Below are 72,089 nucleotides of genomic sequence, written 5' to 3'. Positions count from 1 at the left end.
GCGACTTTGGAGAAAGAATGGGTAAAGTTTCGCGTGAAAATTTTGGTCCAACTTGACGGAAGAATATCTCTTAGTATATGAAGTGTTGTAAGGTGTTTCAAAAGCCAAAAATGAAGTTCGTCGAGTCTAGTTTACAGCGCAACAAACCGCTCGTCGATAGGACATCGGAGTAGAGAATTATGGACGTTACGAGTTCGGCTGACAAAGTAGAAACGCGTGCTACAGTACTGCTACAGTACCGACCTGCTACAGTCGCCCCACCCGAATTTGAACCTTATAAAAGGGGCAAAACCCCATTTTTTGCACCAAAAATCAGATTGGGAGCTCAGCAACATATAGGGGTATTTATGTCATAAAGAAAGTGTGGAATTCGAGTGATTTTGATTAGTCGAGGCTCGGGTAGCGCATAATCGTAATTCTAGTATTATTGTGCGGTGGATTTTGACGTGGATATTGAAGATATTGCTATTTCAACAAGAATAAGGTATGAATCTCTCTTTATTAATATTACTTTTGGTTTATTCACGAAAATAGAGTGATTAAATGGTCGTATAATAAAGTTGTTGGTTGTGGAAATTGGAAAAACGTCGTAAGGGATATTTTATGGTACATATTGGTGTTGGAGATGATGTTATTAATGTTGATATTGTTATTGTTGTTGTTGGTTGCTGAACTGAGATTTCGGGCTAGGCATATAAATAGAGGAGATGCTACCGAAATTTGGGTAGATTCTAGAAACATTTACTTGAAAGTTTAGCACAAGTATACTACGATGAGTCTAACGATAGTTTGAATCCTCTTAAATGTAGACTTGCAAGCTCGGACGAATAAGTGTAGATAAATGGAGGCTGATCAGGTATGTTAAGGCTCGTTCCTTTCTTTCAAAGGCATGAATATTCATATGTTATGATTCCATAAATGTTTCCATAACCTCCTTATTTTCAAAAGCTAGAAGTTCATGATTCTTAAAGCTTCTCATGATGTTAAAGATGAGAATGATTCTATGATGATTATAAAGATGATGATGATTTTATGTTTAAAAGTTCCAAGCTTATGATTTCAATGTGAATATGAGAATGTTGAGCTATTTCATGATTTTCTCGATTTTATTCATTGTTGTTGATCTCACCTTATAATAATTGTTCCTTCAAGGTGAGAAAGAGCCATGATGATTATTCCATAATATAACCGGAGGTTACCGACCTTACGTCACTCTGATAGAGTCATATCGTTCTTGGGCTCTCATGCATGCTACTCATGTTATAATGTATTTATATATATATATATATATATATATATATATACATAACCGAGTCCCTTACTAAAGGGCCGGGTACGGTATATATTTACACAATCGAGTCCCTTATTAAAGGGTCAGGTACGGTATATATTTACATAACCGAGTCCCTTACTAAAGGATCAGGTACGGTATATATTTACATAACCGAGTCCCTTACAAAAGGGCCTGGTACGGTATATATTTACATAACCGAGTCCCATAATGGGCCGGGTACGGTATACAGAGTATATATATGCATGACTCACCACATAAGGTACAGATGCATTGGTATCCCTTGATTATCATACTTATCTCCTGTCATCTTTTCACTCAGTGATGATCTTCATTACTGTACTTCATGCTTTACATATTCAGTACATTTTCCGTACTGACCCCCTTTCTTCGGGGCTGCGTTTCATGCCCGCAGGTACAGACACTCAGTGTGATGATCCTCCCGCCTAAGACTTCTGCTCAGCTGCTTGGAGAGCTCCATTGTTCTGGAGCTTGAGTCGTTTTGGTACATATCCTTTGATATAGACTTATGCATATCTAGGGGTACGGCTGGGCCCTGACCCGTCATATGTCACTGTTATATTCTTAGAGGTCTGTAGACATGTGTGGGCTGTATATATGTTTTGGTTAACTATATTGACGTAGTTCATTTTGGATACTCTTGTATATAGTGGCAGCCTTGTCGGCTTGCATATTTTGCTATGTTTTGGTTAACTGTGACTCCTCAGGAGATAGGTTCATTTTGATATATGACATTATGAGTCTACAACATCCTGTTACAAATTTTCATATTATCCTTAGTTTCAGTCTGATTATATCTAGCAGGTTCGTATACGAGTGTCCAGCTCGGGCACTAGTCATGGCCCATCGGTTTGGGTCGTGACAGTACTATAGCCTATTGTGAGTCCTTCTCATCTAAGCTTAGTGCCCAGATTGACTAGGCAGCTATGCTTGCGTGCTATAGCAAGTTGCCTGGCCTAATTGTGTGTGAGGAATTAATCATAACAAGTCGATCGATTCATAATGAAAAGACAGGTGTTTGTCGATCAGTAGACTATACAAGTAGTCAATCAAAATAGTGCGACCCATATTAAGCTATTTGTGGGATTTAGATAATAGTCAACATAAGAGAAGCAACATAAGTAATACATAGTAGCAATGAATTTCTATATTTTTCGAGAAGTTAATATGAGTATAATAAAATGAAATAAGTGGCGTTAGATCAGACAGGGGTGCAAATCATGTGACCTGCATCCAATTGTCGACAAAACATTTTTTTGTTACAATTCTTTTCTATCGACTGACCCCAGGAATTAAGCTCACTTGATAAAGGTTGAGGGCTTCCTGACGTAGGTAACAAATTCGAGCCTTATGTTAAGTGAACTAAGCTTAATATTTAGGGATAATTGTTGACACCTAATTTTGGCTCGACATGCTTAAAATTAACGTTTCGAGTGGTCTTGATCCGTTAAAGAGCACAAAATAGCTTTTTTTTTTTTACACGTTTTTGCATTTTTTGACAAATTTATTGATGATTATCCTTACTTTAGGAATTTTATCAATTTATTGTCATTTTTTAAGAATCATTATTTTTTGCATATGTACAGCTTAATACTACCATTTTGTGCAATTAATAATTGTCTCTTTATTTCATAGCAGTACATTTTTATATCTTATACATTAATATTTGTATTTTATACTTACATTATTATTTGTACATGTATTAATTAACTATATTTTAGTACAGTCCGTCAGTGCAGAGAAAACCGGAGCAATTAATTTTTAAACGCAGAGCAAAAATTCGATCAAGTCAAGGTCTCGTCACCTTTTAAAAAGTTGACATTTGAGGTGATGGGTTGGGTTCTTCATCCATTGGTTAATACATCTTTGCACATTAGTTAAAAGAGGTAAAGGGGACAAGGGGGTGCATTCTTTTATTTTTTGGACAATAATAGGGGCTATTTTATATATTTGCAGGTTTATAACCGTCTTGCATTTAGCATTGCTACTCCATTCCGCTACTACCATTGTTGGATTGTTTTTGTGACTTTTATGATGACCTCTTGTTGCCAGAGAAGGTCCATCTTGCTCGCTGTTGTGCTACTGGTTGTGTACTTGTTTTGTCTTCTCCGACGAGCGTCTTACTGATTTACTTACAATTTATTTTTTATATAAATGTATATTCATGTGATACTTTGTGAACCGGTTTTCTCTATAGTTGCTGCTACTTGTTTTATTCCTTGCTGTTGGTGTGATGTCTTGGCCTATTTTTCCTTTGTACGTTATGTTAACTAATTAAATGTTTATTTTGAGCACGAAAAATGCTACTTGGGTGGCTAACAATAGTGTGATTGATCTTTCTTGGTCAATTTGATATGATTGCGCTACTCGAAATTGTTGTTTGCACTTGCATCATTTTTATCATTTTGTTAAACTAATTTGGGCAAATACTACACCCAATGGCCGATGAAGAAATTTCCGTCGATTTTCAAGGCCTCCCACGTACAAAAGACGGGTTTTATTTTAAGTTTATTTATCATTTCTTTAATTCATTAAATAGTTATTTATTCTCTTACAAACATTTTTACCAAGTGCTTATATAGGTACGGGGAAATACATCTCGAAGACGACACTCGGAAGGAATCCGAAGACTTCATCGAATCCTTGTTTGTATTTACTTTCGCGTGTTATTTAAAATTGTACAAAACATAAACTTGGAGTAGTGAAAACTTCACTTTAATGTTGGGCGGGAATATTTAATTACTTGTCGCTTATATGTTTAATTTAAAGTTCGTTATTCGCTTTAGGCAAGACTTAGGCCGTCTACACTTTCATAAATTGATTAGATTGACTCGATAAATACTTTGCTAATTAAATTCAGACTTTTGGCATTTAGGCAAAAAATACTAGTCCATCCTTTATTTTATATTCTTTACACACTGTTAATACAATGTACATTTTATATTGTTTCGTGTACACTAATACTTATTTTAGTTAAGTTAATTGATGCTAGGTAAATATTTAGTCATCCATTTACAAATATTTTATTATTTAAAGGCATTACATATTTTCACTCATTTTTTTATCCACAATTCCTTATACTTATTTTTTTGCAATTCTTTTATTCTTTACTCTTTTGATAGGATATTCATTAAACAAACACTTTTTTACGAAACGGTAGAAACAAGTCAAATCGACTTCACTTTTTTCTGAATTCTTTTGTTATATAAGATCTCTACATCAATGAATATTTTTAAAAACCTTTTTACATTCTTTATGCATTGATATATCTAGTTATACAATTTTTTATACATTTTTTATTTGATATACACTCTTTTCTATTTGAAATATATTCTTTATATGTTTCATATACTTACATTCTTTTATATACATAAACACACATTCTTTATATACTTGATATACCTATTTTACATATTCTCATATTTTTAAACGTCTTTTATATAGTTATATACATTCTTTACACTAACAGATATACACTCTTTATACCAACAGATACACTTTTATACTTACGAGGTACATTCTCTTTACACTCCTTTGTACATTTCTATCGATATACATTCTTTATAAAATACTTTATACTTGATATACATACATTTTTATACACTGCATATACTTAGCATATTATCACCTAATGTAGCTTTTTCATGAAATCACAACATTTTGAAAACAGGTAATAATTATGATAAACAGATAGATAATCCCCCTCTAGTGTTCAGTTAAACTAAGTTTAAGGACTGTCTTTGGGCAGGCTCCGAGGGATGCTTAATACCTTCCCCTTGGGGTAAATAAAACCCTTATCTAGAATCTCATAGGTTTCGTGGACTAAAAATGGAGTAGACATGCAAATACATACAAGTTTCCTATTTTTCCTTAAAAATAAGGTGGCGACTAACTTTTTTAAACCAGTTAGAATAACCGGGAAGTTGCAAACTATATTGGACCCGCTCAAAATAGGGCGTAACAATAATTTCATAGATCTCCCCTCAAATTTTGCCTTGGAATACTAACATCCTTGTGATTTAAAATATTACGCCTATTTTCCTTATTTTGATTTATTTATAACAAATATTTTTATTTATTTATTTACTATTAATACAAAAAATTACAATATGCCATATATATCCTTAGTAATAACTAGTGGTGATGGTGGTGTTGATGATTAACGGCAGGGCCGTCTCAACAAGATTTGGGGCCTCAGACCAAACTTCATAGAAATGCCCTAATTTTTTTAATTTTTTTTTTATTTTAAAAAGGAAAGATCGTCATATATATTTTTATTTAAAGTCTACTTTTCTAGTTTTTTTAGATGAGAACTCATTAATTACTGTTTTATAATATATTTTGTTCTGACAATTATTTTTCAATTGATAGTATAGATAATCCATTCAATCTCTCTTGAGATATTGTTGATCTTAAATAAGAATATCAACAATGAAAAATTTTCAATGAAATATAAGATAAAGTTAGAACAATAAAACCTGGTTCAAGAATTTGATAAGTTGATATAATGGTATCAAAATAGTGTTGTGTTGCTTTAATAGAATGATTGTTTGTTGCAATGCTTGATAATTTAAAGAAGACGCCAAAAAGTAAATCTTGATCTTTTGTAACCACTATGTTTTGCGGCAATAGTAATGTTTTGAGAATTTTCAATAGTAATAAGTGTGCAAGAATAATGAAGAAAGAAGGAAATAAGTAAATATGGGCAATAAAATACTTACCTAAATAAATAAGGATACTACAAATCAGCAATTACCTAGAAAAACTCTTTTATTCCCCCAATTATGTTGCCAACAACATTACCTATTCCTCCAAGGGAAGAAGTTACTATTTTTACTTTTCCCCAAAAAATATTCCCAAATAATGTGGACCCCACTCCCCATAATAAAAGGAAGAAATAACCTACTTCCCCCTCCCCCCTATCTCTTCAAACTTCCAATTCAACGTACACTTTTTTTTAAATAGTAAATATATATATACAGGGTCTTAAAAAAAAGTGGTCCCCCCAAAAAGGTGGGGCCCTAGGCTATTGCCTTACCTGCCTACCCTTTCAGCCGGCCCTGATTAATGGTGTTCGTTGTGAGTGCAGACTTGAGGTGGTAGTGTTGGCGATGGTGGTCGTTGTGGGTATGTAGTAGCTAGTGGTAATGTGGCTGACAATAGTTGTTAATAATGGTGGTAGTTGGTGGCGGCGGGTGATAGTGGTGGACAATAGCGATAGCTAATGATATTGATAATGATTGGTAGCGGTGATTGGAAATATATAATGGTATGGTTAAGGGGATTGGCGGTTGTTGTGGTAATAGTAGTTGATAGTGATGATTGTAAAGGTTGGATAGTGATGGTGACGACTGATTGTGGTGATTGACAGTCGTGGTGATTGTGGTTGAGGACGGTGGTGATGGGTAGTGGATGGTGGTAGTTGATAATAGTATGTGGTGACGGCGGTTAACGGTAAAAGTGAATGGAGTAGTGGTGCAATGTCGTTTTTACATAGATCCTTGAACTGATTAGCATCTTAAAGATATTAAGACATTATTATATATCTTAATCATTCAAATTCATTAAATAATTTTAAAATTAAAAAAATAAATATACTTGATGGATGAAATCTAAATAATTAAGATTCAGACCTAAAAACAATTACAAACACTTTTAATGAGTGAAATCAAGAGAGAATAATTAAGTTTCAAACTTTACAAATAAATGAGGCCATACTTCATGGCGAACTCACACAAATACCACTCATTCTATAAGTCTAGGTGATGCAAATGGGTGAATCACCAACCTCCACAACTTACTCTCTTCATTTTTCATTTAGTATAAAAACATACATGCAAAATGGATGAGTTTTTTTTTTTTTTTTTAAATTTCCCACCCGGTGTTCGGTATCTGCATTGGAATTTGACTAAATCTGAATTCGCACCGAGAAGTGCTACATTGGAGGTAAAGCGCTCAATAACAAAGGCTACTCCGTACCCAGAGAGACTCGAACACGAAAGCTCTGGTCAAGGATGAATGAGTATTTACAACTCCACCACAACCCTTATTGGTAAAATGAATGAGTCTGAACAGTACATTATGCTATCTACTATAGAAAGTTTGATAACTCGAAACTAACCAGATTCAACTCAATTTTTTCTTTAGAGATCAATCCATTTGCAAGTTAATTAGATGGAGGTCCACAATCTACAATTTTATTTGTCTTTTGAAATTTCTCATGCTTTCCTCTTAAATTAATTTGGTTCTGATTTTAGATTTTTGAAAACAATGTGTATTAAGATGTTGAATCAGACGAGTAGATTTTACAAAAAGAAATAATATATCCAGAAAGATAATATAGTGAAGCAATAAAAATCATCATTTATCACAAAATATGCACTTGATGATAAAGAAAATTTTAAATTTGATTTGATTAAAAAAAAGATGGTTTAAAGAAAGAAATAGATATTTTGAGACTAAACATGCCTATAAGTAATTTATTTTTGCTATCCTAATTTAAGCTTTATTTAGTCTGTTTTCCTAGTTAAACTTACGATCATTGGCCAACCAATTACTTGTGTTTTATCTTTTATAACTGAAAGTAGTCTTAAATACTACATATATATTGTGAATTCTGATGGATGTCCATCAATTTACTTGGCCATTAAGTCTTTTGGTCATCACGTGGCTTGGCCACTAAGGGATGGACAATTTACTTGGCCATTAAGTCTTTTGGCCATCACGTGGCTTGGCCACTAAGGGAACGTGGCCTCCAAGCCTTTCCCTGATTGGCTTGGCCCCCAAGCTGTTCTCTTTTCCCTTCTATAAATAGGAGGCTCATTTATACATTTGGATATCAGTTTAAAATGTCGAATAATATATCAGTCTCTCTCTATATACTTGTTTTGGTGTACAGTTTTTATTTCATAACACGTTATCAACACGAGACTCTGTTATCTCGAGCAAATACTTTAAAAGCCTCGAAGGTAATGACTTTCTTTTTCCCTTTACTAATGACAAATCTTACTAAACGTGAATTTGTAGCCTTAGATATATCCGGCAATAGCTATATGCCTTGGATTCTTGATGCCGAGATTCACCTTAATGCGATGGGTCTGACAGACACCATCAAAGATAAAAATGAGGCATCAAACCAAGACCGTGCCAAGGCAATGATATTCCTCCGCCATCATCTTGATAAGAATTTGAAAATGGAATATCTCACGGTCAAAGATCCTCTTACGCTGTGGAATGATCTGAGAGATAGATATGATCACCTGAAGATGGTCATACTACCACAAGCAAATTATGATTGGCTCCATTTAAGGCTACAAGATTTTAAATCTATTAAGGCATATAATTCTGCAATGTTTAAAATTATTTCTCAGTTAAAATTATGTGGTCAAAATGTTACTGAACATGATATGCTGGAGAAAACATTCTCCACTTTTCCCGCCTAGAGTATGCTCCTGCAGCAGCAGTACCGAGAATTGAGGTTCAACAAATATTGTGAACTCATTGCACATCTTTTAGTTGCTGAACAACATAACGAATTATTAATGAAAAATCATGAAAGTCGACCTATTGGTACTGCTCCATTCCCTGAAGTGAATGAGGCAAGCTTTCACAGTTTTAGGCGTGGAAGAGGTTGTGGCCCCAGTTGTGGTCATGGCCGTGGTCGAGGAAGGAATTTTAATCATGATTCTCGTATTGCACCAAATAATACCCTTCATCACCAACAGTGTAAAAGGAGGGAGGAAAAGCATGAAGCTGTGCAAAAGAAAAATTCAGAAAATAAATGCTTCTGATGTGGAGGGAAGGGGCATTGGTCACGTACCTGTCGTATGCCAAAGCACCTAGTTGAGTTGTATCAAGCCTCCCTCAAAAAGGCCGAAAAGAATTTCATTTCTGAAGATAATGTTGAACTCATGCATCTAGATGTGGCAGATTTCTTTGAACACCCTGAAGGGAAAATAGATCATCTGATCGGTGATGGATCTGTAATAACTTAGATATTTCATACATGTCGTTTGCATTAGCTAATGTGGTTATGTTTCCATAGCTATGTAAATGAGGTGTGTGTAATGCTTTGTTTAATAGAAATATATGTAATAAAGCGTGTGTAATGTTTTATCTAATCATAATATCTGCTTAGATGTTTACTTTGTCTATTCTTTCGTTTTAAAGAATATATGGAAAATCCTCAAATATTATTTGGATAAGTGACCAATCATGAAGATATTTGTGTGATTGATAGTGGGACAATGCATGCCATATTCAAATATGAGAAATACTTTTCTCACTTGCTTAAGAAAAAGGGAAATGTTAGTACAATTTCTGGAAATTCGAAATTAATTGAAGGCTCCGGAAGAGCTACTATATTTCTACCTAAGGGGACGAAACTTGTTATAGAAGATGCATTATTCTCTTCTAGATCCCCAAGAAACTTGTTGAGTTTCAAAGATATACGCCGTAATGGGTATCACGTCGAGACATTAAATGAAACAAATGATGAATATCTTATTATTACAAAGCATGTCTCCGGCCGGAAATATGTTTTGGAAAAATTACCAACTTTGTCTTCTGGCCTGTACTATGCAGAAAACTAAGTACAATTGAAGCGCACTCAATCATAAACCAGAAGTTTAACGATTTAGGAACTTTTGTGCTTTGGCATGACCGAATGGGTCATCCTGGATCAATAATGATGAGACGAATTATTGAAAATTCAAATGGGCATCCACTTAAGAACCTGAAGATTCTTGAAAGTAGTGAATTTTCATGTGTCGCTTGTCATCAGGGAAAATTGATAACCAGGCCATCACTAATGAAAGTTGACGTTGAATCCCCTGCTTTTCTAGAGCGTATACATGGGGATATATGTGGACCTATTCACCCATCTTGTGGGTCATTCAGATATTTTATGGTTCTAATAGATGCGTCTTCGAGATGGTCTCATGTGTGCCTCATATCGTCTCGCAACCTGGCGTTTGCGAAATTATTGGCACAAATAATACGCTTAAGGGCACAGTTCCCAGATTATCCTATTAAGGCTATACGTCTTGATAATGCTGGATAATTTACATCCCAAACTTTTGATGATTATTGTTTATCAGTTGGAATAAAGGTTGAACATCCTGTAGCTCATGTTCATACCCAAAATGGCCTTGCTGAGTCATTTATTAAGCGTTTACAATTGATAGCAAGACCATTACTTATAAAAACACGGTTGCCTACTACCGTTTGGGGTCATGCTATCGTACAATCCCTTATTCGCCTCAGACCGACTCATTATAATAAATACTCCCCGTCACAATTAGTATTTGGTCATGAACCAAATATTGCTCATCTCTGAATCTTTGGTTGTGTTGTATATGTGCCAGTAGCACCACCACAACGCACTAAGATAGGACCCCAAAGAAGGTTAGGAATATATGTTGGGTTTAAATCACCCTCTATTATTCTCTACCTTGAACCATTAACGAGAGATTTATTCACTGCACGATTTGCAGATTGTCGATTTGATGAAACAAATTTCCCACAATTAGGGGGAGAGAGAAAAGAAGAAACCAAAAGAGAAATTGCGTGGAAAGTTTCATCACTATCTCATTTTGATCCACGTACCCCTATATGTGAATGGGAGATCCAGAAGATCATCCACTTGCAGAAAATAGCAAATCAAATGCCAGACGGATTTACTGATTTGAAAAGAATAACTAAGTCGCATATCCCTACAGAGAATGTGCCTATTCGAATTGATGTTCCAAAGGGACAATCTACTAGTGTCATAGCCTCTAAATCTCATCCACGCCTGAAGCGTGGTAGGCCATTGGGCTCCAAGGATAAAAATCCTAGAAAAAGAAATACAAACAATGATCAGAATGACACTATGAAAGGATCTCATGAAGAGATTCAAGATCTGATTAATCCTGATGTTCCTGAAGAAATCAGCAAACCCGAGACTCCAGTGAGTAAAGAACTGTCATTAAGTTTTACTGGTGATGAGGTAAATTTGAATCGTTCGAAAATTATGGTGAATAGTATTTTTGCATATAATGTTGCACTAAATATTATGAAAGGCAGTGAGGATCAGGAACCTCAATCTGTTGAAAAATGTCAACGAAGATATGATTGGCCAAAATGGCAAGAAGCAGTTCAATCAGAATTGAATTCACTTGCTAAGCGTGAGGTTTTTGGACCTGTAGTCCAAACGCCTAATGGTGTAAAACCAGTTGGCCACAAATGGGTCTTTGTACGGAAAAGAAATAAGAGAAATGAAATATTTTTCTTTCATTGAGGCTTTTTCCCACAGGGTTTTTCCTAATAAGGTTTTAACGAGGCACATCATCTAATTAATGGACATCCAAGGAGGAGTATTGTGAATTCTGATGGATGTCCATCAATTTACTTGGCCATTAAGTCTTTTGGCCATCACGTGGCTTGGCCTCTAAGGGATGGACAATTTACTTGGCCATTAAGTCTTTTGGCCATCACGTGGCTTGGCCACTAAGGGAACGTGGCCTCCAAGCCTTTCCCTGATTGGCTTGACCACCAAGTTGTTCTCTTTTCCCTTCTATAAATACGAGGCTCATTTATACATTTGGATATCAGTTAAAAAAGTTGAATAATATATCAGTCTCTCTCTATATACTTGTTTTGGTGTATAGTTTTTATTTCATAACAATATAGTACTTGTTTGGCATGTTACCCAAGAAACAAATATACTTTGTTTCGTGTTATTATGTCATACACTAACAATTATAGCAAATAGGATTTGGCATGTCAATGAAGCTGAGCCTTTCATCTTCAGATGTATTTAAGTTATTTGCATTAATAATGTAAATATTTTCTACACATGTAGTTTAACTTGTAAAAGCAACATTATTATTATTATCTTTATCGGGTTATTAATTAATATTTATCATAAATATTTACCTCTAATTATCTTATATGACTTGATTCAAGGTTATCGGGTGTAATTTCCTACAAATTTTTGCACGGATTAGCCTTCATATGGAATGGTCTTTAATATTTGTCCCTCAAATCTATGGTCTTTAATTTCCCCCCCAGCTGCTTATATACTGAAAATATTCAAATATGCTTCGCTCGGCATAAGTTCTGTAACATTTTTATCTTCGGAAACCGAACTTTTGCCTTGCTCAGCACAAGTTTAATAGGAATTAAGTGATAATGTCCAAATCCACTCCTCAAGTGAGAAAGTGTACACAGTCATATGCGATATAATTTACCCAACAATAAGTCAGGGTCGAATTCCACAGAGAACAATATTAAGGCGATTAAGAAAGTTAAGGATTTATCACCAACTAAGCTAAGTTAACACTTTTTTTCAATATTGATTTTTGATTTAAAATTAACAAAGATTAAACTAACCTAGAAAGCAAGTAAAATGATCAATGACTACCAACATGGATACAAGGGAAATTACTCTCAAGTAACGATCCAACGTTTACGATTTTACAACTAAGGGAGAGTTTACGTTTATAGATAATGGTTTCTAAAATCTCATTTAAAGTCTTCCAACCAAATCAATGAATTTCATTCTAAACTTTTCCAAGTTTAGAGTGTGATATTAAGCACTACCAATTGAATCTCAAGTTAACTTTCATATTCCTAGTTCAAGTTATTAAATGGGATTTAAAGCCCCAAATCCAGGTTAATTAATCTTTTTTAACCTCAATTTTCCTTTTTCGAGCTCAAATCGAAGTAAATGGGCGAGTCCTAGGATTAGCTAATCCCTTAAGAAGCATTAAAGAACAAGATTAATTAAAGAAATAAAGACCCACTTCATTAGAAATAAAAATAGTTCATTCAATACATAAGAAAAATAAGAGATTTAATTCAATAATAAATATCCTCATATGCAAGATTCAAGTAATGAAATGGAGTAACACACACTTAGATATTCAATACATAACAAGAATTGAAGAAAGGATTAAGAGTTTTCTCATTAAAGCAGTTCAATCTTCTTTTACAAAGTGTTAGTTGATGAACACTGCCTCTCCAAGCTTGAAAAATATGGCCAAAGATGATAATAATTTCTCAAAGTCTTGCTTTTGTAGTTCCCAACTTTTTCAAGTCCAAGAATGACAAAATAAGCCCTAGATTTCAGATATTGCAGATCTGTCTTTTTTTGCATATTTTTATTCACTTTTCTCATTTCTTAAATTTGGCCTCTTTTTGACTTGTTTTTCACTTGGTTTCTTCCCGATCATTTCTCAATCACGTAAAAACTGTAAAATGGAAATAAACAACATTAAATGCACTATTTTATCAATCAAACAAGTCAAAAGTTTAAGATTAAAGAAGAGATAAGTTTGAAAAATACCAACTTATCATTAAGTTATACGACATAGGCTGTGTAGTATTTTTCAGATTATGTCGAGTGTTGAAAGTCTTGCCTTTTCTGATATAACTTGTGTAGATGTGATGGTACATATGCCAAAGCTAAACACTAACTATGTCGAGCGAAATCTAAACTTATGCCTTTTTTCAGATTATGTTGAATGTTGAAAGTTTTACCTTGTCTGGCATAACTTGTGGGATGTTATGATATACATGATGAAGCTAAAACGATAATTATGCTGGTCGAAATTTAATTTATATCGCGCCAAAAGTGCTGAATGACAAAAATTAAAGACCACAAATTTGAGGGGCAGCAATTAAAGACCACCCCGCATAAGGACATTTGTGCGAATAACCCAATTTCCTGCTCATGTTTATAGTCCAAAGTTCAAGAGATGATCCTAAGCCCGGTAAGTTCATGGGTCAACTTATTTACATGAACAAATTACACTGAAGACAAAGAGTGTGTTTGCTATGGAGGAAAACATATTTTGGAAAATGTTTTCAATTTTTTCATGTTTGGTTGGTCACAATGTCTTGGAAAACATTTTCTCTAGGAAAACAAGTTCCTTGAAAATGAGGAAAATGACTTCCTTAATGGAACTAGGGAAAACAAGTTCCACAAGTAACATTGCAAGTTCATTGTCTCCTCCTCACCCACCCATGTAACACTTCGTACCTTTGGGCTAAGGTATGACCCTTATGATGGGAACATAATAGAACCAAGATGAGATATAGGAAGTGTTTCGAAAATCAATCAAGGTATAAGAAGAGTTTAGCCAAAGTATAGTCGGAAGCTACTCTACGGGCCATGTTTTCAAGTGAGTTGCACAAGGCCTCACTTAAAGCTAGTATTCAGAAAAATCTATAAGGAATTTGAGAAAACTAAAAAAAAAATGAAAGTTGTAGACCTTTGAAATACCTTTCTAAAGATATGGTGCAGCTTAAACGGAGCTCTATGCTAATAGTTATGTCTCTTTTACTATCGCTGGTCAGAGCAAAATTTTCAGATTTTGGGTGACGTTTTAAGCCTTCTCCTACTCGAATTGGAACTCCTTATTTTATTATTTTATGAAGTAAAAACGTCTCTAACACTATTCTAAACCCTAAGAGACTATTTATTCTCTCTTTACCTCCATCCCTAAAAAACCTATGCACTCTAATCCTTCAAGAACCGCAAGAAACTCATTCTTGCAATCAAGAAAAATGAAGAACCCGTCAAGAGTTTGGTTTGGCGATATAGTTTCCTAAGGTTTCCTCTAAAGTAAATATTTTAATCAAGAACTTTTGTATTCTACAAGATTACATCATTTCTAAACACTTGAATAAATTCATCTACCCCTGCACCCTATAAAATCAAGAGTCATGAAGAGTTAGTATTTTATGTAGACTTTCACTGTGATCAGTCATATTCAATTGGTGTTTCCTGGTAATCTAACCGTTGGATCGAGCCCAAATTTACCTGAGTATTCACAACATATAAGTCTATAATCTGAACGGTGGAGATTTGATTTGGAGGTCCGGAGCATTGCCCTTTGAGCTATGAACAGTAGCCATGAAAATTAGTAATCCTTCCCTAATGATTCAAAGCTAGAGTTTGGGTATTCTTCGTCAGAGAAGCAAGATACTTCGTTGGATTAGAGCATTTACAAGTGTAGGGTTTCTATCCACTTGTGGGAATATCATTGTTCTTCCCCACGCCAAGTTCTTCCATGATTATACAAAAGTTTACCAAAATTAGGGTTTTAAACATGTTCATGATAACCCTAAGTATATGTACCATGATACACTATGTTCGTATGATTAATTCGTTATTGTGTTCTTAATATTCCATTCTGGTTATTGAGAATCTGTTCGTAATCCATGAAAATCCAAACTTTGCATTCCATGAGTTCTTAAATGAAAAATCCAAACTTTACATTCCATGAGTTCTTAAATGCAAGATATGGATTATTACGCTTATTTTCATGAAATGCTGCATGCTTCCATGTTTTCATAAAAGTTATAATATATATCTATATTCATGTTATATTACACTCACGAATCATGTTTATAAGTCGTGTTATGAAAACCATGGGTTGCTAAGCCAACTATATCCATGTTCATGTTTTGGAAGTAGTACAAATTACCGAAAAGGCTCAGACAGCCTGAAACTACGTTTGCCAGTGTAGGATAAGGATCGATTCGCCCAGTTAGGAAGATACCTTCATGTTTACCCATTGCGGGTTATTGGATCCATTCGTGCCATGTTGATGTCTTGTACCCCGGCAAAGTACGAGATGTCTTAGCTAATCGGGCAGAGATCAGACGCCACGTGCTCACATGGTGATTATATGTCGGTTATACTAAGGCTCTCCCACTTAAAATGTTTTACTCATGTTATACATACATATATATATATATATATATATATATATATATATATATATATATATATATATATGCATGTCAGATGATACTCATGTCCATGTCCAGCTTACAGTTGCAGTGTCAGTTCTATTATTTCATGTGCCATGTTATTTCATTCAGTTGCTTTACATACCAATTCAAATGTACTGACGTCCCCTTTTATTTGCCTGAGGCCTCCATTTCATGATGCAGATTTACAAGACGTCAAATAAGCTCGTTAGGATTGTGCTCGTATCAGCTATTGGTGAGTCTCATTCCGTTCGAGGTGTTATCCTTAATTTACTTTTATGTTAGTTATGCAGTTAAGGTATGCCAGGGCCTTGTCTCGATATACAGTGTAGCAGTCAGACTCATGTCAGAGGTTTCATAGACTAGTCAATATGTCATGTCAGATGTTAGATGAGTTAGCCTCATTGGCTACCTTATAATATTTCAGCATTCATGATATATACTTATTATTTTCAGACTAATGATTATTGAATTTCATGTTTTTCACAAACCATGCATGTTTATATTGTATTCCACACCAGTTCATGCCCCATGTTGATTCAGCAAGCCATGTGGTTCGTCCGGTCACATCATGCAGTCAGGCACCGAGTGTCGTGTTACACCCAGGCCATGGTTCATGGCGTGACAACCTAACTCCCCCAACCCCTACCCCTCGACCTTTCTACACCCCACCACCCCCGAACCCCCATCCCATACACCACCCCACCCCACCTCACCACCTAACCACCCCTACATCCCCACCCCACCTCACCACTTAACCATCCCTCCTACCTCTACCCCCTGTTACCTCCCTCCCCGCCCCTTACCCTTATCACCACCTACCCCCAACCCCTACCTCTCACCTCCTTACCACCACCCCCTAGCTCTCAACTTTGAAAAACTAGGCACTTTGTGAAAGTAGTAACTTTCAAAAATAGCAACTTTACAAAAGTAGCCGCTTTTTAAAAATACTACTTGCAAAAAGTAGCTACTTTTCAAAAATAGTCATTTTGCAAAAGTAGTCACTTTTAGAAAATAGCCACTTTGTGAAAGTAGATACTTTTTAAAAATAGTCACTTTTTGAAAGTAGCCAATTTTCATAAATAGTCATTTTGTGCATGTAGTTACTTTTAAAAACTAACTACTTTGCAAAAGTAACTATTTTTTAAAAGAGCCTCTAGAATAACCATTTTTGCAATGTGCCCTTTCTAAAATAGTGGCCACTTTTGTAAATTAGCCTTTTTTTAAAGTGACAAAAAAAGACTACTTCTGTAAAGTGGCCATTTTTTGAAAAATAATAAAAAGTTGCTATTTTTGCAAATTTGCATTTTCGGTCATTTTGCAAGAAATATATTTTTGCAAAAATAGCTATTTTTATGTCACTTTTCAAAAAAAGCCAAATTACAAAAATAGCCATTTTGTGTCACTTTTAAAAAATGGCTAGTTTACAAAAATAATCACTTTTTTGGGTTGTCTTTCAAAATGCAAAGTAGTCTTCTTCTTTTGTTGTCTTAGAAAAAGGCCGCTTGCAAAGGTACGCACATATTTGGCTATCTTATAAAAATAGCCACTTTGTGAAAGTAGCATCTTTTTCAAAATGATGAGGTGGGGGTAGTAGGGAAGGTTGGGATGGGGGGGGGGTGTGGTTAGGGGGTTGGGTTGGTATTTCCATCAAACCAAACATTAGAAAATGTTTTCTACATCCAACCAAACACAAGAAAATAATTAGGAAAATCACTTATTTTCCAAGAAATCATTTTCTAGGAAAATATTTCCATCATACCAAACACACCCGAAATGTAATTACTATTTAAATAGAGCCTAATGATTTCTTTTCAATTTATATGTTTGAGTTTTGTGCTTAATGATAACAACCACTGATCTGTTTGAATAGCATTGATTATTTATATACTAGCAACTAATTTCGTTTGCTAATGGGAAGATACTTTCCATTGAAAATCGATATACATATTTGGAGAGGCACACATAATAATAATAATAATAATAATAATAATAATAATAATAATAATAATAATAATAATAATAATAATAAAGGGTGTAAATATACCTCTCAACTTTGTGATTTAGAGCAGATATACCCCTCGTTAAAATAGTGATGCATATATATCCCTACAGTTACACAAATGGTGCAAAGATACCCTTTTAGCTAGCCAAATTTTAAAAAAGATCATTTAGCTTGTTTTTTAATTAACAAAATACCACGTGGCTTTAAAAATAAGTCTACCTATTTTTTTTAGTAGTCTTATTTTTTTAAAGCCATGTGACAATCTTTTTTCTAGTAAGCCGGTTTGGTTCATTAAAAAAAAATGGGTAGACTTTTTTTTTTTAAAAGCCAAGGAGATATTTTTTTTAAACGAACAAGACAAACCTACTAGCAAAAATTACCTCGTGGCTTTAAACAAATAATTCTACTACAAAAAATGGGTTCACTTAATTTTTTAAAGTCACATGACATTTTCTTAATTAAAACATATGCTAAATGATTTTAAAAAAAAATTATGGCAGCGAAAAGGGTATATTTGCACCATTTGTGTAATGACAGGGTATATTTGTGTAGCGGCAAGGGTATATATGCACAACTTTTTTAACGAGGGTTATATATGCTCTAAATTGCAAAGTTAAGGGATATATTTGCACCACGTATTTCCATTTGTCAATTAAAATTTAAAAGAAAATGACCAATTGATTAGTTTCTTTGGGAACCCACAACTCTTTTTCTTCTATTTTCTTTGTCTGTCAAATCTTTGGTGACGAGGTGAATTATATACTCTTGTTCCTTTCCATGAAAATGACGTTCAAAAAATCTACCTAAATATTAGTAATATATTTAGGTGTGGTGTTATATTATTTCTAAAAAACTACTTATCATATTTTGCAATATTATTGAAAACATTAGTTTCGACGTTTTCCTTTGTCATTTCTGGGTTAATGGTTTGCTTTGTCCAAATTTTATTGTTTATTGCTATATCAGGACTCACGAGACCCAAGTTTTGAGCATTTTTGTCGCTCCCTTTAGTGATATCCTATAGAATATTAGAATTAATAACCTGTTTTTCCCTTTTTTTGGGAAATTAAAAATATTTTCTTATTAAAAAAAAATACTTATTTTACAAAGTTAAGGCGTTTGATACTTTAACGAAAAAAAAATGTTTTTGAGTAGTATTAAAAATTGTCTTTTATTTAGAGGTTTCAAAATTATTTTATTTAGAGGTGTCTTTAGTATGAATAAAAATATTTTCTGGAAGAAACTTTGTCTCATTATGCAATAAAATATAAAAATTGTTTCAATTAAAACCATCAAGAAACACATAAGCGAATAAAGTCGTTTTTCTCCTTTTAATTTTTTTTTTTAAGAAAAATATTTCCAGAATAACTTATTTTTTGAACCATACTCTTTTGGTTGCAGTTGTGTAGGTCACTTGGTTACAGAGATTAGGGGGTTATTTCAGCATAAAATTAGAAATTAAATCTGTCAAATATTTGACTGTGAATTTGGCTAGAATCAGAATAAAATTTATACAAAATCTTAAGATTATTTATCTTAGATAGAAGGTGGGATTGTAATCTATGATCCTGGGATTATAATCTCATAATTATAACTGAGATAACACCAAAAGTTAGTGATAAAATTCTCAAAAGATTGGATAAATCCAGTTATTAAGGCTAATCATATACTTTAATCACCGAAAATATTCCTACTATTATGATTTCTCTATAGTTAGTCCAAGATGTGAATCCAGCACGTTTAAAGACTGCTTAGAATTCTTTAAAAAAAAAAAACGCAAAAATGCATTTAGTGAGTTCGATCTCGCAACCTCAATGGATTAAACCCAACACTTAACCAGTGCTTTATTCGATCTTGTTTGACCATGTGTTTCTTCAGTTAATATTAGTCGTATCTTAAGAATTATATACATAATATACCGAGTTTAATCCGATAACCATGGGTTCACGTGACCCAATTTTTCTATATAAATTCGCCCCGGTTAGTCCCCACCATAATCAATTCAATACTACTAAATCTATTAAGGCATCATTGTGTTAATTGCTTTGTGTTGCTTCAATCATTCCAATTCAGAAAGAAAGAAAAAACCCAAATAAGTGATGAAATTAAAGTGAGATGAGCTAATCATTTAATTCTTTTACTCTTTATAATGGGCAAAAAGATGACCTTTTTTCGCAAAAGGGTTGTCCCCTAATTATAACATAGACCAATGTTATGGTGAAGTGTCCAAAAACCCAAGAATTAAATATTTTTTTGGTATGTATATTGAAAAATACTAAATAAAAATATTACATTTTTTTATAAGCTACTTTGTTTAAATCAGTTAAAACTCCATTCTCTTAATTTCGTCTTCCCAAATTATTAGAGCTTCTTCATGTTTATGACCTTCCCTTTTTAGAAAGTCGACACATTTATTTGTCTCTACGTATATATTTATTATTCATTTTTTAGCTTCAAATAAATATTTACAATCTTTCATAATAACCCTTTTAAGTGAGATTAGTTGATCATTTAATTCCTATTTTTTAAAATTCTATTATCCTTTGTAGTGGTAAAAAGATTGATCTTTTTCGCAAAAGGGTAGTCCCCTAATTATTATACACAGCCATGAAGATGATGAAATGTCCAAAACCCCAAGAGCACTATATTTAATTTGTTGGCACATTGAAAAAAAAAATTAAAGTACTGATTTTTTATATGCTAATTTACTTAAATTAGCTAGGAACAAAAAAATTGGTTCCTTGATCACCTCTTTTCAAATTAGCAAAGTTTTCAGTTTTATGACCTTTATTTTTCAAAAAATCGACTTATATATTTGCCTCTTTTCAAATATATCTAATATAAATGTTGTTAACTTTCATCAAGTACATGCAATGTTTAAAAATAACCTGTTAAAGTGAGATTAGCTGATCACTCAATTCATATTTTTTTGAATTCTTTTGCCCTTTATAGGGGGCAAAAAGATGACCTTTTTTTTTTGTCTTTTCAAAAGGTTAGTCCCCTACTTATTACACAGAACCACGTAGATGATGAAGTGTCCAAAAATCACAAGAATAACACATTTATGATTAACACATCAATTATTCAATTCACAAGTTGGTGAGTCACAAAATAAAATATCTTCCCCCATATGTCACTTTTAAATGAACAAAAATCATGCATGTCTATCATGACTATTGTATTGACTAGGATGACTTTTGGGAAGGCCCTTCTCCTCCCCTCACCCCACACTCTTTAAATAAAGACAAGGATTATTTTACTTGCAATATTTTTTGAATTTGAGCAATTCTATCATTCATTAATCGTTTGGTTTAATAAAACCCCACATTAGAAGCAGTGGCTAAGCTTTCATTTTTTTAAGAGAAGTTAATTTACACTCCTTTATAGCGTATCATACTGTATAGACAAGTAATTTTTTTAAAATTTATATATATATACTGTGAATATATTTGGCATGATGAAAAATATTTTTTTTGAAGGTAAGTAGGCTTCTTACTTATTTTTCGTGTATTTGGTAAGTAAGCAAAAAATAAAATTAGCAGAGAATTTATATATAACTTAGAAAAATACCATAGGGGTAGAGATAGGGTCAGGGGTGGTGGCGGATGAGGCGGTCAAGGGGCGGACGGAGATTGGGAGCGTTAGAGGTGGGGAGGAGACAATAAATTTGAAATGTCACTTATAAAACTTATTTTTTATTCCAACTAGGGAAAGTCATTTCCTGATTTTTAAGGAACTTTTTCGGAGGAAAATTTTTCTAAAATATTTTAGCCAACAAAACATGAAAAAACTAAAAAAAGTTCAAAAATATTTTGCCCCATAGGAATCACACAGTATATGTTGAATTCCCTTGAAAGGAGTAAATTATATTTTGAGTCCTCTTAGAAAAGATGTAGCTCTGTCATTAGTTAGGAGCTCGTTTTTGTCCTTAAAGCCTAATGAAGCTCCGAGGTTTAAAATCATAACTAAAAATTAAGAGATAAATTTGAATCTTTTTTCTCCAAAAATATAGACAGTTAAAGTTCACGGTGAATGACAAAAATAAATACGAGACGATTTGTTAACTAGAAGAGTACAAATGGATTAAAAAAAATATAACTAACAGGAGGACTAAATTGAACATTTCAAAATCTACAAAGGGTAACTTTGAACATTTTGCCTCAAATAAATGCCATCGCATAATTTAAAACCTGTGATCAGATTATCAGAATGTAATAACTGAACTAAGTGCATGTCAAAAGAAACGTATTGATTCTTCTCAGTTACTTGCAAGACTTTGGTTTTTTAAAAACATTATTATTAATAGTTAAAAAACAGTTGAATTTTCCATTGAAGCAAAGCTTGTAATTACTTGCTATATTGGATTTTTGAGAATCCAAAAAAGAATTTATTCTTAGCTCATCTCTCTTGTCTTGTCTCATTTCTCACGCTTTGATATTTTTGTCTTTTTTCTGAAATTGAGTTTTTGATAGTTATCTTTATTTTACATAATACATGAGACTTTTGTTCAATTATTGAGCCTGAAAAAAACACTTTCAGGACAAGAAACAAGACCATCCATTTATTAGAGGTATTTATAATTAGTTCTCCCTTTTTTTAATTTTTTTTTTAATTTATGTTCTTGCATGTGGTTTTTCTTTAGCACTTATCAAGAATCTTTATTAATATTTTCCTTGTTATGATATTTTTTGGGTTTTAGTTATGTTGAGGGTATGTTATCACTGCTTCATTAGATGCTAGAAAGTTCTTTTTATTTTTCTGGGCTTACATAGTTGAATTTCAAGAATTCTTCAAAGTTTCAATATTTAATGAAAAGTTCAATAAAGTTCGTAACAATAATTCTTTTTGCAGAAAGTGTTGGTTTAAACTGTTTTCTTGGAAAAAAAGTTAGTACTGCCTTTTTTTAAAGATTTTTGAAAAACTAAGTTGTGTTTGGTTATAGTTTTGACAAAGAATATTTGGTTGTATGAATGTACTAAAAGTGAAAAAAGTAAAAACAGAGTTTTAGGTGTTTTCCAAATTCCAAATATAAGTTGTATTTGGAATTTTCATGGCCAAGCGTTGATTTTCAAATAGATTAAAAAAAATCTAGGAAAAAGTGAAAATTCTCATGGCCAAACAGGTCAGTTTGAAAATCTATGAAAAGGTAATTTTTTTTTTTTTTGGTCAAAAACAGTTGAAAGTAACAAGAAAGCAAAATCACTTTTGCTAAAGCTCAAAATTTCCTTCTTTTATGTTCTTCTGTGAGTTATGTTGTGCTTAGGAAATGGAGATTATGGAGTTTGGTAAGCTATTAAAGGAAGATGTATCTGATTGTTAAAATTTGGATTCCCAAGGGTTACATTGTTAACTTTCTCGATTTTGTGAATGCAAATTATAGAGTCTCTGTATTCTGGTTTAAGATTTGTATGTCATTGTAGTTATATGATAATGTGAAATAAAAGCCAAAATTATCTGGTTTTGGAATGAATTGGACATGAATAGAAATACAATGGAGTCATATAGTTGATCCTAGATGACTTGGAACTCGAGCGACAGGTCATGTAGAGCAACCAAGGGCGGAGCTACAGTTCGACAGAACTCAGTAGTGTCGGCTCAGACCCTGTATTTTGTGTTAAAAATCTACTTAATATGTATAAGTAATTTATTCAGAACCCAATACGGTACCTTTTCTAGAATCCAGAACCTACAAACTCAAAATTCTAGCTTCGCCTCTGGCAATGGGTAAGGGCCAGTACAACACACTCGGGTAGGGGATTTGGAGGGGTGGAGTGTTTACCATTACTAAAATTTGGAAGTGAGGCTAAATTTACTGATTGAATGAACTGTGTCCTCAAGTTTTATAGTTAGGCTTGTAAAATGTATCTTTCTCTTCACCTCCTTTCCTCTTCTAAGTAGAACTTCAGAAAGAGTGGTCAACCTTATTGTTAGTGGCCAATGGAATCGTTCTGAAGACACCTCTATCGATCTAATGTGTAAATGACTTTGAACTATTTCCCTATAGAGTTCTCCAGAAAAATGTTTCTGGCTTTTCTGATAGATATTGCGAATGAGCAACTAGGGGGCGGCAACTAAAGAGGTAGCGAGACTGATCGCAATTTCAGGAATAGGTTGACTTTATTTCATTTTGTTATGGAAAGTGAAAGTCATTTCTTTGTTTTAATCCATATCTATGAGGAATTAAGTGATCTTAGTTTGTAAGTTAAAAATGAAGGACTGGTGCCCAAAGTTAATCAGCCTTCACGGCATGAGGTGGGGAAGAACAATGAAAGACGTTATATAAGTTTCAAATATTCCAGCTTCTTGACGTTTGATGAGTTTAAGTTTTTGGTGAATTTCTTCTAGCATAAACTAGTGATGTCTGATTTCTTTCCGACAAGCTTAAAACAACATTTCGTTCAGATCTTACCCAACATGATTTTGTATGCATTTACAACAAATGCTTTCAAGACATGCAACCAATTTAAATGTTTCCTCTGTTTCAATTTATATGATGGTGTTCAATTAAACATGGAGTTTAAATAAGAAAGAAAGACTTAACTTGTGGTCTTAAACATTTCCTTGGCTATAAAAGCATGTCATTAAGGGTAAAATGGGAAGTTCAATAAGTTAAGTTGTTTTCAAATATAGAAAGCTTGCCATTCTTTTCGGAAGATACTAATAAGGAAAGAGTGCTACATAAAATGGAATAAAGCAATTGTCACTTCTTGATAAGAAATGGAAGTGTTCCAAAATTACTTCTGCTCTTTCACTATGTACAGCTGTGAGGACTAACATCGATCTGAAAGCAATCAGCCGGTTGGGTTATTATTTTTGTTGTTGTCCTTATTGTTTTGATGCATTCAAGAAATTGTTATAATTCGATCGTTGTTTGTGCAGAAATAAGGTGGTGTTTCGTTGATAAAGAATCTCATGGAGGACAAGCAATTGAAATTGTATCAACCTCTTCTATCAGTTAGACGAATCTCTTCGGCGGTGATTTCCCAGAGAGACGAGAAAAAGAAAACAGACAATTACTTTCCTGCTATGACACGTCCTCCTCATTACAAATCAGAGTTGAAGTCAGGCCTAGTGGGGAAGCCGGGAACTGTTCCTTTCCGCTGGGAACATAGCCCCGGAAGACCTAAGGATGAGAGGGGCCCAAAAACTCATCTCACAGAAAAGCCGAAGCTTCCCCCTGGGTGGAAATTAAGAGATAACCACGATTTCGATCAAACAGGAAAAATTCAAAATACAATGCCAAGTTTCACTTCTTCGGATGAAAATGTAAAAAGGATTGAGAGTTTTGACAGCTCGAAAGAAATGATGCACGATAAGGAAAAGATTGAATCGGAGGATGGCGACGAAACCTATTTGGATGCCCTGGATACACTTTCAAGAACCGAATCGTCCTACCTAAATTGTAGTGTAAGTGGCTTAAGTGAATTTGATGAGCCAGAGTCGAATCCACGGACTAAGGATTTCATGATGGGTCGGTTTCTGCCAGCGTCCAAGGCTATGGCTTCAGATAAGACTTCAGAAACACCTTATTACGTTCGCAAGAAGCAACCGCCTGTCGAGGATCACCAGAGACAGATGATGAAGGTAATAAATGGGGATAGACGGCCTCAATTGCGCTACGGACCTAGTTTTACACTTTATCATTCCCAAGCCCATGAAGAAGAAGAAGAAAGTGACGATGACGGTTACAATAATGGAAATTTATCTACTAAAATTTGTGGACTGCTGCCTCATTTTTGCTTGAAAAGTTCATTTCGTCATCTGAATCCCATACCTGCAATGGGTGTAAGAACTCGAATACCCGTGTCTCCTGTCAGTAGAACACGAACGGGGTCCTCTTCTACTGCTTCTTGTAGCGGAACCGAGAATGAGGTATGAACTTCCATACTTTTCTTCTTGGCACCTCATTGCGAAAATGGCAAAAATTGTCCCTTATCTTTGGTAGTAGGTTCAAAATAGTCCCTTAAGTATCGCTTGAACAATTTTGGTTCTTTAAATTTGTCAAATATGAACATTTTAGGTCTCCGTCAGATATTTACCAAACTCTGGTTGTTAAATTTAATTGGAACTGTGAAAATAGAAAGTATTTAGCGGGAACTCACATTTGGAAGTACAAATATTGTAGTTTATGTTATTTTAGTCTATTTCCAGAGTTTGGTGCAACTTTTTTAGGTGCAATTTCAGTTATTTTTTGCTTCTAGTGTAGTTCTTTTTATCTCGCGGTTTCAGAAATTTTGATGAAAATTTCTAGTTTTTCTGGTTAACTTTTTTCCACAATTCCGGTTAAATGTAACAATCAGAGTTTGATAAACATTTGACGGAGACTGAAAGTGCTCACATTGACAAACTTAAAGGACCAAAACCGCTCAGTTGATACTTAAGGGACTATTTTGAACCTTCTACCAAAGATAACGGACTACTTCTGTCATTTTTCCGCAGCTCATTGCTTTACTTCATGCACTCTCATGGTGCTAACTTTCTCACTCAAATTTTCTTTGATTAAACTGTAATTATAATTCTTGTACAGCAATCAACATCTGATGTAAGTGAGCAAAGGTCTGTAGTTGGATCCGTAACAACTCAACTACACGAGGATAAGAACGATGTCAAGGGCAGGGCCGATTCAGCTTCTTATGCTAATGATATTTACAAGAATAATACAATCATTAGCACTAATCCTGAGGTCAAGTGCTTGGGCTTGGAGGAAAGACCCAGCCAAAGATTTCATGAAGTGGATGTTTTAACTCCTGTTGTAGAGAAAACTTTGTACATAGATACTGTGCATAAAATGGATTCTTCAGCTAAGATAGTACCTGACAGTGAAGGTAGAGAAAAAACCAGAAAGCCGATTCAGAGAAGAAAAGGTTTAGAAAACTCGTGCAAAGTGCATCCGGAGTTTTTTCCTGTTCCGCCACCTTTACCAAAATCTCCATCAGATTCATGGCTTTGCCGCACTTTATCCACAAAGAATGCACCTTCACGGGCTTATATAGGGACGGTACTAAATCCTACTAACCAGCCTTCTAAGCCACTGCCTAGTGATCCCAAGTGGGAAACAATTGTTAAAATGACAAAGAAGCAATAGCATTTGTGAAACTCTGAGGTAAATTCTTCATTTCTTCCAATATATGAGTTTATGTATTTTTCAACGTGTGTATTGCTGATTGTCTGATACTCCCTCTGTCCAATTTATGTGGCAACATTTCCTTTCTAGTCCGTTCCAAAAAGAATTGACAACTTTCTAAATATAGAAACACTGTAAGTTAAACTTCCCATTTTATCCTTAATGAGAAGCTTTTATAGCCACACAAATGTTATGGAATGTTTAATACCACAAGTTTCAAAAGCCTTAGGGTCCGTTTGGTTCAAGGGATTAGGTGAGTTATCCCGGTTTAATTTTGGAATTGAAGTTATCTCATGTTTCATTGGAGGTATTAGCTAAAATCGGTAATTATAATCAGGACTATAATATAAATAACTTATCCCATTGAAGGTGGGATGAGTTATCCAGGTTATAGTCCTGGTTTTATTCCCAGGATTATAACCAGGGATATCCTGGTTTCAAACCAAATGGACTCTTATATCCACACAAATGTTATGAAGTGTTTATGATCACAAGTATTAAAAGTCTTCATTTATTTCTTGAACTCTGTGACTACTCAAACTTTGCCACATAAACTGAAACGGAGGGAGTATAGTATTTAAGCATGTTCTTTATTTTTCCTGTTTCTTCATTTCGCCGTTCTATCAGGAACTCGGGGCTGGGACATATATACAAGAAGGTCAGTCGAAGATGAAAAGGCTTTTCTGAAGTTCTCTGGTTGTTTCTCATGCTTTCTTGTGCATATCAAATAATACAATTGGCGAAGGTGACCGATAATAAATTGTTTGCTATATAGATTCTACACTTTCTAGTTGTAATGGCTCTATATCTGTGAACTCATTACATGATGGAGTGAGAGTTATTTGTACAGGTGATCATGAGATAAATTTAGGCTTAATCCCTTGCATGGGTGAGGGATTTGTAGAGAAACATAACCTATAATGTAATAGAGTTTCTTGTTTATGTGATGGAGATACAGTGAAGTAGTCTACCTCACAATTGCGTTAGTGAGTGAGGTAGATGTATTGATATTGGACAAAAGCCCGGAATTTAAGTGGAGAACAGCTAAGGGACGGACTCATTATCCACTGTCACGAACCGTGTGTTAGCAGGCTCTCGGAGATTTCTCGGTTATCAAAAAAATGTATTGGTAGTCACATTCATGCCTCAAAATATTGTCATTTGGGTGTTTTACCCAGAAGAGCTAGCATTGAAATCTAGTGATTCTCGAATGAGATGTGAGCAAACAGTTTCTGTCTTCCTTTTTCAAGATTCAGTTGCCAGAATACAGGCTTTCCCTTTTTATGAATCTACTTGAAGAAGATAAACTGTACAAAAGTACAGAAATCAGTCAATCTGAATCTTCAATCCTGTTATTAAGTCTTGACTAATCATGTTGACTTGTTGGAGATTGAACCAGTTCTTAAGGTCGTTAGGTTCGCGTACAAGTCATACTGTGTTATTCATCGAATCGTTTAGCACATATTGGTGTGTTGGAGATCGCATGACTTGATTCCTCTTCTTCCACTGAATACCCTTTCTCTTATATACAGTGGAAGAAGACGAATCAAGTCATGCAATCTCCAATCTAATCCTTGCTCCTGCATTCGCTCCTCGGGACTAAAGCTGCTAACGTTGCATGTCCGCCTCATGTATAAGGCGGAAAGAAACATGTATTTGAATAAGTTCATCGGTATTAATCCTCGTGGAAAACCTACATGTTTGGTGTCATTTGATTTAGAGACAAGTTATGCAAGGATTAACAATGCATGAATGATAATGCGTGGATTATTTTTTGTCATATGCTCAATGATAACGATCCGATCTATGGAAGACACGGATTCAAACAATAAATACGCAGAAACTAAAATAACAAGAAATTTGGGGTGAGAATTGAAGAAATTGGAATGAGAATAGAGGGATAGAAGCAAGACCCAATTAGGATTGGATTTCTGGGCAAACTTGGATATATAATCCAAACCCTCCCAATTGAATTCAACCTAAGAGAACCGTATACTATTTGAAATCAAGGCAAGAGAAATTCAATTGATATCTCCATAAATGAACAACTCTTCATGAAATCAATGGAAAATGGGTTCAAAACCAACAATGGAATCACACTCCATCCACTAAGTCTAAAACTAAGGCTAGTAAGCCAAACAAACTCTGATACTCATCAACTCTCAATTCATCATTCATCCAATCTAATCTAAGTAAATGAAATGGCTAAGTCTAATATTTATGTTATTACGCTAAAGAAGACTAAAGTAGCTTATTATAAAAATACCCTTAACGAAGTAAGGGTCTTGTTTGGTGTTCTTGGACGATGGCTTGTTTTCGAAAATTAGTTCTTTTGCATAAATAGCCACCTTCCGGCTTTCAACCACCCAAGCTTGCAATTGTAGTCACTTTAAAAGGCAAGCTTTGGGCCTTGGGCTCTTGACTTCTTCCTCCATGATATCTTCCATAGCTTGAAGGTCTTTCAATGACTCTCTTTAAGTGCTTTCATAGCTTCATTCTCCATGAACATGGCTTCTAAAGCTTGAAAGTCCGTGTCTCCGTTTCTAGTACAAGTCCTTGGATAAAATTGAGCACTTGAGCCATTTTGGATCGTATCTTCGGTTTGATGTACTAAAATTGAGCACTTGAGCCATTTTGGATCGTATCTTCGGTTTGATGTACTAAAATTGACACTACTGTATATGATTTAGAATGTGTACTTACGGTTTAACAAAGTAAGAGTTTGTTTACAATTAAAAAGATTAATTTGTCAATTTAGTTACTCTAATCCACATATTACTGAAACCTTATTCTTAATCCACATTTTATCGTGCCACTTTTGTAACAGGACATTGTTTTAGCTATATGCTGAAATTTGGTTTAATACCAGATGATGTCGAAGACGATATGATATGAAGCTCACTGCCCCACAGTTCCATACGCAATGCAGTGTAAGAGAATTAAAACGACTACATACTCAACATTCCTTCCATCCCAATTTATCAACATTCCTTCCATCCCAATTTATGTGGCAGTGTATGACTGGACATAGAGTTCAAAAAAGAAAAAAAGACTTCTGAAATTTATAATCTAAAATAAATAGACATTTGTATGGTTAAAAATTATCTCATTGAGGATTAAGTTTAAAGTTAAATTATCTCTAAATAAAAAAGTACATCATAAAAGTAGCGACACATAAATTGGAAAGGAGGGAGTAGCTGAATTTCAGATTCTTTGCTGGATAACATCGATACCAGCAAAGATTCGTGGGACTAAGAGTATCAGTTTAAAAGCATAAGTTAAGGTGAGATCAGTAAATTAATATATGGTATATAGATATGTACATAAGAAATGGCCTATTCTCTAGAAAACACCAGTCATTATTTCCACATTGTCTAAGACATAATACAAATTCACCTCAATAATGCCCAAATTAACTAATCAGTGCGTTCAAAAAGTTGATCGAAAGAACCGAAAATGAATCATCCTCTAAGGTTTGATGGCACGACCCTTGTATTGTCCTCGATGGATGACAAAGTCATCAGGAGGTTGAAACTCTTCCAACCAAGTCACCTTTGAGAATATCTCCCCCTCAACCTCGAGCTCACCTTAACGATGTGAAGTATTTAAAGTAAGATTTGTAATACAGTTGAATGTTCATATCCATATAAGAGTTGGCACCAGAGTAATTACCTGGTAGATCACCTCGAGGAGACCTTCGGAAATAAGTGCAATGACGTCCATCATCAGCAGAGTAAGGTGGAGAAAGGATATCAAAAATAGCACAAGGGGTTATAGCTTTGAAACAATGAATATTGCCTCCATTTGTCGGATACAGAGTAGTTGTCCCACATGGAGCTGTCATCTCACAATCTTTAAAAAGTTTGGCTGGTCTTGCACCTGAAAACATTTAACAGGTAATGAAGATAGTAAATGGTCAGTTCAACCTAAAATCAAGATTTAGAATAGAATCATTTCATGACAAGCATAGACCCCAAATCCTAAGAGCTCGCGGAAGAGCAACTCCTTCCAGCCAAATGACCCAAATTGCCAGCATCTATCTGGTAATAAATCATAATTCCGACTTCCAAGGATCTAGATTTGAGTATAATTTTTTTCTGTTCAGACGAGATATTAATTGTCCAGCTATCGATTTCTACAAGCAGCTTAGTTCCATGCAGTGCAACCACACAGTTTACAACAACAAGATACGCAGTATTTTCCCACAAGCGGGGTCTGGGGAGGGTTGGGTGTACGCAGAACTTACCCCTACCTTTGTGGGGTTAAGAGACTCTTTCCGATGGACCCTCGGGGCTCAAGAAAATTGTTTTTTCAGAAAATGATTTGAAATAAATGCAAGAGTAAACAGCTGAGATGAAAATAATGAAAGAAAGAAAAGTACTGAAAGTACAAGTATTAAGGATAGCCAAAGTAAAAGAAACAACCGTAGTAATAAAATCGAAGCATAAGATAGTGTTAGCATAATAGTAATAATACTGGTAAGGGAACAGACAGATGCTCCAGACTAGAATCCTGCTATACCACTATGAAGAGAAAACGATCTACAACCATACAGTATACCTTAGAGCAAATGTGTTGAGATACATAATTCTGCAAGAATATGTGAACTAAACTCTAGTACCTTGCTAGTCTACTGAGCTTAATAGTGATTATTTGTGAAATGGAATACAAATTCTACGTAGGATGTGAATGAAGCTCTCGAATACGACATCTACTCAACAACAAAAAAATGACTCTTACCAAAGTACCATCACAAATCCTGAAACCTAGTTTCAGTCAGCAAGAACTTTAGTTATCAAGTTCTTAATATAAAGCATCACTAGGCCAAAACAAAACCAGCAAAAAGAGAAACAAATACATGTTTTTGAGTTTATCTACACTGAAACACAATAACAGAAAGGCAAGTCAGTGAAAGGATTCCAATTCCACGAGAACTAGATAGGAAAAATGCCTTACGATTAATAAAATTCCAAAGGAAAAATCAAACACTAATGTTGACTCAAATTAATTGAACATCAAAACGTTATATGAGACAATCCATGTTCTACAATGAAATAAAATTTCAAGAGAGAGCATATTTAAATAGACATCCTGTGCAAAAAAACCACTTCAAATAGTACACACCTTCGGGTGGAAATGAAGGCCCTGGACTATCGATCCAATCATAGGCTTTCACATGTAAGGAACCATATATAAGCTTACTTAAAACGGTCATCCCAGGGTGGTTATGTAAAGGAATGATTGAAGAAGGTGGCATGCAGAATATTCCCATCTGTAAGAACATTCAACAGGCTAACGGATCTCAATTATGCAGTTTTCATACCTCTGCTTATGGAAGAACAACATTCTTCTTAATGGAAAAAATTAAAAATCTAACAGTTCCACAACACTTACAGTGAAGCTCTCACATTCATGCAAGTGTAGGTATCTGATTGGTGGGACCGACCGTACACCCCCATTACGCTCATGCATGGTACCTTTCCAATCCCTGACAAGTTGTGCCTCTGGCTCAAGACCTACATCCGAAGGCTTGATTTTCTCTGGAAAAAAAAAAAGAATAGCCGACACACCAATAATGAGAATTTCAAGAGTAGAACGCTAAAATCTGGGGTATCAGGCAAAGGATTCAACAAATAACTGAGACTTTCACTTCATGGTCCCAATACATAGTAGTTATATACATGAGAATTTAGAAACTAAGGGTCCCCGAAAAATTATTCAAATCTGTGAATTATGTGATTTTATGCACTGTCTAACAAAAGAATGAAAAACATGTATTTGTTTCAGACTTCCAGGAAGGAACAGACTCTTCATGAAAAAATTATACAAGTCAAAATCAGTCCCTATTTCAAAAATGAAATACTGAACAACTCCAAAAACTTGAATAAAACCTGCATCAAACCAAATTGACTTGGTTCAGGTTGCAGATGGGAGGAGGAGATCATTCACTTCCCAAACTTAGCACCCTTACAAAAAAGAAATGTTTTTATACAAAAGCATGGACCTTGATCCCTTCATTTCCTAACAATGCCCCCCGACTCTCCTATTTTCTCTACATATAATATATAACTAACAGTTCCAGCAAAACTCATCGTTCCTTCAATCACCCTCCAAGTAGCATAGCAGTCTCACATGGAGAACTGAGATTTTAGTTCTTTCCATAGACTCCTATTCCTCATTCAGTCCACAAAGCTGCTCCCTGCTGCTCTCCGCTTCACCCCTGTAACGAACAAGGTAGATCCTTTTTTTTTTTTTTTTTGAGAAGGTAACAGTAAGATTAACGATAGGTAAATCCTTAATACCTATCGTTAGATTAAATAGCACCAACCTCACCCTTTTCATCTCTACCTTCTTAGCACCAATCTAAACCCCTACCCACCCTGAACCACCACCACAGAAAAGAAAAAAGAAATCCAATCCGACACCCGAGAAGCTGCATGACATCAATCTCAGCTTACAAAACTAGTTACTTCTTGATAATTAAGATTTGGAATACATTTATAGACTAATTTAAGTTTTGAAATTGTTTGTTCCTTTTAACCATCTATTTCTTCAACGTAAAGAGGTTAGCTAGCTCTGGAATCTGTTTATCAGCTTCAGAGGTGTAAAATGGACTATGCCTGGAAGAACAGCAGAGGTTCTAACAAGCTGGAATACTGAGGGAAGTGGCAGCACAAACAAAGACAGATGGAGAATTGTCCCAGAAGTTATATGGTGGACTATTTGGAAGGAGAGGAATTCCAGGTATTTTGAAGGCAATAATAGCTCGTTGCAAAGGATCAAAATGAATTGCATTCTAAGTTGTTGTTATTGGTGTAGTTCTGAGTATATAGATGACCCTGTTTCTATTGGAGACATCCTAGGATCCTTATAAGATGAGATAGGATTTAGATATAGTCTTTGTTTTTACACTTTTGGATGTAGATTCAATGCTGTAAATTTTTGGATGCCAGCACTTTGTGCTGATGATTAATATACACTGTCTGTTACCTTGTCAAAAAAAAAAAATGTTTGTTCCTTTTTTCACAACCAAGAAATCTCCGAAGGTCAGTGGCGCACTGTTCGAAATTCAGTGGATCATGATCCCACCCCTCTACCCTTCTCCACTTAAATACCAGGTTTTTGTTTGTGGTAGGGCGCAAACCAGTGAAGTGTGCCTAACCACACGTCACAACTTGCTCTCGTACCACTAGACCAAAGCCCGACTGCAATTATTAGTTTTCCTTTTTTGCAAAAAGGAAAAATGAAACAGGGTATCTGGGCTCTATGAAATGAATCTTCATTTGATCTACTAGGAGTGCAAACTCTAGATACTTTGGTGTCTACCGCAAGTATTTGGTTCTTCATTTGTGCTTCAGTCGCTAAAAAATTATGTGTTTATTTTCCTATCTCATGTGTGCTATAACATCCCATTGGTTCTTTGCAGTGACTGTTGCCATCGCAGAAAACTTAAAGGGATGTTTTCACCTTTACATTGTAGCTAAGAGGGATATCTAATAAACAATCTGATAAATACTTATCAATAAAAAGAAACTATATGATTCAACTATAGGATCTGGACATTCATCTTCAGGAGTTTCTTAAGATTTAGCTTAATCATCCAGATGCTTCATTAGCCTCATTTTACTAGTGCAAAATAAGTTGGAACAGAGTTGTGAGTCTTTTGTACAGATCCTTCAATATCTACCCAAAAATTACTAAAACTTGATATCATACACATACCACAATTTATAGACATACGGGATCCCATATAAGTTTTAACCTTATTATGTACCATCTCCCCCAACTCCACCACTCTGATACGGGAACAAACCAATCCTCCTAACGACATTTTTGAGTCTGTCTAATGTTTCGATCATATTCATGATGCATCCAGCTAATTAATTTTGTTAATAATCTCGGTTCCATTTTCCCACCTTCCCAACAAACGTAACCTAATTTTGGCTTTAATGATACAGTTGTATCCAAGTTGCTTTTGCCTTTCCTCACACTAACAATAAATTAGAAGTCATTCCTGCACTCACAGATCTTATAAGTCCAACCATAGAACTATATCAAGGTTGTTTTCTAACCACTTAAGAGCCCACAAAATGTGAGGTGACTTAGAGATACACAGCAATCCATATGCCTATTGAAAAGAAAGTTCCATGTATAGATGATTGGGTGGAGTTTGTAGAGAATCATATCCTTTGGTAGATTCTTTACCTTCAGGTATACCCCTTGTATACAACCAATTTGGCCATGTTTATGGATGAAAATATATTTACTTAATCAAAAAAAAAAAAATTAGAAAGGAAAATTGTTATAAAATATTTGATGAGGTAGCTTCTCACTAGTCATACCGATAGCAAATTAGCAACTAGCTAGTAGTTTCTCAGATAAAGGATTGTGGAGCTTTCGTTTCAATGATTTTGAATATAACCATTTCAACTTTTTCCTTTTTCTTTTGATAACCTAACAATTTTCACCTAGACTAACCTCCTCTCTGCCTCTCTATAGTTCAGACCTCCTTGCCAATGCCACATAGACACTTCCACATCAAAACCCCAAACTTGACTTCTTTTCTTTTTAAATCTCAATCAGCAACACCAATATTTATTTTCTGTTTACATTTTTTTTTGATCAGGTAAAAGTATTTCATTCAAAACCAAGGCCAAAATCGGCCGTATACAAGTGGTATACCAAAAGGTAAAGCATCTACAAAATCCACCCAATCGTCTATACAAAAGGGCACCTTTTGGGTGCACCAAAAAACAATAACGGACCGAAGACTACTCAACTGGGGAAAGCTCGTCTCTACTCCTTCAAAAGCTCTCCTATTTCTCTCTTTCCATACTATCCACATTAACGCAAATGGAACAACTTTCCACGCCCTCCATCTTCTTCTCCTCCCCCTCTTCCAACTGGCCATCAACTCCTCCACATTGTTTGATATCACCCAAGGAGTACCAAACCGCCTAAACATATCCCACCATAACCTCATTGTCAATCCACAATGTAAAAGAAGATGATTCACGTCCTTGCCCGTCTCCTTGCACATGTAGCACCAACTGACGAATACAACCTTTCGCTTTCTCAGATTTTCTACTGTCAAAATCGCCTCTCTAGCGGCTAACCAGGTAAAAAAGCACACTTTTCTCGGCACTTTTGGAATCCATATTGCATTACATGGAAACAACTGCTCCTCCCTAACAAAAAGCTTATCATAGAAGGGTCTTCACAGAGAACACACCATTATTCCCAATTTCCACCACCATGCATCAGGATTAATACTCGGATTGACTTGGCTATGAAGTGAGGCTAGCAATCTTTGGAACTCAACGAGTTCCCTGTCATTAAAATCCCTTCGAATCTTAAGTCCCAAAAGCTCTCTCCATCTTGTATCCCCCTAATTTGTTATATTGTCAACTCTCTTTGGAAAGAAATTTTGTATAAACTCTGGAATTCATCTTTCAAAATCACATCCCCACATCATCTAAGTCCCGAAAAATCTATTCTCTTCCCATCTCCGACCTTGAATGAGGTGTTTCCCCAAGAATCATCTCATCCCTTCAAAATATTCCTCCATAGGCCACACCCAAAAGGCAAAGTGATATCTCTAGTTCTCCACCCTCCTTCCATAAAACACCGTGAAGGAGTTGATGGACAGTTGCAAGAGCGGGAGGAGGAGAAGACAAAGGGCGTGGAAAGTTGTTCCATTTGCGTTAATGTGGATAGTTTGGAAAGAGAGAAATAGGAGAGCTTTTGAAGGAGTAGAGACGAGTTTTCCCCGGTTGAGGAGTAGTCTTCGTTCCCTTATTGCTTTTTTGTGCACCCAGATTGCTTACATTTTCTACCTACAAAGCTGGTAAAATCGAACAATTATACTTTCCTCCTCGGGATTGTTTAGATTTTTCTCCTCAGGATTGCCTCTTACAACATTCCATATTTCAATGATATTGAGTTTCTTGCCTAAAATGCACCTGCAATCTGCAAGCTGCTACCCCTAAACCAGTTATGTTTGCTGGAAAATATCTTGACTTCAACAAAAGAAGATGTCATCTAATACTCCATCTGGAACACAGCCATGTGTGCAGTCTAGTTAGTTTAATAATTGGCTAAAATTGTAATGAATTTCCTTTTCAATGGAACCTACATCGACAGCTTGCTGTTACTCATTGTATCACAATGAACATGGAGTTATGCATTAGGTGAGAGTCACCAGTGGCTGCCTACAGTGTTGCTCTATTCAGTCATGAAGTTAAACAAAGTTACAAGAAGGGGAAAGAAAAATAATGCAAGCCTTGGAAAAACATCAAGGATACAAGTTTGCTTGATTTTGCGGTGCTCAAAATATCCTAATTTAGTGTCTTTTACATCAAATTATTTTTTATACAGATTGATATCTTTTATGGAATCTCCAGGTTTAGGGTACTACTGGATATTTTCAACATTTTCTGCAGAAAATTGTAGAGGAGATAAATTTTAGTTAATACGCAGTTGACTCAATTTTACACAATACAAGTTTACAAGTCAAGACATTTTCAGTGTTTGTCGAATTTCGTTAAAGAGGAAAGCTTGAGGTCCATTTGAATCCAACAGCTAACTGTAACAGAAGCCGTTTGCAGAAAATTTGCAACTAGTAAGCATTTGTAGAGATGCAACCTTATCCCTATATCTGATGCCAAATGAGTTCAGTGGAAGAAATGTTCACCTCTTTAATTAATTATTCTCTCTCTTTAAAACTTTTGTGACTGCGATTTTAGTGTTTAAGAGACCAACTTGGTTCTATAGTTATTTGTAAGCCCAAGCTCCATTCCGGAATAACCATAAACTTAGAAAAAAAATTAAAAGGACCTACTCAAAGTTCACCATATTTAGGCACCCAAATAGCTCTTTGTTCCTTTCTTTCTTTTCTCTAAATAATTACCCAGCTCAGTCCAAACCAAAATCCTTTTCAACCCAAGTAATTTCCCATTTTCAGAAACAAATATCCCCAAAAAAAAGCCTCAAAGATGCCTGTGCAGATTCGTAAAAGAATCAGACTTTCGTCTAATCTCAACGATTTCCTAATTAATTCATAAAAGAATCAAATTTCCATTTCAATCTCCATACTTTCCTAATCAACAATATGAAAGAGGAATGACATTGAAATATTATGAGCTAAACTAAATGTGACGCCTAAGGTTTAAAACTGAAAGGCTATAATTGACCATAAAGATATTTCCTTCACCATACTATGTGGCAGCAGCAGAGAGCTCAAGTAAAAAACTAATCTGAATACTTATCCGATTCAAAAGATAATGTTAGTAAGTTTGCTCGACAAGAAAAGAATATAGATAAGCCCATTAATAACGCAGATGATACAACATATCCCGCTCATTTGCTACATGTGCAAGGCTGCACCCATCTCCAGTTTGCATGGTACAGCCAGCATGATATTTTCATTTTTTTAGAAGAAATAATTTGATGTTCTCCAACAGATTTTGTTAGAGGGAACTAGTTTTTTATGCGTATTTATGCCCTGAGCACAATAGGATAGTGATTTGTCCTTATAGATAATGATACATTTCACCATTTACCCCAGGCTGCAGACAGTAGTTAAGACATCATACGTTTAATGTAATACTACCGACAAAGACTGCATTTATCAACTTGAGGAAGACTGACAGAAAATAAGTGTTTTGTCTCTTCTTTTTATAATCAAATTTATTGTGCTTAACCTCAAACTGGCGTAAGAAATGGTCACGTAAATAGGTTTTTAAAAAGAGACGCTGCTATGCAAAAGTAAAGATCCACTTGAATAAAAAAATGATAGGCATAATTGTACTCCAGCTCCTAAACAAAACATAAGGAACTAACAAGATCCAAGAAATGCTCAGCTTTTCTACTTTTATGCATTGTCCTGATGTCAACACCAATATATTTCCACTTTTCCATATCAAAAGTTGTCTACAAAAAACGCCAAAACAGCCTTCACCAACATGTAGAAATAAATAGAGTAAACAGAAAAGGAAAAAAAGGATCACCTAAATCACGTGGTTGATTGAAATCTATACACGTGGCCAACAATCAAGTAAACTTAGAAAAAAGATTGAAAAGTTTTTACGAAACCTACCTAAGAGGGAACGGACTTTCTCAAGAGCATCTTCTGACATGGGTCCATTAGTAGAAAGTGATGCTTTACAGGCATTATAAAGCTTTTGTACAGCTGGCATGTTTATCAAACCGACCGCCTTTACCCTGACTGCCTACGCAAACGAACTTGTCTTGTAGCTAAGAGCTCGAAGCTAACCAAGATTCCTCTCTGAAGGGTCCTCTATTTCTCAGAAGACCCTTCAAGTACAAATCAGGCACAAGCTGGACTTTTTAACACAAACAAAACCGATGATCGTATATCCACGTGGTGCTTAACGGATCCAGCTTTCTATTATCATTGCCACCTACTGAACAGACAAAAACCGACCGTTACACTCCGTGTTGCAGAAAATCACATAAATTTAGCACTGTAATTTGAATTTGACTATTCGAGGAGAAACTATTTAATACTAAATTCCCAAAATAGAGCTTCAAGCCCTATTAATAGCAAATTATTTAGTTATATGAGGTTTCTCTAAATCCAATGTTCCATTCCAAAAAACGGACACCCAAGAAAAACTGTTTTCCATCTAACAATCCATTTTTTACTACAATAACAACATACCCAGTGTAATCCCACAAGTGGGGTCTCGGGAGGGTGGTGTGTACGCAGCCTTACTCCTATTAAAATTATAAAAACTAACACTGTTAAAATTATTTACACCACTAGGTGATTTCTTTCAATCTGCATATAGCATTAGTCGGCAGAGTTAGCTGATATAACTGTGTTGGTGTGAGGTAGCAGGTATACAAAAGAATAGTCGAGGTGCGCGCGGCCAGACACCACCGTCATAAACAAAAGTTAAAAATTATTTATACTATCAATGCCGTTCATCCTTTTTTTTTTTTTTTTTTTTTTTTGAGAAGGTAACAGTTATCAATGTCATTCATCCTATAGCATGTCACTTACCTTATTTCTCAGCTTACCAATAATACTTACTAGTTACTACAGACACTTAGCACTAGTTAGCTTTAACTAACCTAATCTCTTTACGCCGCCATAATAAACCCTTAGCAAATTATCAAACAATTGAAATCTCGAAAAAGAACAAAAAGAAATTCATAAAGCTTGAAAATGAGAATTATAGGAGGAATATCCCAAGCAGATAGATGTCTCAATTGATGCAAAAAACTCAATGGAAGAAAAACAATACTGTCACTCAATGATCAACAAATCGGAAACGAAAAGAGAAAAACATTTTTTAGTTTCAAGTTCCAAAACTGCAAAAATCACGAATAAACAGGAAAAAACACATCAATCTTAACCGTACGGACAATCAACTACGCCTCATTTCAGAAAATTAACCTACCGCAACCCTGTTTATTCACCTTATACTTCAAAAAACCTATATATGCCGAGTTATAGGTTTAATGTCATTCAGTGATCAACGAATCGTAAATGAAAAAAGCATATCATTTTTGAAGTTTCAAGTTTACAACAAATCACACATAAAAAGGAAAAGCACATAACTTTAACCTAAAACACAATCAACTACACCTCATTTCAGAAAATTGATCTAAGCCAACTACAACGAAAAAGCATGTTATTATTTAGTTTCAAGTTTCAAACAAACCGCAAATAAAAAAAAACGAATAAAAAGGAAAAACACATAGCTTTAACCTAAAACACAATCAACTACGCCTCATTTCAGAAAATAGATCTAAGCCTACTACAACGAAAGAGCATGTTATTATTTAAGACGCTTAATTCCTTTTTTTTTATTAAGATTAAGACAAAAGCGATCAATATTTCTTTATGCTTGTTCCTAGTTTCAAGTTTCAAACAAACTGCAAAAAAAACACAAATAAAAAGGAAAAACACAGAACTTTAACCTAAAACACAACCAACTACGCCTCATTTCAGAAAATAGATCTAAGCCTACTACAACGAAAGAGCATGTTATTATTTAAGACGCTTAATTCCTTTTTTTTTATTAAGATTAAGACAAAAGCGATCAATATTTCTTTATGCTTGTTCCTAGTTTCAAGTTTCAAACAAACTGCAAAAAAAACACGAATAAAAAGGAAAAACACAGAACTTTAACCTAAAACACAACCAACTACGCCTCATTTCAGAAAATAGATCTAAGCCCACTACAACGAGAGAGCATGTTATTATTTAAGACGCTTAATTCCTTTTTTTTTTATTAAGATTAAGACAAAAGTGATCAATATTTCTTTATGCTTGTTCCTAGTTTCAAGTTTCAAACAAACTGCAAAAAAACACATAAATTTAACCTTACAGACAATCAACTGCACCTCATTTCAGAAAATTAACCTACCGCAACTTTCCTTTTTCACCTTACGCTTCGAAATACCGTCATTTAGTGATCAAACGAATTGGAAACCAAAAGAGCATATCAATTTCTTAGTTACAAGTTCCAAAACTGCACAAAATCACTAATAAACAGGCAAAACCCACAATTATCGCATGAAAAATCGAATAACTACACAAAAGCACTAATAAACAGATTAAATTTGACCTTATACACAATCAACTACGCCTCATTACAAAAAAATTAACCCTCCTTATTCATGTTTATCCGTGATTTGGCAGTTTTGTTTGAAAATTAACCTCGCACAATTTCATAAAATTGATCTAACATTATAATTACTGTCCATCAACCCTACTTATTTACCTTATGCTTCGAAAAAACCATATATATAGAGAGAGAGAGAGTTTATATGCACACATAAAATTGTGTATTTATATTAATCGCTAAAAATGAAGTTTCGACGAGGATTGTGAGGGTAAAAAGGGAAACAAAAAGAGGAGAAAATCGTACCTTTTTTTCGGAGAAGAAATACCGCGAGAGAGAGAGAGAGGGGTTGTTTTTATGTGCGCGTTTTGAGAGATTTGGGAATTACTTGGATTGGCCACCTGGAAATTATTGCCCTAACTTTCTGCTCTCTAATCTCTATTATGTCACATGAATGTGAATACCATATGGGAATATGTCCAATTTTGACACTCAATTATTTCAAAAATTATTGGTAGTGTCGTTACTAAAATTAGTTGTGTCAAATTATTTGTGTGTTTCAGTAATTCGAGGCATAATTTTGTTATATTTTCTCCATTTTAACTAACCTTAGGGTGTGTTTGGTATGACGAAAAATATTTTTTGAAAAATATTTTTTTATTTTCTCGTGTTTGATTGCATTTAAGATCTTGAAAAATATTTTTCTCAACATAAAACATAATGTTTTTCATAAAAAATTGAGGGACGAATTAATAAAAACATGTCGTCGCATTTCCTCAACCCAACCTCCATACGCCCCACCACCCCAAATCACACACCACCCTGCCACACCCCAAACCACCACAAACCACCCCACCGCCACACCCTCACACCCCACCCAAGTCACCCCTCCTCTTGAATTTTCTTTTTATATATATTTTATTTTATTTTTATAACAAATGGAAAGAAATTTCTTACCCCCACCCCCTACAATATTGTTTTAAAAAAAAAAAGTTTTAATTTTATTTATTTTTTTGGTTTTTTACACTACCCTGACCCCGGCAGCCTAGCCCACCTCTCCGCCCGTACTTCCCACCACCAAAAGTTGCACTCCGAATTTAAAAATTTCATCGTGGTTTTGCTTTAAATATATGCAAATACTCTTACAACGACATTTTTCAACTTGCGCACCAAAGACAAAAAAATGAGTAGAAAAATCACTTATTTCTTGGAAAACATTTTCCGTCGTACCAAACAAATAATTGAGATTTGGGAGTTATTGGAGATTTTTTGTCCACTGGCCCGAATTGACCACCTGGAATTATTGCCCCAAGTCCTGCTCAGCTCACATGAATTGGCGAATAGCTTAAGGAAAAAGATTTAAACTTGCTTTTAAACTATGCAAACTGATTTATTTGTTTGGCCCTAATTATATTTGTTTTTATTGATTAGAGGTTAATAGTCAGAGACTGATTAGCACCAGAAATAGCCACATGGCTTTAGTGTTTTAGGATTACTGATGAAGGAGAAAAAAGTTAAAGAGTTTCAAAACCCCTGAGTTCATTTATATATCACTAGTGCATATGTCCGCTCTTCGCGCGGTAATATTAGCAACATAATCTTTGATTTTTTTCCCAAAGATTGAAAATAATACTTAACATTTAATCATGTCTGTTTCATATTTAATTTTATCTAAATGGTTAGGTCAAAAATTGTTTTTAGTTACTTCTTTCCTCAGAATTTTACACATTTTGAGCTAAATCAAGCAAATTTTCCCTTTTCCTTTTACTAATCTTATGTAAAATTTCAAGATTTATCTAACTCTTGATTAAGTTTTTATTTTTACTTTCATGGTTTATGCTTGATTTAAAAAAAAACTACTTTTTGAAAAATCTTAGACTCACTCTCGCACACATTTACTTGTCATTCAGCCAATAACAATTACGTGCTTGTAAATTGCATTGATTCAATGTTTCTCAATAGTTACTATTGATGAGAACCTTTCTCAAGTGACCTTGCTCTTATAATTTCATACGCGATTCTAGATTTGTTTTGTTTTTTTATACTTCATTTTCTTATATTCTCCCACAAAATAGCCTTATAATTTTGGAATCTCAAAGATAATAATTTTATCATCTTACGTGTCCAATAAAATAATTCTACAACATTTGTTATGGTCAAGTGGCATCAGTCACTATTTTAGATTAGATTACACTTTTCATCCAGATATAATATTGTTTCTATAAAGGATTTATAATCTAAGCAATTGTATGTTCGCATACACAAATTTTAATCTTAAAAATAAATTTAGATATTTAAATATTTAACAAAACATATTACATGTTGTAAATCACAATATACATTGTAAAATTTTATTTTCCTTTTTTTTTCTTCTTATATTCTTACACTTAAATCCCTCTGGAAATTTGAAAATTGATACGCTTCATTGATTAACCAAATCAATTCCTTATTCTACTTTTACTAATTAATTCGAAAATCCCAAAACTCACCATCTTGGTTAGTTCCTCCAATCATTACAATACATTTTCTCTATAAATTCAATAGAATGAAATCAAGAGAAAACACAACTTGATAAATACATAGCCCCTACCACATGGCGAAGTATAGCAGATGTAAAGCAAAATTGTTGAGACAACCTATCCAAAAGTTAAAACCCGTCAAAAGCCCTTTAGCAGATTCGAGGAAGTTGGATCTCATTTTCGTTCTTTATTTTTTTTTTCTTTATTGTTTATATATGGATATAAAAAATATCCTTTTTTTGCATCAAGAAAACTAATTACATTTTCTAATATGTCATTTATTTTGGGAGCATGTAGAGATAATAATACTTCTATAATGTATTTCTCTCTTCTTTTTTAATTTAATTTTAAACAATGTAAAAATCCCTCAAATCAACTTGTACTTTTTTGGCTTGAAAGATGATTAAAATGTAGGTTTACGTTTAAAAAGAAACAACGTAAAAATAATCAAATCCAACAGAACTTAGTACAATCATTCATAAATTCAAAATAAGCATTTTAAACCTAGCAAAAGACAGAGTTATATTAAAAATCAATTAGAACTATAACTACAAGCTTGCAACATATTAAAAGAGTAACAATATATACGTATATTATTTTTTTATTTTTCTTGTCGAGATCTTGTGGAGTTATTTCCTTTCCGTCTGCTAATTGCACTACCTAACAAAAATTCAAAGTCATTTAAAAATGAACGCAATAAAAGAGATTAAGGAAAAAAACAATATGCATCACAAAAAACTATCTCGAACGATTTTCACTGTCTCGTGTGATTTACCTTCCGACTCAACTTACAATTGGAAGAGATTCTACCACAAGGTGCATCACCAAAAAAAACACCTCAAAACACTCTTATCTCCGTTTTGCAAATTGTTACTATCTCGTGTGATTTATCCTTCAACCAACCTACAATCATTTCCGTTCACATAAAAAGGTCCAAAAAAAATTATATTTACAAAAACGAAACCTATCAGGATATGAAAAGGCTCACATAGTATGGGTTGTAGATCAGTCGAATATAGGAATACCAAGAAGAAAATGGAGGACAAAAACATTAACAATGAAAAAATAAAGGCAGAAAAAAGGGAGAAAACTTTCTGTGCACAAATTATGAAATGAGGATAGGAATGATATATGCTACCTAGATGCCTTTTCAGTTCTTCATTAACATGCGCAATAACTTTGTTGGTAATTATGATAAATTAAACTGTGAAAGAAGTGATCAAAAACGTTACAAATCGCAAAATGCTCTTCATTCTTGATATTTTATGATAGAATTGAATAGGGAATTAAAACATTATAACCGAGTGGTATAGAGAGAGCTAAATGTAGCACATTTAACATAATTATGAGATACTTAAGAGAGTTAAAGGAGCAACTCTTTAGCTTTTTTAAAAATAGCAAATAAATGGGGAAAAAAAGGCAAAAAAAGGAGAAAAAAGATAAATATGAATGGTGGTCATAGAGAGGTGCCACATCACCTTGTCTATGCCTAGCTTTATATTATATATAGATTTCAAAAACAAAAACAAACAAAAAAAGAGAGAAAAAAGAAGTGTTTTTTTTTTTTTTTTTTTGTGGGAGGTTGCTATCCGTAAGACCCTCTAACGCATGGGAAAAAAGGCGATGTCAACCAAGTCGGCAATAGTGATGAGTCGATCGGTTGGCAATTGAATTTTATCAACATATTCTTAAAGCGGAAAAGGGCCTAAAATGCTCCTGAACTATCATTTTTGCCTTTTTAGTACAATAATACAAATCCATCCATCTTTAGGGCCAAAAATGCCCTCGCCGTCAACCATTGGGTTCTAAAATACCCTTATTTTAACGGCCCCCACTGAAATCAAAATTAATGAATTTATTTATTACATGGCGCGATTCTATTGGCTAATTTTGAAATGATTCAAATTAATTAAAATTTCAACCCAAACCCGAATCCATCTAATAGTCATGCCCGCCCCGCCGAAAAGCCCCATTTAACTAAGAAAAACATCCCTAATTCTCATTCTGTTAATTATCTTAAATGTGATTTGGTCTTCAAAATGTTTATCATCTTTTTTCGTTGAACTCAACTTCAAAATCGATCCAAGCCACCTTAATCCAGCTTCAAAGCACTCCAAAATTAAAATACAGCTTCATAATGATGTTAAGAACAATAACCTGAATCACCCACTTCAAAATGAGCTGTAAGTTATAGATCGAAATTCGAAATCTTCGTTAGAGGTTCATCCAAGCTTCAATAGTGTTCAACAAATTTTAAACCCAGATTTTTTTTTCTTATAAATATTCAGCTCTTTTACAATGAATTCTAAGTTTAAAGTACAACACCAATCAGATTTAAGCTCAAAATCGCACGTTTTCTAAAATCAAATTTATCTACTGATTTGGGGGTTCAAGTATTTGGGGTTCTATTTAAAGTTGTAACTTGTAAGTTGTTGAATCTTTGAGTATAACCATCTTTGAGGTCATTTTGGTTTGACCTAATTTGATTTAGTTGTTGTTTTGGTGAATAAGATGGAAGAAAAAGTTGAAGAAAACCATTAAAACTCCATTTTTGAAGCTGAAGGATTTCAGATCTCAATTTGAAATCTGAGAACTAAAGTTTGTAGGTTACCCGTTGTTAAAATCATTTGGAAAATCATTTGTTTTACTTAGGTTTAGATTTACTTACTAATTTGGGGATGTATTAAAGAAAAATTATAATAACCATTTGAGGGTTTGAACAAGCTTGAAGAATACCCAAATGGGTCTGTTGTGTGAATCCATAAGAATTGAGGGTGTTTTTCTTAGTTAAATGGAGCTTTTAGGCAGGGCAGGTATGGCTCTTAGATGAATTCGGTTTTGGGTTGGAATTTTAATTAATTAGGATCATTATAAATTAGCAAATATAATCGCACCACGTAATAAATAAATTCATTAATATTAATTTCAGAGGGCGCCGTTAAAAATAAGGGTATTTTAGAGCCAAAAGGTCGACGGCGGGGGCATTTTTGGGCCGAAAGGTGGATGAAGGGTATTATTGTACCAAAAACGATAGTTCAGGGGCATTTTAGGCCCTTTTTTCGTTCTTAAAATTTAGCCAATCTCGCCACCTCTTTAGTTGTTACCCCCTACTTGATCCAAATATACTCTTGAACTGTGCGGAATCGTTCATTCAAGCCTCAATTTGCTTGAATATGAATAACTCCCTTCGACATTTTAAGTCACGTGTCGAAGCCATCGAGTTAAAAGCTAATTAATCTCTAATTATTTCTCGTTAGTCAATAAAAGCAAATATAAGCCAGAAAAGCAATATATATATATATGTGTGTGTATATATATATATATATATTTCTGCTCTCTATTATGTCACATGAATGAATACCACATGGGAATATGTCCAATTTTGCGACTCAATTATGCAAAAATGATTCATCCATGTACTCCGTTAACACTCACTCCGGTCTCAAATTATTTGTCGTGGTTACTAAAATTAATTGTATCAAATTATTTGTCTGTTTCTGAAGTTCAAGCCATAATTTATTTAAATTTTCTCCATTTTAACCTTAGGGTGTGTTTGGTATTACGAAAAATATTTTCCTATTTTCTCTTGCTTAGTTGCATTTAAAGATATTGGAAAATGTTTTCCTCGAAATAGAATAAAATATTTTCCATAAAAATTTGAAAAATTCCGAATTATTAAAACACGCCGTCTCATTTTTTCAACCCACCCTCCGTACGCCCCACGACCCACCACCCCGCCACACCCCATAGTGAATTTGCTTTGTGTATATGCAAATGCTCTTAAAAGGACATTTTTCCAACTAGTACACCAAACAAAAGAAAATGAGTAGGAAAATCACTTCTTTTCTGAAAAAATATTTTTAAAAAAAACATTTTACGTAGAGAACATTTTCCGTCGTACCAAACAAATAATTGAGATTTGGGAGTTGTTGGAGATTTGGGTTTTGTCCGCTGGCCTGAATTGACCGCCTAGAATTATTGCCCTGGGTCCTGCTCAACTCACATGAATAGCTTTAGGAAAACATTTAAATTTGCTTTTAACTATGCAAATTGATTTATTTGTTTGGCCCTTTTATATATTTGTTTTTATTGATTAGAGGTTAATCAGTCAAGGGACTGATTAGCACCAGAAATACCCACATGGCTTAGGGGTCGTTTGGTAGGGTGTATAAGAATAATACTGAATAAGGTGTATTATTAATGTAGAGATTAGTTATGATGAGATTAGTTATGCCGGCATTATTTCTTATCGACTATTTGGTGTAGTATATTAAAAATAACATGCGTTGCATAATTTCTAAAAAAATTATCTTTTCAAAAGTACCCTCCACATTCTTTAACTTTGAGGGACTTCAAGGGCAATTTTGTCTTTAATCATGCTTATGCATGTATTAATAGTTTCGGTATTGCTAATACCGTGGTTTGCTATGTGTTAGTTATACATAAGATAATACCAAATAGGGTGTATAACATTACTCGTATTAGTTATACATATGTTGAAAAAGTGTACCGAACAAGAGATTAGTAATACCAAAGCTAATATATGCATTATTTTTTCTAATACAACCTACCAAATAACCCCTTATAGTTAGTGTGTTAGGATTACCGATGATGGAGGGAAAAAAAGTACTTTCTCTTTTTATTTTTTTATTTTTTTTATTTTTTAGGGAGGTTGTTACCTGTAAGACCATCTTATACTTAACATGGGAAAAAAGGCAATGACAACCAACTTATACTTAACATGCAAAGCCTAAACGGCAATGATGATGAGTCCATCAGCTGACAACCGACTTTTATCTACAAATACTTTCGATGAGATAATATCTAAGTGTGAAGTGATCTCGTACTAAATGAATTATTCACTTTTCATAACAAAAATAAAAAAAAAATCAACATATTCTTAAAATTAAGCCAATCTCGATCGCTACCTTTTTAGTTTTCGCCCCCTAATTGATCTAAATATACCCCTGAACTGTGCAGAATCATTCATTCATGTCTCCATTTGCTTGAACATGAATAACTTCCTTCGGCATTTTAAGTCACGTGTCCAAGCCATTGAGTTAAAAGCTAATTAATCTCTAATTATTTCTCATTAGTCAATAAAAGCAATTATAAGCCAGAAAAGTATACATATGTGTATATATATATATATATATATATATATAGAGAGAGAGAGAGAGAGAGAGAGAGAGAGAGAGAGAGAGAGAGAGAGAGAGAGATTGGTAAGAGCAAAGATTGATTTGGATTGAACCATTAATGGAGGGCATGGATGAACCTATTTCGCATAATTGAGAGATACATTTGGATCCTTTCATTTTTCTTTTGATTTTCTCATTTTCTCTTTATAAAATCGTAAGAAAACTTGAACGGATTAGCATATGCTACTACTGTATTTCTATAGAATGGCTATGAATCAATAATATTTTGCACACAATCTAATTTGCATAGGTTATTATAGATGATCTTTTATAGTCTTTAAATATTTAAAAGCATCAAATAATTCTCAATATATGATTATAAATCTCTTATGATTTTATGTTTATAAATATGTTTAATTAGATTTATAAACATCTTTCTCAAAGAATTTCTTTAAAATAGAAGACCTAAGGGTGTGTTCGGTATGAAGGAAAACATTTTCCAATTTTATCATGTTCGATTGGTCAAAATTTTTGAAAAATATTTTCTTTAGGAAAATAATTTCTTTAAAAATAAGAAAAATGACTTCCCTAATGGAAGTAGGAAAACAAATCTATGTTTCCTCCCCATGGTTGAACTCACCCCCCACCAACCACCCCCACTGTTTAAACCCACCCCAACCAAACCCCCACACCACCCCGCCACCCAAATTTTATATTTCAGATTTCTTACTTTAATTTTATAAAGTTATAAGAAATGAATTTTTTTTTCTTACTCTCCACCCCCACCCTCATCCCACTGCCCCGCCCCCTTCAACCCCCCCCCCCCCCCCCCCCGCACCCCCACCCCAACTTTTTGTTTATATATTTTATTTTAATTTTATAAAAAAAGAGGAATTTTTTCTTACCTCATCCCTTGGGTTGGGGGGGAGGGTGATAGTGGTAGTGCGGTGGGGTGGGTGGATATTTTCAATTAACCAATCGAACATGAAAAAATAAATAAGAAATTCGCTTATTTTCAAGAACACATTTTCCTGCCAAACAAACTCACCACTAATCTCTTGCTCGAAAGTAATTTCCCCATTTAAGAAAATGAAAAGTGGAAAATTAAAGAAAACAATGAAAATAAAAGAGGGAATGAATAATAACAACTGCTTGTTGAACCAATTAGGCGCGGGGAAATAAATAACTACCCATAACGGCCAAAGCCTTTTACGTACCATATAAATACATGTAATTCTCATCTTCATCTTCTTCTTCTTCTAAACCAATCCAAATTCTCTGAAACACTAATTCTTTGGTCCAAGAAAAGATGCAGAATCACAGAAATAAAATTGGTTCTTCTTCAACTCTACCAAAAGATTTTTTTGGTTCTTCTAAAATTAGTCTACCATTGGGAATTTCATTTAGTCTACCATCGACATTGAAATTCGTTTCACCTATTGATTCTTATCCAAAAGTTGGCCAAACCATCATTGATCCAAACACTTATGATACTTATCTTCTCAAAATGGAAATTGGTTCTTCTTGTCGTAATGGACTATGTCGTGTTTACAAAGCTCTTTATACTAAACGTATGGAGAAGACTAGCATATTTGTCACTTTGAAGATACTCAACAAGAACCTACGTGAATTTTTCGAGCTACAACTTGAAGTTAATGCAAGTATTAGGTTTACTCCTTATAGCAAGTTAATTGGACTCATGAGAACTTTTACAACTAAGGAATATTTATGTGTTTCATTTCCTTATATGTCACTAGGACCCCTACGTAACATTCTCTCTACACGTCCAGAAAAAAAATTGCCAGTGGACTTCATTGCTATTGTACTTAAAGAAGTACTTGTTGGTCTACGTGACGAACTTCATGTTGATTCTAATAATCCAAAGGTTCATAAGACTTTAAATGCTGGAGATATCTTTATTCACATTGATCATGCTACTAAGGAAAGGTTGATTAAATTAGCATTTGAAGCATCAGTTTATGATCCATTTTATAATGTTGGAGAAACTAGTAGTTCGTCGTCTACGTTTTTGGATGTGAAGAGTATTTCTAAATGGGGTGCTGCACCTGAGGTATATGTGGGAGAAAATGCAACACCAAAATCTGATATTTGGTTATTGGGAATAACAGCATTGGAATTAGCCTATGGAGATGATTTACGTGTGAGAAGTCGTGAGGAGTTGGAATATATAATCGAAAAGATAAGGTTTAAAAAAAGATTGCCAAGATCACTCGAAAAGTTGCTGATCATCAAGAAGAAAGGGAAAATCAAGAAAGTAGTGTTGAATTCGTTTAAACGAAATAAAAGGGTGTTTTCAAAGGATTTTGAGAAGATGGTTCTTGCTTGTCTTTGTGAGAATCCAGAAGAGAGACCAACTGCACATCAGCTTTCAAATACTCCATTTTTCACTACTGATTTTGATAGGTTTGAGCAATTTCTGTTGAATGGTTAGGAATAATTGAAGAATATCTTGAGCAGTGGAAGAACAAAAAAAGAATTAGACATTTACATTCATAAGTTGGTATTAGTAAGAGCAAAAAATTTAGGTAAATTCAGTAGATTTTGGGATTAAACATTGATGTATAGTACTACTACTTCGTTTAGGCAGAAAATGTTCTGTTTTTTGAGTTTGGGATGATATGGTTTAGTATATGCTACATGAAATTGAATTTGTCATCTGTTCAGTTTTTCTTTTGCTAGTGGTTTTATTTGGATTATACGTTTGGATGAAGAATTTCTTGAGCAGTGGAAGATTAAAAAAAGAATTATTGATGTAGAATTAGACATTTACTTTCATGAGTTAGATTTTAGAACTGAAATTGAGGTAGATAGTATATTCAGCAGATTTGTGGGATCAACATATGATATAGTAGTACTGTTTTGTTTAGGCATGAAATGCTCTGGTTTAGTATACACATAAAAATGAAATATTGCTGATTGTCATCTATTTCTTCCTCTGTTTCTTTTTTCTTCTGCTAGTGATTTTATTTGGATGAGTTCCTATGAAGTTGGTCATTTTTTTGGATAATGCATTTGTCTATGTAGTATATTCATTTTGTATGCCAAATGAACTCTGGTTTTCCAATTGTTGCTGGCATCTGGTGGCAGTTGTATATAATAAAACACAGTTAGAACAAAAGGAGGCTGTATCATTTCGAAAGCCTCGAGTACTAAGAGTGGACATTCACATTCTTTGGACAAAAATAGCAGTTAGCTTATCGAAAATAAAAGACTTAGTCCTGCTACATACGTCCTATCTTATACAGCTGAACCTCACATCAAGTTGGTGGAGCCACATATGGCTAAGAGGGTTCATCTCGGTGGAAGATTACAATGTTTATACATGGTTAATATTATTTTTTTATGTATAGATAGTGGATGTTGAACCTTCTTGGGTTCTTCGCGTGTTTACTTTTTCATATTTTGAACCCCTTATCGCAAAATCTGTCTCCGCCACTGACATCAACATTTACTAGGATATGAAAATGAGTGCTTTAACACCTTTGTGTATTAAAGAAGGCATCTGCAAAATATGTAGTCTATAGCACCTCAGGGCTTGTTTGGGTAAATCTCCAGTGTCATAGATCTCCAATTCACCATATCTGCCACTTTGGTTCCCCTCACTAAAACAAGAAAATGGCTAAATAGTAGCTGAGACTCTGAGAAACCAGTATGCAATTTTAGTGTATCATTCCAAAATGGACTGCAATGCAGGTGCAACGCGGGCCGAGCAGCATAGACTGCTGAGGTAGCAATCAATAATGGACAGTAGATATTAGTAGTAGCATAATTCATCAACCCCAATTCATCCAGGAAATAAACCATTTTTGGAAATAAACCATGTCTTCCATCTGTTTAAAAAACGAAAATCTTCGGTCAATTTCATCGTCAAATTGGTAATCTTTGAGGTTTAGTACCAAAAACATAATTGCAACAACTCTAATCAGAAATCAGTGACACTTGTGCATCAGAAACATCAGCTTTGATGAACACACATAAGGCGTTGGAACTGTTAAGTACCATTCCAATTGGCCAAGAATTATTTTCTCCATTCCGATAACCTGCTGATAAGTCTAAGCTCTGTCTGAGATGCAAACACAGTCTTTTCACCTGAAAAGTACATCAAATTCGGTTGTTAGCAACTTAAGTTTGATGCATAATTGGACTTAGTGTGATTGATTGAGAATGTGTACCTCAGGTGCCCAAATTTCTTCATATGTGAAGGCAAAGAACATGATACTTATGCCTATTAACTGCAATTTCCCTCCTTGATGTAGTTGTCACCGCGAGGTAACGACTGACGATATTGATGGTGAGGTAAAGAGTCCCTTGATTTAGCTCAAAATTTTGATGTACTTCAATCAACCAGTCAATCAGAAAATCAGAAGAGCTCTCTGTAAGAGAATGTTTTCCTTGAATATTCTCTTCCCTTGAATCGGTTGATATACATGATTTACAACATAATTGTAGGCTACAAATTAGGAACTAATTTAACTAAATAATTCTAACATATGCTATCCTAAAATAGAAGATTACAAAATATATTATACTAAATAATTACATAATCTAACACAGCCCCGCAGTCGAAGCGGGAGGTTCACGAACGGTTAGACCGTCCCGAAAATCATCAGATAATATGCGCGGAAGACCTTTGGTGAAGATGTCAACAATCTGATAACGGGACGGAACATGTAGGACACGAACTTCGCCACGTCTAACCTTTTCACGAACAAAGTGAATGTCCATTTCAATATGCTTGGTACGTTGACGTTGTACCGGATTTCCGGACAAGTAAATGACACTCACATTATCACAATAGACCAAAGTTGCTTTACGAATAGGACAATTGAGTTCAAGCAACAGATTACAAATCCAACAAGACTCAGAGACAACATTAGCAACCCCTCTGTATTTTGCTTCAGCACTTGACTTAGATAGAGTAGGTTGGCGCTTGGAAGACCAAGAAATCAAGTTATCCCCAAGATAGACACAATAACCCGATGTGGAGCGTCGAGTGTCTGGACATCCTCCCCAATCAGCATTTGTATACGATAGTAGTGACTGTAGAGAGGATTTGTATAAATGTGTGCCAAAGTCAATCGTACCTCGAATGTAACGCAAAATGCGTTTTAATGCCTCCATATGCTGGACTTTGGGGTCATGCATAAACAAGCAAACCCGTTGGACGGCGTATGATATATCAGGCCGAGTGAATGTCAAGTATTGCAAAGCACTTACCAGACGACGATACTTCGTAGGATCCTTATACGAGGCGCTTGAAGAAGCGTTGAGTTTGCCTTTTGTGTCAACTGGAGTGGGGCAAGGCTTACACTGTGACATGCCTGCCCTGTCAAGAATATCCTCCGCATAAGAACTCTGAGACATAAAGAGACTATTATTGTCCCGGGAGACAGCAATGCCCAAAAAATAGCTCAACGGACCCAAGTCTTTCATTGCAAATTCCGTAGCTAACTTGGACATAATACCAAGTCTGAGAGAGTTTGAAGATGCAATTAGAATAATATCATCCACATATAACAAAATGTAAGCAATATCTTTTCCACGACAAAGAATGAAGAGAGAGTTGTCAGATGTACTATGCGAAAAACCAATGGTCGCCACATATTCAGCAAAACGCTGATACCAAGCCCATGGTGCGTGCTTCAAACCATAAAGAGACTTACGCAAGAGGCAGACATGATCAGGACGAGCTGGATCCCGGAATCCCAGAGGCTGATACATATAGACGGTCTCATTCAAGTTACCATGTAAGAAAACATTCTTTACATCAAGCTGGTGAATGGGCCAAGAGCGAGATAAAGCAATAGTGAGAACCACACGGATAGTTGCCGGCTTGACCACCGAACTGAACGTCTCGTCACAATCAACACCTTCCCGTTGAGACCTGCCATCACCTACAAGACGGGCTTTATGCCTCTCAAAAGAACCATCAGATTTCTTTTTATGCCGAAAAATCCATAAAGACTGAATGATATTAGCATTTGGAGGACGAGGGACCAACTCCTAAGTCTTACTATCAATAAGAGCATTATATTCATCTTGCACGGCATTTTTCCAATTCGGGTCATTAAGGGCAGCAACGGGATTCCGAGGAATGGGTGAGATGGAATTGTTGGTGACACTTAAGGCTTGATTATGGTATTTCAAGTTCGGCTTAAAAATCCCATGTTGACTACGTGTAGTCATGTGATGGGCGGGTGAAGGGCTGGCAGCGTGGGTGCTGCTGCCGTGGTGGGGCAGCGTGGGAAAGGGAGGGGCTGGCAGTGGGGGGACTGCCATGGGGGCCGTGGCAGTGGGCTAAAGGGGCTGGCGGGCAGCTAGGGCCGAGGAGGTGGACTGCTGGGCAGTCGATAATGATGGAGAGGAGGTGAGGGGGGGGGGGGGGGGGGGTCGGGTGGTGAGTTGCACGAGAGGGAGGGGGCTGCATTGGCGGAGCAGTGGCCTGGTCATGCAACAATTGAATTCTCAATGGGGAATTATCATCATCCAAAAATTCATATGAGGTAGGAGATGGAGTATTTATTTGTGAAAATGGAAAGGAATTTTCATCAAACCACACATGCCGGGCTATGATTATTTTTCGGCTTGCTAAATCATAGCATTTGTACCGCCGATGATTGGAAGGATATCCTAGGAAGACACACGGAGTGGACCTAGACTGCAACTTATGAATTTGTGTGGAGGGAAAGAGAGGAAAGCATAGACAACCAAAGACTCGGAGATGAGAATATGATGGATTCTTTTGATAAAGAATGTGAGTGGGTGTCTTATATGCTAAAAGTTTAGAAGGGAGAATATTGTGGAGGTACGTTGCCATGGCCAAGGAGTGATGCCAATAGGAGGGGGGCATAGATGCATGGGCAAAGAGTGTACGAACAATATTATTGATGGATTTAATTTTTCGTTCCGCCTTACCATTTTGGGGGGAAGTGTGGGGACAAGAAAAGCGGAAAAGCATCCTGTTTTGTTCACAAAACTTATGAAAAGGACCATTGTCAAATTCACGCCCGTTGTCACATTGAAAGGTTTTGATTTCTTTTTCAAACTGAGTGCGAATGAAAGTCCGGAAAGACAAGAAGCAATTATAAACTTGGGACTTTGTTTTGATGGGAAAAGTCCAAAGAAAATTAGTGTAATTGTCAAGAAATAAAACATAATATCTGTGACATGAAGAGCTAAGAACAGGTGAAGTCCATAAATTACTGTGAACAATGTCAAAGGGCATAGTAGTAGTTGAAAGAGAGTCATAAAAAGGCAATTTAATTAATTTCCCCAGAGGGCAAGAATGACAAACATTGTTTCGAGCCTTATTACATTCAATCAAATTACTACTACGTAAAGAACTAAGAATAACATCCCCTGGATGACCTAAACGGGAATGCCATATATGAGGAGAGATGACACTAAAAGCAGATGGTGCGGAAGGCGAGATGGCTCGAAAATTTTGGAAGAATGGATAAAGATCACCCAAACTCTCACATCTCATGAGTTTTCTCCCCGTCCGTAAATCCTTCACATAAAAACCAAAAGGATCAAATTCAACAGAAACCATATTATCGATAGTAAATTTACGAACGAAAATAAGGTTTTTGATGAGTTTAGGTGCATGTAAGACATTTTCCAGTTTTAAAGAGGGATTTTCTTGAAGGGATGTATGACCATAACCACGTATTGGAATCATGTTACCATTACCAACAACAATGCCATTATTTTTGCTCAATTGATAATAAGACGGGAGAGTACCTTAGGAGTTGGTCATATGAGATGTGACTCCGGTGTCCATGTACCAATTCTTGTCATCGGGCGGATTCAACAACATTGTGTGCATAGCTAGATCAATATCTGTGGGCGCATACCCACCATGTGATGACGAGGCTGACGAGTAGAACGACTGTGGAGGACGAAGACCAAGAACTCCCTGCTGCGAAGGAGCTGGACGCGACTGCTGCCAGCCGCGGGACTGCTGCCACCCAGCCGTGGGGTACGGGCACGATGGAGTGGCCCACGGCTGTTACCCCCAAGCTGCCCACGGTGGAAAATACCACGACAGGGCAGCGGGTCCTTATTGCTATGCCGCGGTGGGCTGGTAGGCCTGTGCATTGGTGCGGCTGCCCCCGCCGCTGCTTTGTCCATTGCTGCTGCCACCTCGGTTGTTGCGGTTGCCGCCGCTGCGACCGCGGTTATTTTTCTTTCCACGATTCTGCAAATTCCCACGATTGTTGAAGTTATTTGCAGAGTTATTGGGCTGTCCGTTTCCTGAGAAATTCTGAGGAGTAACATTGTGGGAAACAAGAGCAACATTCGAATCGGAGTCGTGAATAGCATCCTCGGCATGGCCATCCTCCTCAAGCTCAAGCATCGACCAGACAACGTCAAAATATGGGAGAGGAGTATGGTGCTGCACCGTCATGTGAAAAGTTTTATATTCCTCCGACAACCCTCGCACAAGTCGTTCGTCAGAAACTTTGTGACCGACGTTGGCGAGATTGTCTGCAAGAACTTTCAGCCTGGTGCAGTATGCTTTCACATTCGGAAAATCCACCAATTTTGTGTTGGTGAATTTTGCATCAAGAGCAAGAGCCCTAGCCGATTTGTTGTCCTGAAAAAGATGAACAAGTCGGTTCCAAGCTTCGGCTACGGTGTCCTCTTGATAAATGATCGTGTTGAGAAGATCATTCGATATCGTACCATATATCCATTGCCGAACAATGTCATCCAGCCGTTCCCATAGGGCCTTGGCAACAAGTTTTTCGGTTGCAGTTGCCTGTGGTGGCACGGTGGGGGATGCAGGAGGTAGGATGTGGTCAATGACCAAGTTTGCACGACAATGGAGCTTGAAGAGGGTAGCCCAGTTATTGTATTGGATTCCTTTGTAGTCAAGCACAATAGGAATGCATGATTTGATATTGGTGACGGTAGTCGCAGGATGCAACTTGGAGGTGTCAGCCATGGAGAAGAGGAGGGGGGATAGCCGAAGAATAGGAAAACGAAAAGAGAGGGGGAGGGTCGGCGGCCAAGAGCTAGGGTTTTAGGATGCTAGGGTTTTAGGAATGCTCTGATACCATGTAAGAGAATGTTTTCCTTGAATATTCTCTTCCCTTGAATTGGTTGATATACATGATTTACAACATAATTGTAGGCTACAAATTAGGAACTAATTTGACTAAATAATTCTAACATATGCTATCCTAAAATAGAAGATTACAAAATATATTATACTAAATAATTACATAATCTAACACTCTCATCCTTTCATTTATTTCAGGCTGTGAATCCATGTAGTCATGAATTCTTCTCTCATTCTAAGTAACAGAGAAAAATAATAAGCATAGTTAGTTATCAAGGTTTGTGAACAAGAAAAAACAAAAAGTAAATTTAAAAGAGTTAGGTACCTCAGCTATCTTATAAAAACTGTAGATATCCTCAAACATATTCCAGCACTGATAACTCATTATTCGCATTAGCAGCATCAATGTCCACAATCTGACATTCAAGATTAATAATTTGATAACCATTGTCTTAGAACTCCACCATTATATTAATGACAAGAAAATCCTTCCACCTGATACCTAAGGCTCTCCAAATGAACTCCATGTATATCCTCTTAGCCAAATAAAAGTATATATGGATCATAGTTTCTCTTTGTGGATTTTTGCAGCAACTACAACTAGACACTACCTTAACGTGATTCTCTTTTATTTGTCCAGTAAACCATACTGCATGAACAGATATTGGAAATTATTTTCTGAAGATATCCTAATAAACTTGCACAAACTAAAACTGGAATATATGTAAATTTTATACAAGACATAAGAATATCTGTTATATAGGGCATTTGCACTAATTGCCTTGTTTTTTTTTTTGTTTGTGTGCAGTTGGCATCCTTTAATATTACGAGGGTTAATGTTTCAGTTTGGGCCGGTTTTTGGTTAAAATTAAAATCAAACTAATTTAGTCAGTTTTTTAATTATTAAAATCTAACCAAACCAAATATAATTCACATCTATGGTTCGGTTGTTGTCGGTTTGGTTCTTTTTTTCTTTGGTTTTTTAAAAACCTAATGTTCTCTATTTCATTTTTTTTCTACAATTTAAAAAGAATTTTTCATCATTTTCCAACTTATAATCCGTCATTTACCTTTTAATATAGCGACTCTAATTTTCTTGGATTATGGAGAAAATATCTTACGATCTATAAGCTTTAATCAAGTGAATAACGTTTATAACAAATACAAAAAAAAAAATAGGGAAATTTTAAAAAATATACAACCTAACATAAAATATTACACCATGGAACCCAATATACAATATTAGTACAACATTATCCCGGGGGGGGGGGGGGGGGGGGGGAAGTATTATACATAATGTATCAACCTTATATAAAAGATGTTTATACACAGCTGTGCTCTAAACCTGTAACAAACTCAAAATATGGGCCTCGCGGCCTAAATTTTTGAGATAGATAAATTCTTACAACTTTATAAATTTGGCTATTTTTTAAAATAGGCGCCTAAATACGGTTATACTCTGACAATTCACCCTTTTGCGAATCACAAGATAGAGCCCACTAGAAGCCCAACTAAGTTACGATCCGGCAGGTCCGAGATTATGGGGTCATTTGCACGATTGTCTTTCAAAGGCACTGGTCTTTAATTTTTGTCCCTCAAATTAGTGGTTTTTATTTTTTGTCCTTCGCCTAATACCATGAAGTTTGAGGTTCAAATCCCTGCTCAATAAAAAAAAAATCACAAAATAGAGTTTCGTAGCAAAGTTAAGCCTCAGGCAGAGTTTTGAATGCAAAGCTTTACCTCAAGCAGAGTTTTGTCAGGCAAAGTTTCAAACTCTGCCTTAATGCAGAGCTTTGCATGAACTCTGCCTGAGGTAGAGTTTTGCATGTAGACTGTAAAACTTTGTCTTGCGAATCCAAACCTCTGTCTTGTGATTTTTTTTTAACAGAGCTGAAATTTGAACTCAAAATCTTAGGATACTAGACGAAGGATAAAAATTAAAGACCACCCATTTGAGGGACAAAAATTAAAGACTAGTACCTTAGAAGGGAAATCCACACAAAAAACGGTGATTATGTTTGTGGGGTCATTTGCACTTTCCCCCCTATTTTGTGCTTGTTTTTAATTTTGCCCCCCACAAACAATATTTTTGCGGACATAAATTTTACCCGTTTGGATGTGAGAATTATGTTTTTTTTTCCAGAATTTTTCTCACTTTATTTGAAAATTACCGTTCGGCTATGAAAATGAAATTTGAAAAATACCTAAAATTCTATTTTCACTTTTGTTACATTCAAACAACCAAATACCTTTTTACAGAAACTATAACCAACACAACTTCATTTTCAACTGTAACTTCAAAATTCCAAATAAAGTAAAAGATATTTGGTTTTTATACTTAGCTGCCATTTGGCATGAAAATTTTTTTAAAAAAAATAAAATTACTTTAATTGAAAATTAGCGTTTGACCATGAAAATTTCAAATACAACTTCAAGTTGTATTTAGAATTTGACACTTAACTCCTATTTTCACTTTTTTCTATTTCGTTTTTTTCACTTTCAGTAAATTCAAACAACTAAATACTTTTTATAAAAACTATAACCAAACACAACTATATCTTCAACTCCAACTTCAAAAATTTCAAAAAAGTACTCCCTCCGTCCCACTTGTGTCTTACTTCCCTTTTTGGTCTGTCAAAAAAGAGTTATTTCTCTATATTTAGTAAGTTGACAATTCAAAAATCACATATTGCAAGTTTATAATTACAAGATTCAAAGAACCGTTTGGTACATTAAACACATCTTTAATTTAGGACCACAAGATTTAAAAATTTCTCTTTATTTCTTAAACTCCGTGCATAGTTAAATTAAAACACTTAAATTGGGATACATCGAATAAAAAATATTTGGTTTCTATAGCCAAACACGTATTATATTTTACATATCTCACTAATAGCCTATTTGGCCAAGCTTATTTTTCCCCAACAGTGTTTATTTTTTTCCAATAAGTGCTTATCTTAAAAAAATTAGGTGTTTGACTAAACTTTTGAGAGAAAATAAGTGCTTCTGGAGAGTAGCAGAAGCAGTTTTTCAGAAGCTAAAAAAATAGCTCTTGCCTAAAAGCACTTTGAGAAAAATACACTTAGAATCACTTTTTAAAAGCTTGACCAAACACTAATTGATACTCAAAAATACTTTTTAAGTTAGTTGGCCAAACAAAAACTATTTTTTGCCAAAAATATATTTTGAAAAAACACTTTTCAAAATAATCTGATTATAAAACCTTGGCCAAACAGGCTATAAGTTATGTCCCGATTAAAAAGAACATATGCCCCTTTAGGCATAAATTTGATTTTAAAGGGCAAAATTAAAATTTCACCTTATTTGAAGGACAAACCGTGCAATTTCTTCATTAATACTGCATTAACCATCCAGATTCGGTCTGTAACTGAACGGAAATTCGCCGGAACTTCACCGGAAAATATATGTAGCTCCGGCACCGGCGACGCCACGTCAGAGTAATTATGGCTACGGTTGATGTAATTAAGTGTTGTCTCGATTCCATTAAACAAGTAAGTCTTTCTCTTAATTCCTAAGTAATTTTCCTTTAATTATAATTCGCTCTTTGTATTAAAATCATCATGTTTTAATTGATTAAATTGTTCATTTGGAAATTCACTTCCTTTGACTCGATGTGTTAAATTCGTTAAGTTTTAATTGTTTTCTCAGTTCTGTTATTAATCAAATTGCGCATTCGAAAATTTACTTGGAATTTGGCTCAATGTATTAAATTCGTCAAATTGTGCATTCACAAATTTACTTGCTTTGAAGGTTGATGTGAAACGCTAGAATTTCACTTATCAAAAAAAAAAAAAAAAAAAAAAACTAGAATTTTTCTCGATGTATTAAAATCGATAAGTTTTAATTGTTTTCTCAGTTCTGTTACTGATCAAATTGTTTAATGTTATAAAATCGTCAAGTTTTTATTGTTTTCTCAGTTGTGTTATTGATCAAATTGTGCATTTGCAAATTTACTTGCTTTGAAGGTTGACCTGAAATGCTAGAATTTCACTTATCAAAAAAAAAAAAAAAAAAAAAAAAACTAGAATTTTGCTCAACAACAACAACAAGCCCAGTATAATCCCACCATGTGGGGTCTGGGGAGGGTAGAGTGTACGCAGACCTAACCCCCACCTTGAAAGGTAGGGCAGCTGTTTCCGAAAGACCCTCGGCTCAAGAAGAGAACAAGAGAGGAAAAAACAAGACAAAAGGTTAGATAGGACCAAGCATATCGAAAACAATATGAAAGCAAGGAATCTGGAGAATGATTCCAGCAGTAATTTTTTGGAACCTATGGAAGGAGAGAAACAATAGATGCTTTGAAGGAATCTCAACTCCTATTTGCTCCCTAAAGTCTAGGTGTTTAGCTAGTCTTTATAGTTGGCATTTTTTTGCTCCTGTAAACAGTGTGGGTAACTTTCTAAATTTTGTTAGCTCCCTTTCTCTAGTTCGGTAGAGATGAACTATCTTTAGATTGCTTTTCTACAAGTTTTTGCTGAGTCTGCTTCATGTTTCTGTTTGAAGCAGCTTTTCACCTATCTGTAACCTTGCATCTTCTTGATGCTTTACTAATGAAATTTTATTACTTTACCAAAAAAAAGGAATAACAAAAGCGATGTATTAAAATCGATAAGTTTTAATTATTTCTCAATTCTGTTACTGATCAAATTGTTCGATGTTTTAAATCGTCAAACTTTAAATGTTTTCTCAGTTGTGTTATTGATCAAATTGTGCATTTGCAAATTTACCTGCTTTGAAGGTTGAGGTGAAAAGTTAAAATTTAGTGAGGAAATAATTTTAGGAACTGATAGCTAAGTTGTTGTTGTTGCTGTTGATAGCTATAAGCTAATTAGTGTAGGCCAGGATTGACAATGCTAAAGAGATAACAAATTTCTTTTGTTTTTATGAGGATTTTGGTTATATCAACTACGCTTCAATCCCAAACTAAATTGTATAGGCTACATGATTCCTCTACATCCATTCTGCTCTATTCAGGAAAAATTCTCATAGGCAATGTTAATGCTCGGAAATACTTTATTATTATATAAAACAACAACAACAAACCCAGTGTTATCCCACAGGTGGGGTCTGGGGAGGGTAGAGTGTGTACACAGACCTTACCCCTACCTTGAGAAGGTAGAGAGGTTGTTTCCGATAGACCGATGAATTCTTATTATTATTATATATTTTGTTTTATTGATTGACATCCGGCCCAGCTTGAGCAACTCGACTATCCAACTGATTACCTGCATCCTCCCAATAACACAATCAGGTAACTCGCATGGGAAAACATAACCTAAATTTTGGTTTTGTTTTCTAACGGTGTTCTCTTGTGTTCTTTATTCCAGTCTTATTAACCACTAAGCCATGCAATAGATGTTAAAGTGCCTGAAAATTTTATAACAATTTGGAGAATAGATTGAGGGAGAACTTCCAGATCATGACACTTAAATTTTACATTTCTACTTTAAGTTATGCTTATGATCAAGAAAACGGGGAGGAGGAAGATGGAAGAAGGATAGCCTCTTGTTAATGTGTGATGGTAGATTATATCTGTAGAAATATTTAAACGTGAGAATCTCTTCTCCAATTTTTTGTCCTTTTGTTTTAATTGTCTTCTCATGTTTAAGAAGGAACAACATTGATACTTATGTTTTTCCTTTCTAATTACTGAGGAAACTCCAATTCTCATATACTTAAAGTGAAAGAGAAAAGGTCATATTCATCTAATTTTGTTTCTTTCCCGGTAGAATTTCGAAAAGAAACATATCCACATAATGAGTGTCGCATAGATTCAAATGCTAAGATTAATGGACGGTCGTACAAGATTACACAATATTAAAAATGGTAGCATTTTTGAGAAGGTGCAAGTAACCGACGTAGCTCAGTTGAGGTGGTTTGGTCATGTCCTACATCGGCCTCCGGTACACGGGTCTAAGTGTGAAGCTACGGTGAGAACGAGGTGGAGCGAAAATTACATGGAAAGGAACTTGTCTTGAAAGATCTACAATCTCTTGGGAGCCATGCAGACTTTCGAAAAATAAGGCTCAATGGAAGAAAAAGATCTATATAGGTGATACAAGTTATTTGGTATTAAATTTTAGGCATGTTAGTGTGTTTACTTAGGGCCAATATTTTCGAGGAGTCTTCTAGTTCTGTCACTAATTTATATATGTTAGTAGAAAATATTATTTATAGTGCTTCTTAATTTATTTTTTAATATTATTTTATGTAATATCATACTTAGATAAACTTAAATGGAGCAACATGGACGACGAGGATTCATATAGCCGACCCATACTTGTTCGGAGTTGAGGCGTAGTAATTGTTGTTCTTGTTATTGTTATTATAATTTTAATCTCTTTACCTTCTCTGCTAATAAAATATCCAGAAATTTACAGAACTATTATTCAACTCTACTTTTATAGGAGGCAAAATAGTTGAGTACTATTTATGTGTTATATGTCCTCTGATTTTTCTCACCTCTCTACTTTTTTTTAAAAATAAATTATTTTATTACATCGGGGGAGTGGGACGGGAGGAAAGGGGGAGGGAATGCTATCACTACTGATGGGGTTTGAACTCTCCACCTCAACTGTGGGAGGCAGGGATCTCACCAAGTGAGCTAGTCCTCCCCTTACTAATCCATGTAATAAGCAAAAGGCACTCCTGTACTTGTGTAGTCACTGGAACTTTTTTTTTTTTTTAAGGCAGCATGGTGAACGGTTGGAACTTGATTTTTCTCGTGAACTTTGGGGAACAATAATCCAATTAAAATCTTTTTCTATATCTTTTTGCAGATATCAGATGAAATTAGAGATGCCATAATTTATCTGGATGCAGGGTGTACTGAAAGCTTTGAAATTCTTGGAGCATTCACTCTGTTTCTGGAGCTTGGTGCACATGCCATTTGCAGCTTGGAGAAAATGTCTCCTCTCGATAAGGTATCAATTGTTATACTTATTTTAGTTGAGTTGGAATTTGTTGCGTGAATTCTCTTTAGCTGACACCACGATATAGTTTAAGTTGCATAATCACAGATGTGTACCATAAGTAGTAGGGCTAGTAGCTTCACTTCACATTGAAAAAGGAAGCGTTAATGTGCTTCCACGTCAGGAGAAGTAATTTGTGTTTGAAAACTGCATATCTTGTGTCTTAAATGTAACATCGTTGTAAATATTTAGTTTGAAATCTCATGAAGAATTCCTAACTCTCGTTAAGAATTGCTTTGTGGAAAAGATAAAGAAAGCCCTCATTAAAAGTTGAGAAAAATAAGTTGTAGGCTTAACCCAGTCAACACCCCCCACCCCCACCCCCACCCCCACCCCCCCCCCCCCCAAAAAAAACACACACACACACCCCAAAAATAAAAGGAGAGAGAAAACATTGAGCTGTATTTTGGACTGAAAGACCTGTAAGCTCAACATTGTTTCTAATTTTTTCCCCAGTTTTTGGTCTACCTTTTGTTTGAACCAGTCTTCAATTCTTCCTTGTAGGTGGTTGATTGGAATTCGACTTCTGGGCCTTCAAAGAAAATTGTTGTCATCACGTCACGTCTCCTAAGTGATGCTCATAGATACATTTTACGTTGCCTGACTGAACTTCAGACTGTGTGCAGCTGTGCTATATTTACATGCATTTCAGAGGTACTTTTTGTGCCCGTAGATAAAATGTTCTTCATTCTATATATTTAATTTTTGTTTCTGAAAATTTGATCATACTATTTGTTTTCTGAATGAAATGAAAGTATCTGGTTGTATTTCGCGAAACATATTGGACTCTAACATCTCAAGATGAGATTTTCTACTCATTAAATTCGATAACCTGATATATATTGGTTTTATTACCTGATGATGTTTTGCTTTTCCTCTTACTACATCAACCCGTTATTCTTCATTGAAAAGAAATATACATATATCCACCCATTACGTCTGAATCAATTTTTAAGCTTTTGGAAAAAATGGGAGACATGCAGATCTTTCCTGGTTGGTACTCAGTATATGTGTCTCTATGAAGATAGAATAGCTTACTGTAAGAGTTTCTAAACTTGTATATGTATGCTGGTCCAGCATTTCATGCAGATTACCCTCTTTCCTGTTCCCTAAAAAGAAAAAGTGAAACACAAGAATAAATCAATTGAAGGCGAGATTACTAGATGTTATCTGAAGATATAGTTGTCTTTACGTACTCTGATTGTGAATGAAAGGAGTCATATTATTCTTGAAATATATATGCTATGGCCAAGGTTAGCTCGTCCTCTTGGTCTTAGTAGGACAAAAGAAAGCTTCTGAGCACAGCTAAGTGAAGGTACTAAGCGGATTACCTTCACTTAGGGGGTTCGGCAGAGAATACAGGATGGATTGAGAAGGTTCAATGGAAGGCATTCCATTTCACCCACGAATGGCTTCTCCATTCTGGATAAGATCTGCCGGCCAACATAATTATGTCTTAATTTGTTTATTCTTACTGAACTCAGTGTTAGACTACGTCTAAGGCCGTGTTTTCAAGTTAGTTACCAGATTTAACGGAAAATTACTTATAGCCAGGGTAACTTCTTTTTCTTTGGACCTATCTCATGCTATTGATGGTCTGTCTCTTTGTAATCATTGTGTCACTTTCCTATTAGGTGCGAACATAGGTCATTAAAAAACACTGATGAAACTAATGTATCACTTTGGTATCAAATAAGTTCAATACCGGCACTGGAGTAACTTCTCATATCAAAATACTCTCTGTTCACCAATAGAAACATCTCAATCAAAGAAGGCTGCATCGTGAACTGAAAGTTCTTTATCTGTTTTTGAGAAGTTTAGTCTAGTACTTTTGGACTAATACTGCAATGACTTCGAGGTTGTCTATTTTACTGGTATATGTCAGGGCTTAAGTATGTCATTGACATTCCCACCCAATGGACATTGGAAATTGTCATTTATTAGCTTCTTGTACGATCAATCTACAATGTCTTATGTTTACCTCATTTTAAGTGTATGTTCAAATTCACTTATTTCAGACAGGTCACTCAGCATATCCTGAATCACCTTTAGGACCGGATGCATATCGTGAATATGAATCTTTGCTTGTCCAAGATTACGAGGAGCTTGCCAGAAAGTCTCAGATGAACTCTAGTCATGCTGGAGAAAGTACAGTAAACGAAAGTACGTCCGCTGAAGATGAAGGATTGTCACAATTAACCACCAGTGAAGAGGAAATTCTTAATTTCAGTTCTGTTGCAAGTGCAGAAAATTTGTATGAAGACAGTGTAATTGACCGGAGAGAAGATGTACGGAAAAAGTTCAAAGTTTCTGTGCACCACTTCCCTTTGGTCTTGTGTCCTTTTTCACCTAGATTCTTTGTCTTGCCTTCAGAAGGATCAGTTGCTGAAGCGTACCTATCCGCTGAACATGATAACTCTTTAAGCTTTGGGTTACCTCCAATAAGTACTGGGACAACTGCTGATGGTGAGGATGTCCCTCCTGGGGCAACTCTTACAGCTCAATTTCTTTATCATCTGGCGACAAAGGTAATCATGCTTTCACTTGTCTGAAATTTTCTGTACCGATTTTATTGTTCTCTTCTATCATGATTCGTGTCTTGAAAATAAAAATGATATCTTGCAATTGGCAGCCTTGTTATCCACAATAGCAGTGAAATATGATTAGACCTTCTCACTAACATGTGTTTAGGATGGCATTATCTCTATCTTGGAACAAACCTCTGCAATGCACAGGCCATTAATATGTATTGAATATTAACTGGAATATACAAAAGTACTATATAGTTGGTAATTTTCTTAATACACCCACACACACACATACATGTAAAGAACAGTAGTTGTAGGATACCTATCAAAAAACAAGATTAAAAAAAAAAAAGACATAATAAACAAAAACAGCAGTTGTTAGATTTAGTGAACGATTATTTAGCTATAAAGTTGAAAATTGGTGAAATTCCTAAAAGAAAAAAAAGTGTTAGTTACCAGTTTCAAAAAAAAAAAAAAAGTGTATATCCGTAGATATGCTTATGCAAGCCTAAAAATGCTGGTACAAGCCTGCTTTCTGCTGAATATTTAATTTTAATGTACAAGATGAATTAAATTAATAGTAACAAATCAAAGATAAAGTGGATGTTTTTTATTTAAAAAGGGAAATACTGCCATGTATTATCCGACATTGAGCAACTTTTCCGTCTGTCAGATTTTTTGTCTAATCTTACCCCGACGTCAGGAAAGTCTCATTTTTTTGCCCTTGACCCTGATGGAACTCCAATCTGAAGGTAAGTTGAACCATAGTCAATTGAGGGGTAAATTTGGACACCTGGAGCCCACCAATTTCATGTTGGAGGCTTGGAGCTCTGTTAGTGGCCAGAACAAGTATGAGACAATTTGCTAATGGTAAGGGTATGAATGGACCAAAAGTCAAACGGAGGAAAAACTTGAGCAATTTCTAACAGTATAGGAGCAAGCTCGGACCTTTTTGCTTTAAAAAAAGAAGAGGATAAACTCGATGTTAAGGCTTTCTGTGGAAATAAAAGGTAAATAGGGGGACATTGTTATTTAGAAAGTAAAATGTATCGCAATAATTTAATATGACTTTTGAACAACTGATACATTGAATTGCAATTGTATTATCTATATGTTTCTCTTTTGGTTTTTTGCCTCATTCAGCCTGTATTTTGAAAGCTAATATATTCAATTTGTAGATGGACCTGAAACTTGAGATATTTTCCCTGGGTGATACTTCAAAAACTGTTGGAAAGCTTCTGACAGACATGTCAAGTCTTTATGATGTTGGTCGACGTAAGAGATCTGCAGGGCTATTACTTATTGACCGCACACTTGACCTTCTTACTCCATGCTGTCATGGGGATTCCCTTGTGGATCGAATGTTGTCATCATTGCCGCACAGAGAACGGATGTCGTCCTTAAGTCAAGCTAAAAGCTCCCAAAGCCAGGTTAAACTTGGCCCTACTTACTTGCAACGTTCTCCCCTCACTGTTCAGATACCACTCGATAATTTCCTAAGAGAGGATACTTCAAGTCCTGACAACTTTAAGCTGGTGGAAAGTGTTGAAGCATTTCTCCGTGGTTGGAATTCAAGAGACGCAACTTCTCAAATGGCTGATTTAGTGAATCTTAGCGCTAAACTTGGTGGTGACATGTCCTCACAAGATTTTCAGAGTGACCTTCTTTGTGGTTCTTTTGTCTCTACTGAAAATTTTCATGGAACACAGTACCTAGAAGCCATACTAGAGCGAAGAACAAAAGACGGGGCTGTGCTGATCAAGAAATGGCTGCAGGAAAGTTTACGGCGTGAAAATATATCATTGACCGCAAAAATCCGTCCTGGTTATGCTTCAAAATCAGATCTGCAGCCTATGATTAAGGCATTAGCTAAAAGCCAGGTATCTCTTGCCAAAAACAAAGGAATCATCCAGCTAGCAGCAGCAGCATTATTTGCTTTAGATGAATCACATAGTGCTAAATGGGATGCATTTAATAGTGCTGAGAAGATACTGAACGTAAATGCTGGGGACACAAGCCAAAGTCTTGCTGCTCAAATTAGTGATCTCATAAATAAAAGTGCTTTAGTTAGTTCACTGGGAAATAATAAGATGGGGCTTCTTACTCTACAAGATGCTCTGTTACTCACAGTTGTTGGATATATATTGGCAGGTGAGAATTTCCCATCTTCTGGGACTGTTGGTCCTTTCTCTTGGCAAGAGGAACATTTTATGAAAGAAGCAATTGTTGATGCGATTGTTGAGAACCCAACAGTTGCGAAATTAAAGTTTCTGCAAGGTTTAACTCAGGATCTTGAAGCCAACTTTAACAGAAAATCAGAAGAAAAGAAGGAAGATCTTTCTAATACTGAAAGCATTGATTTTGACGACGACTGGGGCAGTTGGGGTGATGAAGATTCTGGAAAAGATAAAAGAAAAGAGCAAGTGTATGATGACATGCAATTAAAGTTGGAGTTACGTGATAGGGTGGATAGTCTTTTCAAATTCTTTCACAAATTGTCCAGCTTAAAAAAGAATATTTCATTCAGAGAGTGGTCACAGGCTCTGAGCAAGTTCAATGATGATCCTTACTCAAACAAAGGACTGCTTTATAAAGTGCTATCGAGAGTGCTGGCTAAGTATGAAGTACCTGGCTTAGAGTATCATTCATCTACTGTTGGCCGACTATTCAAAAGCGGGTTTGGGAGGTTCGGCCTTGGGCAGGTATGCTTCAATTAGATATCAATAATTTCTTTGCTAGTCTAGGCGTTTGGCCATAAATTCCAAATAGTTTTCATTTTATTTGGAATTTATGAAGTTAAGAGTTGAAGATGGAGTTGTGTTAGTTTGTATTTTTTGCAAAGGAGAGAATAGAGCACTTTATTTGGAATTTATGAAGATGGAGTTGGAAAACAGGTTTGGAGCACTTCTCCAAATTGGAATCCAACTCCAAGTTGGATTTGGAAATTTTATAACCAAACACTGATTTTGAAATAAAGTGAAAAATTATTCTGAAAAAAAGTGAATAATTCTCATGGCCTAGCGTAAGTTGCTGATTTGATTCTGGACTTTGCAGGCGAAACCAAGTCTGGCAGATCACGATGTTATTTTAGTTTTTGTTGTGGGGGGCATAAATGGTGTAGAGGTTTGTTTTCCTTGGAACTCTTCTTCAGTGCCTTTTTAGTACTTCTGTTTCCTGAACCTTGCATTTTTCCGCTTTCGTATTGGTTTAATGAATTTGCGATGTACATATGCAACAAAGATTAAGATGTTTTAGTTAATAAAGGAAAAAGACTATCAAAACACTGTTATCCTTTCTCTTTCACTTGAAGTACAATGTACAGTTCATGCTCGTTTCTACGAAAAAATAACAGTCCCTCTTTCTTGTATTAATAGGTTCGGGAAGCTCAGGAAGCATTATCCGAGAGCAGCAGGCCTGAAGTTGAATTGATTTTAGGCGGAACAACTCTTCTTACACCTAAAGATATGTTTGAATTACTGCTGGGCGATGATTGTTGCGTTTAAGGCTGTGTAACTTTCTTGGTGAAGTTATGTAAATTTAAAGTGAAAAGTTCTGTCTAAATGTTAGAAGAGTTCTGTCTAGATATGTTGAGAATACAAACATAATTTTTCCTTAATGTAACCACAGCATTGCAAGCCCTCTCTTCCTCTGGCAAAACATCTTATATTTTCCTGCTTTGCTTGGGGGAAAGCTTTGATGGATAGGAGAAAATGTAAGTTTTTTGTTTGTCGAAAACGATGACGATTGCATGGCTTTGATGGATTAAATACAAAAATCTAGTCGCACCGATTGTTTACATCAAATTAATGATAACCGTGTCTAGTTTGTTACTCAATCTGGTTAAATAATGTATACGTGTTTATATCAAATCAATAATAATATTAGTAAATGTAAGTTTTTTTTTGTCTTAAACTATGAATTTTGCGTGGCTTGGTGTATTAATTATAAAGGCTTGCTCAGCACAATTGTTTACGTCAAATCAATGATAATCGTGTCTTGTTTGTCACTTAATCATCGGTTAAG

The 72,089-nt window shown here is 35.1% G+C and overlaps 4 protein-coding genes and 1 pseudogene across 8 annotated transcripts; 3 read left to right on the top strand and 2 right to left on the bottom strand.

The window, feature by feature from the left end:
* The first annotated feature begins 22,295 nt into the window (after positions 1-22,295).
* On the top strand, positions 22,296-28,442 carry LOC132629968 (uncharacterized). 3 transcript variants are annotated; one of them, XM_060345424.1, is made up of 4 exons: positions 22,296-22,650; positions 24,960-25,952; positions 26,608-27,183; positions 27,832-28,442. In XM_060345424.1, exons 2-3 carry the CDS (start codon positions 24,993-24,995, stop codon positions 27,163-27,165), a joined length of 1,518 nt encoding a protein of 505 aa, XP_060201407.1. In that variant the 5' UTR covers positions 22,296-22,650; positions 24,960-24,992; the 3' UTR covers positions 27,166-27,183; positions 27,832-28,442. The 3 variants fall into 3 exon arrangements, with proteins under 3 accessions (XP_060201407.1, XP_060201426.1, XP_060201417.1); XM_060345443.1 differs by lacking the exon at positions 22,296-22,650 and adding an exon at positions 22,769-22,790; XM_060345434.1 differs by lacking the exon at positions 22,296-22,650 and adding an exon at positions 22,805-24,878.
* A 2,022-nt stretch (positions 28,443-30,464) lies between these two features.
* On the bottom strand, positions 30,465-42,242 carry LOC132629954 (plant cysteine oxidase 4). Of its 3 annotated transcripts, none has more exons than XM_060345402.1 (6): positions 42,108-42,242; positions 39,302-39,629; positions 32,599-32,744; positions 32,329-32,476; positions 30,877-31,083; positions 30,465-30,791 (listed from the first exon to the last, which is right to left on the bottom strand). In XM_060345402.1, exons 2-6 carry the CDS (start codon positions 39,399-39,401, stop codon positions 30,673-30,675), a joined length of 720 nt encoding a protein of 239 aa, XP_060201385.1. In that variant the 5' UTR covers positions 39,402-39,629; positions 42,108-42,242; the 3' UTR covers positions 30,465-30,672. The 3 variants fall into 3 exon arrangements, with proteins under 3 accessions (XP_060201385.1, XP_060201376.1, XP_060201395.1); XM_060345393.1 differs by lacking the exon at positions 42,108-42,242 and adding an exon at positions 41,961-42,077; XM_060345412.1 differs by lacking the exon at positions 42,108-42,242 and adding an exon at positions 41,805-41,825.
* Positions 42,243-50,767: 8,525 nt separating this feature from the next.
* LOC132627290 (serine/threonine-protein kinase BLUS1-like) lies at positions 50,768-51,910 on the top strand. The gene has a single exon (XM_060342557.1). The coding sequence runs from the start codon at positions 50,768-50,770 to the stop codon at positions 51,908-51,910; it is 1,143 nt and encodes a 380-aa protein (XP_060198540.1).
* Positions 51,911-53,007: 1,097 nt separating this feature from the next.
* On the bottom strand, positions 53,008-60,373 carry LOC132627285 (G2/mitotic-specific cyclin S13-7-like; annotated as a pseudogene).
* Positions 60,374-61,881: 1,508 nt separating this feature from the next.
* LOC132629947 (sec1 family domain-containing protein MIP3) lies at positions 61,882-71,869 on the top strand. The gene is made up of 7 exons (XM_060345381.1): positions 61,882-62,058; positions 65,347-65,490; positions 66,043-66,192; positions 67,557-68,066; positions 69,245-70,768; positions 71,121-71,189; positions 71,441-71,869. The coding sequence occupies exons 1-7, from the start codon at positions 62,011-62,013 to the stop codon at positions 71,567-71,569; spliced, it is 2,574 nt and encodes an 857-aa protein (XP_060201364.1). The 5' UTR covers positions 61,882-62,010; the 3' UTR covers positions 71,570-71,869.
* Positions 71,870-72,089: the final 220 nt, after the last annotated feature.

This window comes from Lycium barbarum, chromosome 1 (assembly GCF_019175385.1).
Source record: "Lycium barbarum isolate Lr01 chromosome 1, ASM1917538v2, whole genome shotgun sequence".
Taxonomy (NCBI): domain Eukaryota; kingdom Viridiplantae; phylum Streptophyta; class Magnoliopsida; order Solanales; family Solanaceae; genus Lycium; species Lycium barbarum.
This window is presented reverse-complemented; position numbering and strand designations above follow the sequence as displayed.

Excerpts from the sequence above, each read along its gene's own strand:
- LOC132627290 (XM_060342557.1), top strand. The coding sequence starts at position 50,768 with ATGCAGAATCACAGAAATAAAATTGGTTCTTCTTCAACTCTACCAAAA.
- LOC132629954 (XM_060345402.1), bottom strand. The coding sequence starts at position 39,401 with ATGCCAGCTGTACAAAAGCTTTATAATGCCTGTAAAGCATCACTTTCT. Across the intron at positions 32,477-32,598 it reads ATGAATGTGAGAGCTTCACT|ATGGGAATATTCTGCATGCC; the intron begins GTAAGTGTTGTG and ends ATGTTCTTACAG. Across the intron at positions 30,792-30,876 it reads TCCTCGAGGTGATCTACCAG|GTGAGCTCGAGGTTGAGGGG; the intron begins GTAATTACTCTG and ends CACATCGTTAAG.
- LOC132629947 (XM_060345381.1), top strand. The coding sequence starts at position 62,011 with ATGGCTACGGTTGATGTAATTAAGTGTTGTCTCGATTCCATTAAACAA. Across the intron at positions 68,067-69,244 it reads TTTATCATCTGGCGACAAAG|ATGGACCTGAAACTTGAGAT; the intron begins GTAATCATGCTT and ends TTCAATTTGTAG. Across the intron at positions 70,769-71,120 it reads GGAGGTTCGGCCTTGGGCAG|GCGAAACCAAGTCTGGCAGA; the intron begins GTATGCTTCAAT and ends TGGACTTTGCAG.
- LOC132629968 (XM_060345424.1), top strand. The coding sequence starts at position 24,993 with ATGGAGGACAAGCAATTGAAATTGTATCAACCTCTTCTATCAGTTAGA. Across the intron at positions 25,953-26,607 it reads GTAGCGGAACCGAGAATGAG|CAATCAACATCTGATGTAAG; the intron begins GTATGAACTTCC and ends ATTCTTGTACAG.